The sequence below is a fragment of the Schistocerca gregaria genome, chromosome 11, assembly GCF_023897955.1.
Source record: "Schistocerca gregaria isolate iqSchGreg1 chromosome 11, iqSchGreg1.2, whole genome shotgun sequence".
Classification (NCBI taxonomy): domain Eukaryota; kingdom Metazoa; phylum Arthropoda; class Insecta; order Orthoptera; family Acrididae; genus Schistocerca; species Schistocerca gregaria.
This window is the reverse complement of record NC_064930.1, coordinates 134245245-134317333: the sequence shown is the minus strand read 5'-3', so window position 1 is coordinate 134317333 and position 72089 is coordinate 134245245.

The window sequence follows — 72089 nt, the reverse complement described above, 5'->3', positions numbered from 1 at the left end:
CAATACATCCTATTCTTAAGCTGAAATAACAATGCTAATAGTGTGAGTATATACGAAACATCATTTGTTTCTATTAAAAAATTTGTCAATGGAATTGAAAGAGTTGGCCACTAGTAAGTCTTTCAGGCTCGTTTAAAAACTGATTCTCATTTGTAACTAAATTTTTTTTATTTTTGCTGGCAAATTATTGAAGATAAGTCTTCCTGAGTAGTTGACCCCCTTTTTGATCTAAAGTGATTGCTTTTAAGACTTTGTGCAGATCATTTTTGTTCTTGGTATTGTATGTATGAACTGAGCTGTTTGTTGGAAAAAGAGATATATTACTTAAGACAAATTTCGTTAAGGAGTAAATATACAGAGAGGCAGTAGTTAGTGTACCCAGTTCTCTGAAGAGGTATGTACAGGACGTCCATGAATTTACTCCACAAATAATACATATTACATGCTTTTGTACTCTAAAAGCTTTTGTTTGACTTGAAGCTCTTTCATTTTTATGTAACCTATGTCTGCTACCACTCGAATTACAACCACAGATTTATTGAGGTGTTATTGCAGTTCTGTGGTGTGCTCCTCCCAACTGAATTTATTATCAAGTTGTAATCCCAGGATTTTAAGACTGTCAACATCTTCTATCTGCTCTTCTTCATACTTTATGCATATACTGGGTGGAAACCTCTTACAGGTTCTGAATTGGATATAGTGAGTCTTTTCGAAGTTTAATGTTGGCTTTAAACCATTTATTATTATCCATGAGGATATCATTAACAGATCTTTCTAGAACTACACTCAACATACTATTTATTGCAGTACTTGTGTCATCTGCAAACAAAATGAACTCTGCTTCTGGCAGTGTAACTGATGAGAGATCATTAATGTGCACAGGAAAAAGCAATGGCCCTAAGATGAATCCTTGTGGGATATCACATGTAATTTCTTCCCATTTTGATGACTGATGACTTAATTCACTAGTCCCTTGCACTGACACTCTTTGTTTCCTGTTACCAAGCTATGACTTGAACCATTTTGCAGCACTGCCGTGACACCATAGAATTCTAATTCATTTAAAAGGATGTTGTGGTTCACACAGTCAAATGCCTTTGACAAATCACAGAAAATACCTGCTGCTTATAATTTGTTATTTAATGAATTAAGTACATTTTCACTGTAGGTGTAAATAGCCATCTCGATAACAGAACCCTTCAGAAATCCAAAGTGTGTTCTTGCTTATATGTTATTTGTGGTCAGATGGTTGAGAAGCTACCTATACATTACTTTTTCTAAAATTTTTGAGAATGCTGGCAAAAGTGAAATTAGTCTGTAGTTTGATGTTATCTCTTTATCCCCACTTTTGAATAGATGCTTAACATCTGCATATTTTAGCCAATTAGGAAATGTCCCAGTTATAATAGACTGGTTACACAAGTAACTTCGAATTGTACTAAGCTCACAAGAACATGCCATAATTAACTTTGTTGATATGAATAGATTATAATTTCCTGCAGGTGCTTGGTAAATAGTCACTATTATATAGGATGTGTTATGGAACTCATCTGTTGCACATGCTTCTAGATGCTGCTCTAAACAGAATTTATTAATGTCAGTATTCTTGAATTTATGGCAGTTTTTAATGAATGTGGCAACTCCTCCTCCATCCATATCTACTCTGCAGATGTAGGAAGCTAGCATACATCCTGAAATCTGGTGGAAGGGAACCACCACTTGCAGCATACTGAATATGGGAGATACTAGAAAGCCTTCATCCTTTTCGTTTGCCCTTATTTTAAATTTTATTCTTATCAGATTCTTATTTCTCAAGTTCACAGCTGAATAGTTTATTCGAATTGTGAAATGTTGTAAAGCTTTTTTTTTTTAAAAAAAAAAAAAAACAGCAGGGTGATGTGGTTGTGTGGCTACAAAGGTTACTCTCCATTCAATGTGTTTTGGGTGCAAATGAGCCTCAACGTGCACCTACCAACTAACAGATCTTCAGATTGTAATAAATATATTTGTTTGAGTTACTACAAAAATTATTCTCCATTCAACGTGTTTTTGTGCAAATGTGCCACAAAGTTGTAATGTTCAAACAGGCAACAAAAGTATCGCCACTGCTAATGGCGAACTGCTGCTGCTTTGTAGTTGCATGTGTGAACTCTTAGTTTTCGGTGACGCCATTTAAGAAGCGCAACTTTTGTCACGCCACAAAAAGTTGAACTTGGTTCTACTTTGTTGCACCATTTTGCCTTCTCCACAGTCGAATAACGTCATTCCATTGCTACCTCGCGGCTGGATTCAAACCATTCTAGTGCGTATTCGTTCGTAGATAGTGCTTTTGTTTGGGCGTTTGCTATTAATATGCCGAAAAAGTGGTCAACAGCGACAATTATGAGATTCTTGGAGGTGTATCAAGTACGAGAATGCCTTTGGAACCACAAAAGCGAATTATACAAAGACAGAAATTTGAGAGATGCTGCTTTAATTGAAATAGGAAACAGTATGCGTGAATATGTACCTGGAATTGATGTAGCTACAACAAAATTAAAAATTCGAAATGCTTACATGAATGAACATAAAGAAGTACTGAAATCACTTAAGAGTGGTGCGTCTACAGACGGTATTTATAAACCCAGCCTTGCTTGGTTTGAATCTGCAGACCGGTTCTTAAAACGTGTAGTCGAGAGAAGAGAGATGATAAACACTTTGGTAAGTAATATTTTATATTTATTATGTTTCCAAAACATCTTATTTAGTAATATGTACAGCCGTTTAATCAGCCGAGACAGGTGACGCCATTTTGCGAACTGCGCAATTACGAATAATTTATGGCTTCCTGTGTGAACGGTAACTCAATGCGCCACTCGAGAATGACTTGACTTGTGGCGGTACTTTCGTTGCGTGTGTGAACCCGGCTTAATGAACGACTGAAACTATCGATACAATCCACAGGGTAGCTACGCGTTGCTGTGAATCGACATGAAAGAACAATTATATATAAAATTACAGTGAACTTTAATTATGTCAACATAGACAGATATATTATCGCTCTATTATAAAAACTAATAATTTGCAGGACAATAATACTATGTATTGCTGCAGAACTATTTGAGAACTCTATTCAATTTCGCAGTTTTCATAGGTGTATACGTGCGATGTAAAAATTATGTATGCTCAATTCATGTTGGCACACCTGCGTACTTTGTAAGGTCGTGGATTGTTGAGGCAGAAACAGTTACGTTATACTAAGTCCAAGAGCAGCGTCATGAGATGTGAGAAACGGAAAATTTTGAGAAAATTCGTGTTGTTGAACATTTTGAGACAACGACTTATGTTGGGAAAGCTTATTTTGGTGAAGTACTGATTGTTATGAAGATGATATTACGAATATATATAGTATGGAAGCCTTTAAACGTCATCAGTTACGTAGCATATTACAAACCCAAGGACCCATTGTAGTAACAATTACAGCAAATTCAGAAGTTACCCCTAGACAACGAGTATTCATGGGGAGGTAATTAAATTATTTCATGTTCGTACTGTGAAGTTACCTTCTCTTTAAGTCTCTTTATGCTCTGTTAATAGAGTGAACAGACTGACGGGGACTTGTGGTCCACTATTGAAACCAGGAAGACCTCACAGGTTTTTAAACACGTGTCATAATTTGATATAAAATAATTGATATTCAATATTTCTTCCCCGGACGAGAGAGGTACAATACATATGGGAACTTCCTGTCCGGGATTCAAATTGAATTGTTCGAACTGATACTTGTTCTATGTTCACAGATAATAATAGGTACAGTAACAGTAAATCAGCCAATAAAGGGGAAGAGGAAAAGGAATCCAATGACGAAGGCAAATAACATGTATTAAAGTACGGAAGCAATTAAGAAACAACAAAATTAGGCCTACACTTAAAGGCAAGACCACGCGAAAAACAAGGTAAGTGCATATATTGATTTGTTCATATTGTTGGCTGTTTTTAGGCGTATTTTGTGGGTTAATAAGTTTAAAAATTTCTTGCTTTGAAATGACGTTAACGGAGGATATGACATACTATCTTGTTGCTGGGTGGGAGGGGGTAGGCAAATTCGAATGCAAGTGGCGAGGTTAGTACCAGTACAGGAATAAAGTTATCAAAAAATGTTGTTGAAGAATTAGATACATCCACGATGTTGCGATTACTTTTAAAACAAAATTCTGAATTGAAGAACGTAATCCACGATGTTGCGATTACTTTTAAAACAAAATTCTGAATTGAAGAACGTAATTGAAATTAAAAGTGTCTCGAATTGTTAGCAAATGCAAAACGTGTAGAAGTAAAACTTTCGAAAGAAAATAGCCAAGTGGCTCAGCAATTCGTTAAAGGAAGTGAAGGTATCAGATCTGACATGGAATTAATGAAAATTAATTTAGAATAACGTGCAAATAAGATTGAAGATAGGGTGTCGACGTAGAAGTTACGCTCAATAAAGTCAAACTAACGATCAAACGGGAAGCGGAAGAAACCGCGAAAAATTTCGAAGTATTTGCAAATGAAAGGAAAATGAGATAGGGGGGTAATGATTACCGGAATTGAGTTGCATACGAAAAATTTCTAAACTTACAGAGGAGGAAATGGTTACCAGAATGGAGTTGGATACGAAAAATTTCTATGGCAAATTGTCAATACTTGAAAACAATGTTGTGGAAAAAGTAAAGACTGTCGGGAATCATGTAGAGTGTTGTAACGCCGTAATTAAAGACAATGAGAATGAGGTAGCACGATTACAGAAACAACTGAGATTCGGGATGATATAGCAATGAAATCGGTGGCGACTCCTTTTAGCGGCTTTTGGCCAGGTGTTGACGTGCGTAATTTTCCAGGGGTCGAAAAATTACACCCGGTTGACTTGATTATGAATAGTAGCGACAATTTTGGTATGAAATGAAAGAGTGGAAATTATCGAAGTAATTATAATGGGAACAATCAAAATTATCAGCAAAATCGACATTATAACTTCCAGGGAAATTCCAATACTGGAAACAAGGGCAACTGGAGACGAAATGAGAACAGGGCAAGAAATAATTATGGGTGGAACGGGAATAGATAATGGGAAAATTCAGAGAGAAGACAAGATGGGATTGTGCAAGGGCGGTTAAACTACGAGCCATTCCGATGAGGGCCTGTCAGTTTGGGACGAACAGATATAACTTCAGAAATCCGGCTATTAGAAACCAAAGTAGGCATATAATAATAATAATTTTATTGTCGTTCGGCTGATTACAGCAATAGCAAAGTCAAGAGCATATATTTCTATATAAACTACTATATTGATGTAATTTGGTTAACATAAAATAGGTACAAGTTAGAATACAGTATTTTCATCTTCAAAGAATTCATAAATGGTATAAAATGGATTTTTCACTCGTAGCTTGTATAATTTAGCTTTAAAGATATTAACAGGCAGTTCTTTAAAGTCAGCACTTAGTCTATTAAACATCCTTAGTCCAAGAACTAGGTAAGTGTTATGCGGTTTTGATAATCTATGATATGATACGTCTACAGATGTTCTGTTTCTAGTATTATGGCTATGAATATCATTTCTCAACTCAAAATTAGACACATTGTTTCTCATGTACATTAAAACATTGTAGATGAATAAGTTTACTACTGTAAGACATTGCAATTTAATAAACAGAGGTTTACAATGTTCTGTTTTATCAGAATCTGTTGTTATTTTCTTCTGTAAAAGTAAAATGTCATTTACATGACAGCTACTACCCCACAGTAAAATTCCATAAGAGATGATGCTTTGGAAGAAGGCAAAATATGCTGATCTCACATAGTCATTGGGAACATGTCTTTGTAAATTTCTAATTAGATAAATAACTCTTGAAAACCTAGCCAGTATATTTTTAATGTGTGCTTCCCACATCAATTTATTGTCAATAGTAACACCTAAAAATTTAATTCCTGGTAGTTAGGAATCTCTTTGAGGCGAAAGTAAAGTGTCTGGGTTTTGTTTTCATTTATGAAGAAGCCATTAGCTTTGAACCATAATGAGGACTGAGCAAGGGTATTTTCGGTCAGTGTTTTCAGTGTACCTAGATCAGAGCTTTTATGTAGAAAAGTTGTGTCATCAGCATACAATATTGTATGAGAATTTATGAATTAGGGCAGGTTATTAATCATTAGTACAAACAGTAAAGGTCCAAGCACCGACCATTGGGGCACTCCGTACCTAACATTAACCAAATTTGATTTCTCCCTACCAATGCACACAACTTGTTGACGGTTCTCTAGAAAAGACCTGAACATATTTATACTGTTGTCATCGAAACCATAGCAAACTAGCTTATTCAGCACAGTGTCGTGCTCTACACAGTCAAAGGGTCTGATCAGGTCACAAAATGTAGCCTGGGCATAGTCCCTAGCCTTGAACACATCTAGGACTAATTTTACGAGGGAGTCCATTGAATCCGTTGTGGATTTACCTTTCCTAAATCCAAACTGTTTATCACTAATTATATTTAGTTTACCCAAGTAGGCACTAACTTGTTCATACATAATCATTTCAAAAATTTTTTTTTTAAAACTGTGGTTATGGATATAGGTCTGTAACTAGCGGGACAGTTCTTTTCCCCTTTTTTGTATATGGGCACAACTCTAGAAATTTTTAGTATGTCGGGGAACTTTCAACTAGGCATTTGTTAACACAAAAGGTTAAAGGATAAATCACACAATCAATAACATCTTTCAACAAATTACATGACATATCATAGAAATCAACGATAACTGAAGGTTTGAAATTTTTCACTATTTTTAGGATGTTATTTGGGCTCCTGTGAAAGTGAAGGTGCCTGAGGGAAGCTTTTTAAAGCAGCTGTCCATAATACTAAGTGCATTTTCAGGTGGTTTGATTACTGAACTACTAATTTCTTCAATGGACTGAATGCAATATTTATTAAATTCTTCTGGAGTAACGGCAATTTCCTCTTTGTGTTTAGCGTGTGCAATGGAGTTTATTACCCTCCAGGCCTTCTTGCATTTATTGTTAGATTTTTCAATGTTTACTATGTTATGCAGTTTCTTTGCTTCATTTATTGCCTTCCTATACTTGCATTTAGCTTTAGCATACAGGTCTGTATACAGTTCTGATTTACCGGTTTTGTATAGACTAGAATACAGCATAACAGTATTTTTCAGTTGCCCTAACTGTGGAGTATACCATTTCTTCGTTTTCCTTTTCTTGTAATTACTACTAATATTCACAGTACATTTTTTTAGAGGGATGTTATTTTCAAATACATTTAAAAAGACAGAGAAAAACTTTGTGAATACAATATCAGCTGAACAGTGTTGGAGCCTAATAAAACATGTGTCCCAACTGAAATAAGTGAGGGCCTGATTAATCCTATCCATCCTCTCTCTGCTCACTGGTCTACGAATCACAGTTTTAGATTCTGGTTTGGTGCAGTCTGAAGTTACATTATTAAGACTAAGATATACTGCATCGTGGTCTGAGAAAGGGAAACTAATTGTTGTGGTTGGCAGGAGAGCCAACACCGTATTGCTAAAGGAGGCCGAAATGCACTCGTCTCAGCTCACGCAGGCTGGCGTGAGGTCTGGAACATGACAAGGGAATTAGAATTGAGAAAAACCGATGTAGCTGGTGGAATACTTAACTTTCATCCATTAATGGAGAACGTCGCTCTTTATGGTACCTGATTCACAATATCAATAGTACGGATACTGGCGCCTTGCTAGGTCGTAGCAAATGACGTAGCTGAAGGCTATGCTAACTATAGTCTCGGCAAGTGAGAGCGTACAAGTCAGTGAGCCACCACTAGCAACGTCGGCTGTACAACTGGGGCGAGTGCCAGGAAGTCTGTCTAGACCTGCCGTGTGGCGGCGCTCGGTCTGCAATCACTGATAGTGGCGACACGCGGGTCCGACGTATACTATCGGACCGCGGCCGATTTGAAGGCTACCACCCAGCAAGTGTGGTGTCTGGCGGTGACACCACACTAATTACGTCAGTGGACATTCAAGTTCCCTTAATAATTGTAAATATATTGTCTAGACAGGATGAGCCTCTGGTAGGTTTGCAGTTAACATAGTACAGGTTAAATTGTCGAATCACATTTTTGAGCTCTGTCACAGTTTTTCTGTCCTGCAGGACATCAAAACTTGAATTGATATCCCGTCCAATGACAACATTGTACTGTTTCCATTTCGGTATACATATGTACATTAAGAGTTCCTCAAGTTCCTCCAGAAAGATATGGGGGTCACCACTAGGTGGCCTGTACGCTACTACTACCATTAGCTTAAGGCTCTCAATTACTAGACCTGATATTTCAAAATGCATTTCATTACAGAGGGTATTGAGATCTATCCTGCCTCAGTTTGGTGCAAGAGGTGTTTTTGCATATATTCCTACCCCACCACGTAAGTGCTGTTTTCTGCAACAGCAACTAAGTAGTGTGCAATCATCCAATACTTTGTACCCAAACTCATCCTCTTTACACCAATGTTGACTTAAACATAGAATGTCTATCACGTTTTCATTTGAAAATTCGTTAACAATTAAGTTTTTGTCTGCCATGCCCTGAATATTGAGGTAGCATATTTTGAACTCTACTTTAGACATTTCTTTTTTTGCATATTCTCTTAGTTGACATGATGTACTGTTACTGCATGAAAGTTGACCAGGTTGTGTCCTTATGTTACTAGGACACCCAACCTGGTCTATGAATACAAGTTTTTTGTCATCTCAGTTGAAACATAATCCAAACACATTACTGGTCTTTTTTCCTTCTCTAGCTTATCCAATACTATTCCGATAATTGTATCACTTAAAACACGTTTACCTAGATAACAGAAATGTTGACCATGCTTGGTATGCCATTCTCTGCTACAACTACTGGTGTTAATTAAGGAAACATTCTTAAAAGTGCTTACAGATAGCTTTGTACTCCTTGTTTGTCTGCTCCACTTCCTTATTCACACATGACCACTGGGGCAAATCATGTCGATGTGGCACATTAACAACAATCACGTTGGTGTGGGTTAACATTCCGAGAGTCTCCTTCAGTGTCGAAGTAGCAATCTTCCTTTCATTTGTGCTGACGTCGTTCGCTCCGGCCATTACCACTACAAAGTCTCTGTCCGAGAGGACTGTGCTTTCTTTCTCGATCGATGTTGTAACATCTCGTAAACCAGCTCCTGATTTAACGGTACCTTCTATTTCGAACTTGTTAATCACAGGAGGTCCGCTATCTGTTAACATAGCTGCCAGTCCTCTGGCGTAACTGTCTGAATAAATCTTGATTTTGCGTTTTTTCTTATACCTTACTTGGCTGTTCGCTAAGTTGTGAGAGTCCTGCACCACCTTATCTGATGAGTGTGCTGATACCGTTCCTATGTCATCTGTGTTTTGAAGCGAATTGTATTTGTTATTTAATGGTAACACAAAGTCCTGCCTATGTTTATTGTTAATATGTTTGTAAGCGCTCCCCTTCGATTTTACAGTTACCCATCTACTGCTAGGCCTGTTGTGAGCCGTTTTAGTCGTAGCTTCACTTTCTGGCAATCCTTCCATAGGTTCGGGGATATGAAGACATACCTGATGATCACTCTCTTCCAATTTAAGCTTGAGTCTTCTGTTTTCATCACTCAGGATTTTTGTGTCCTCTCATAGCTCAGCAATAATTAACAACAGATCATTTTCGGAGGATGAAGCACCGATTTTCACATCTTTGATTTTTGTTTTACCATGCCATTGCTCTGACTTGTGTGGATTTAATTCATATTTCTCGTACAGTTTTTTTAATTCGTCCTGTAAGAGTCCAATAATTGTAATATATGATAGGTTTTCCTTTTTGATACTGTCCGTCTTCCTTGCTGCATCACACGTACACATTTCTTGATCATTAAGGGACACAGCCTTTTGTTTACAATCCGCACAGTTCCACATAGTCGCACAATTATCGTCGCTTCTCAGGGAAGGGTCAACCTTTCCCCAACGAAAATTAAATTTATGGTTACACTGGACACAGACAAAGCCACTTTTAACAGGTCTCGTGCACTTTTTGCAAGATTGACACTATATAACACTATTTTTGCGAACTTCATTGCCATTACAGCAATACACAAAGTCATACACATAATACAATACATGACAGTACATGCTTTAAAAGAACAGAATTGTTAAGAACGTTACAGTTTTATATCACAGGTCATGAAATCCTTTATATTGTAAAATGGGTGTACAACTAACCAGTCACAAAGTGTTTGTTTGTAATGTTGCTATGATAAATTTTGTGTAGCTTGTGGAAGTTTGTTAAACAATTTGTGGCCCATAAGTTCATAACTGTTAACTGATTTTGACAGTCTGTGGTAGGGCGTATAGATAGAGCTGTTTGTCCTAGTGCTGTAACAATGTATATTTGCTCTGCGTTATACTTTAGGTAAGTTCTTTTTTGAGTTGATTAAAACATAATAAATATATAGGTTTATTACTGTCATGATTATACAAGTAGGGCACCGGAAGTTGTAAGAGACCATTTGATAAACAATTTTGGCACAAATAAGTGATAGGGGGACAAGCAAAGATAATTGTAGACACATAAGTTTTCAGGAATCAGTGGAGATGTAATGAAGAATTTGTTTACGGAGGAAGAAAATGTTATAAGAGGTGATGTAGGGGACTGTTGCTATGTTAATAATACTAATGACACCTATGATACTTATGGAATTAATGTATTGTGATAAAATTGTAGTAAATTGTCATCTGGATGATGTGGAGGCTTCTGTCAGTGAGAATGAGAAAAAAATACTGCATAATAGAGTTACAGAATTCAAGGAAGGAGGTTGTGCTCATGATGTGAGAGATAATGTTGAAGTGGATGACGTTAGGGAAGTTGAGTCATGTGTTGAGGTATTGAAGGATTCTGAGGAAGAGGCTGTTGATGGTAGAGCAGTAGGTGCTTCTTTTTATTGAAATTCTTATCAGTTTAATTCATCACATTCACAGTGGAAGAATTTATTTAAATTGCAATATATGGTTAAGTATTTTTTGTTTAAAGCAGGGTCATCTGGTTTTATGGCCAGAAAGCAGATTCTCCATTCAATGGGTTTTTGGTGCAGATTGGACACCACATGCCCCTTACTGATTAACGAATGTTCGGAATTTGATAAATTTTCGTGTTTAGGTATCTCCTTCATTTAATTTATTTTTAAAAAAATGTTATTCCATGGTCACTATAAATAATCAATTTGCTGCACAATTTGTGGCACATGGTCCTACCCTCTCAGCAGGGAGATTCTGTTTCATGAGTGCTATGTTTGTTCAACCATTGAGTGTGATTTTGTTGGATGCGACCCACCACTCCGAGCATTTTGACTATTGGAGTTATAAGGAAAGACTTCTTTCTTTTGCTAGGTGCTTCTTTTGATTGTTACCCTTAACACTTGTAATCATTAAATTCACAGTGGAGTAATGTATTTGAATCATGGAATGTGGTTAAGTAGTTCCTTACATCAGCATCATCTGCTTGTATGGCCAGAAAGCAGATTCTTCATTCAATGGGTTTTTGGTGCAGATTGGACACCACATATCCCTTACTTAATAACAAATGTTTGGAATTTGATAAATCTTCTTGTTTAGGTATCTCCTTCATTTGCTTTATATTTTTAAAAATGTTATTCCATGGTCACTAACATAATCAATGTGCTGCACAAATTGTGGTACATGTTTCTTCCTTCTCAGCAGGGAGATTCCGTTTCATGAGTGAGTGCTATGTTTTTTCTTCCATCGAGTGTGATTTTGGAAGGTAGGAGACGGATACTGGCAGAAGTAAAGCTGTGAGTACCGGACGTGAGTCGTGCTTTGGTAGCTCAGTTGGTAGAGCTCTTGCCCGTGAAAGGCAAAGTTCCCGAGTTCGAGTCTCGGTCGGGCACAAGGTTTTAATCTGCCAGGAAGTTTTCATATCAGCGCACACTCCGCTGCAGAGTGAAAATCTCATTCTGGAAACATCCCCCAGGCTGTGGCTAAGCCATGTCTCCGCAGTATCCTTTCTTTCAGGAGTGCTAGTTCTGCAAGGTTCACGAAGAGCTTCTGTAAAGTTTGGAAGGCAGGAGATGGATTCAGGCAGAAGTAAAGCTGTGAGTACCGGACGTGAGTCGTGCTTCGGTAGCTCAGTTGGTAGAGCTCTTGCCCGCGAAAGGCAAAGGTCCCGAGTTCGAGTCTCGGTCGGGCACACAGTTTTAATCTGCCAGGAAGTTTCATATCAGCGCACACTCTGCTGCAGAGTGAAAATCTCATTCAGGAGTGTGATTTTGTTGGATGGGAAACACCACTCCGGGCATTCTGACTATGAGTTACTAGTAAGATTTTTCTCTTTTGGTTGCTGCTTGTTTTGATTGTTACCCTTTACACTCATATTCATAAATTTCACAGTGGAGTAATGTATTTGAATCACGAAATGTGGTTAAGTAGTTGTTGTTTACATCAGCGTCATCTTGTTGTATGGCCAGAAAGCAGATTCCCCATTCAATGGGTTTTTAGTGCAGATTGGACACCACATACCCCTTACTGAATAACGAATGTTCGGAATTTGATAAATCCTCTTGTTTAGGTATGTCCTTTATTTGCTTTATAATTTTAAAATGTTATTCCATGCTCACTAAAAATAGTCAATGTGCTGCACAAATTGTGGTATATGGTTCTTCCCTCTCAACAGGGAGACTCCGTTTCATGACTGCTATGTTTGTTCAAAAATCGAGTGTAATTTTGTTGGATGGGAACCGCCACTCCAAGCATTCTGATGATTGGAGTTATAAGGAAGACTTCTTTCTTTTGCTAGGTGCTTCTTTTGATTGATACCCTTATCACTTATATTCATCAATTTCACAGTGGAGTAATCTATTTGAATCGTGAAATGTGGTTAAGAGTTTGTTCTTTACGCCAGGGTCATCTGGTGTTATGGCCACAAAGCAGATTATACAATCAATATATTTTGGTGCAGTTGGGACACCACACGCACCATACTGAATAACGACTGTTCGGAATTTGATAAATCTTCTTGTTTTGGTATCTCCTTCATTTGCTTTTTATTTTCAAAAATCTTATGTTACTGGTCACTAAAAATAAACTATGTGGTGCACAAATTGTAGTACATGTTTCTTCCCTCTCAACAGGGAGATTCAGTCACATGACTGCTATGTTTGTTCAAACATCGAGTGTTATTTTGTTGGATGGGAACCACCACTCCGAGCAGTGTGACGATTGGAGTTATTAGAAAGACTTTTTTCTTTTGCTAGGTGCTTCTTTCGATTGATACCCTTATCACTTATATGCATCAATTTCACAGTGGCGTAATGTATTTTAATCATGAATTGTGGTTAAGTAGTTGTTGTTAAATCAGCTTCATCTACTTCTATGGCCAGAAAGCTGATTCTCCATTCAATGGGTTTTTGGTTCTGATTGGACACCACATGCACCTTACGGAACACCGACTGTTTGGAATTTGATAAATCTTCTTGTTAGGTATCTCCTTCATTTGCTATATATTTTTTAAACTCTTATTGCAATGGCCACAAAAAATAATGATTGTGCAGCACAAATTGTGGTACATATTTCTTCACTTTCAGCAGGGAGATTCCGTTTCATGGCAGCTATGTTGGTTCTAGCATCGAGTGTGATTTTGTTGGATGGGTTCCACCACTCCAAACACCATATGACGCTGCCGTAAAGAACAAACTCTTAATCACATTTCACGATACAAATACATTACTCCACTGTGAAATTGATGAATATAAGTGATAAGAGTAACAATCAAAAGAAGTACCTAGCAAAAGAAAGAAGTCTTTCCTTATAACTCCAGTAGTGAAAATGCTCGGAGTGGTGGTTCCCATCGAACAAAATCAAACTCGGTTGATCAAAAATAACAGTTATGAAACAAAATATCCCTGCTGAAAGGGAAGAAACATATACCACAATTTGTGCAACACATTGATTATTTTTAGTGACCATTGGAATACGATTTTTATAAATAAAAAGCGGATGAAGGAGATACCGAAACAAGAAGATTTATCACATTCCGAACAGCCGATATTCAGTAAGGTGCATGTGGTGTCCCATCTGCACAAAAACCCATTGATTGTGTAATCGGCTTTGTGGCCTTACCACCAGATTCACTTTACTGAATAACGGATGTTCAGAATTTGATAAATCTTATTGTTTTGGTATCTCCTTGATTTCCTTTATATTTTATAAAAATCTTATTGCAATGGTCGCTAAAAATAATCAATGTGCTGCACAAAATGTGGTACATGTTTCTTCCCTCTCAGCACGGAGTTTCTGTTTCATTACTGCTATGTTTGTTCAAACATGGAGTGTGATTTTGTTGGATGGGAACCACCACTCCGAGATCCTGAGTATTGGGGTTATTAGGAAAGCCTTTTTTTTTTGCTAGATGCTTCTTTTGATTGTTACTCTTATTACTTATATTCATCAATTTCACAGTGGAGTAAAGTATTTGAATTGTGAAATGTGGGTAAATGTTTGTTGTTTAAAGCAGGGTCATCTGGTTGTATGGCCAGAAAGCAGATTCTCCAGTCAATGGGTTTTTGGTGCAGATTGCACAACACACGCATATTACTGAGTAACAAATGTTCGCAATTTAATAAATCTTCTTGTTTTGGTATCTCCTTATACTGCTTTAAATTTTTAAAAGTCTTATTGCAATGGTCACTAAAAATATTCAATGTGCTGCACAAATTGTGGTACATGTTTCTTCCCTCTCAACAGGAAGATTCCGTTTAATGACAGCTGTGTTTGTTCTACCTTTGTGTGTGATTTTGTTGGATGGGAACCACCTCTCCGAGCATTCTGACTATTTGAGTTATTAGGACAGAGTTTTTCCTTTCACTAGGTGTATCTTTTGGTTGTAATCTTTAACACTTATATTCATCAATTTAACAGTGGAGTAATGTATTTGATTAATGAAAAGTTGGTTAAGAGTTTGTTGTTTAGAGGAGGGTCATCTGGTTGTATGGCCAGAAAGCAGTTTCTCCATTCAATGAGTTATTGGTGCAGATTGTACACCACGTGCACTTTACTGATTAACAAATGCTCGGAATTTGATAAATCTTCTTCTTTAGGTATCTCCTTAATTGCTTTATATTTTTAAAAATCTTATTGCAGTGGTCACTAAAAATAATCAATGTGCTGCACAAATTGTAGTACATGTTTTTTCCCTTTCAACAGGGAGATTCTGTTTCATGACTGCTTTGTTTGTTCAAACATCGAGTGTGATTTTGTTGGATGGAAACCACCACTTCGAGCAGCCTGAGTATTGGAGTTTATTAGGAAAGACTTCATTGTTTTGCTAGGTGGTTATTTTAATTGTTACCATTATCACATATATTCATAAATTTCACAGTGGGTTAATATATTTGAATCGTGAAATGTGGTTATGTGTTTGTTGTTTACAGCAGCATCATCTGGTTGTATGGCCAGAAAGCAGATTTTCCACTCAATGGGTTTTTGTTGCAGATTGGACACCACATCCACCTTACAGAATAATGGCTGTACGGAATTTCATAAATCTTCTTGTTTAGGTATCTCCTTCATTTGCTTTATATTTGTAAAAATGTTACTCCAATGGTCCCAAAAAGTAATCAATGTGCTGCACAAATTGTGGGACATGTTTACCCCCTCTCAGCAAGGAGATTCGTTTCATGACTGCTATGTTTGTTCAAACATCGAGTGTGATTTTGTTGGATGTGAATCACCTCTCCGAGCGTTCAGACGATTGGAGTTATTAGAAAGACTTTTTTTCTTTTGCTAGGTGCTTCCTTTGATTAATACCTTTATCAGTTATATTCATCAATTTCACAGTGGAGTAATTTATTTGAATCGTGAAATGTGGGTAAATGTTTGTTGTTTACAGCAGGGTCATCTGGTTGTATGGCCAGAAAGCAGATTCTCCATTCAATGGGTTTTTGGTGATATTTTACACCACATGCACCTTACTGAACACCGAATGTTCGGAATTTGATAAATCTTCTTGTTTTGGTATCTCCTTCATTTGCTTTATATTTTAAAAAATCTTATTTCAATGGTCACTAAAAATAAACATTGTGCTGCACAAATTGTAGTACATGTTTCGTACCTCTCATCAGGGATATTCCTTTTCATGACTGCTGTGTTTGTTCAAACATCGAGTGTGATTTAGTTGGATGGGAATCACCACTCCGAGTGTTCTGATGATTGGAGTTATTAGAAAGACTTTTTTTCTTTTGCTAGGTGCTTCTTTTGATTGTTACCTTTATCACTTATATTCACCAATTCCACAATGGATTAATGTATTTGTATCGTGAAGTGGGTTTATGTGTTTGTTGTTTACAGCAGGGTCATCTGGTTTTATGGCCAGAAAGCAGATTCACCATTCAATGGGTTTTTGGTGATATTTTACACCACATACACCTTACTGAACACCGAATTTTCAGAATTTGATAAATTTTCTTGTTTTGGTATCTCATACATTTGCTTTATATTTTTTAAAATCTTATTGCAATGGTCACTAAAAAGTAATCAATGTGCTGCACAAATTGTGGTATATGTTTCTTCCCCATCAATAGGGAGATTTCGTTTCATCACTACATGTTTTCTACAATCGAGTGTGATTTTTTTGGATGGGAACCACCACTCCGAGTATTTTGACCATTCGAGTTATTAGGAAAGACTTCATTGTTTTGCTATGTGCTTCCTTTGATTGATACTTTTATCACCTATATTCATTAATTTCACAGTGGAGTAATTTATTTGAATTGTGAAATGTGGGTAAATGTTTGTTGTTTACAGCAGGGTTGTAAGGCCAGAAAGCAGATTCTCCATTAAATGGGTTTTTGGTGCAGATTGGACACCACATGCACTTTACTGAATAACAAATGTTTGGAATTTTTATATATCTTCGTTTTTAGGTATCTCCTTAATTTGCCTTATATTTTCAAAAATCTTATTGCAGTGGTCACTAAAAATAATCAATGTGCTTCTCAAATTGTAGTACATGTTTCTTCCCTCTTAACAGAGAGATTCTGTTTCGTGACTGCTATGTTTGTTCAAACATCGAGTGTGATTTTGTTGGATGGGAACCACCACTCCGAGCGTTCTGACGATTGGGGTTATTAGAAATACTGTTTTCTTTTGCTTGGTGCTTCCTTTGATACCTTTATCACTTATATTCATCAATTTCACAGTGGAGTAATGTATTTGATTGGTGAAATGTTCGTAAATGTTTGTTGTTTACAGCAGGGTCATCTGTTTGTATGGCCAGAAAGCTGATTCTCCATTGAATGGGTTTTTGGTGCAGATTGGACAGCACATGCACTTTACTGAATATCGAATGATCAGAATTTGATTAATCTTCTTGTTTAGGTATCTCCTTTATTTGCTTTATATTTTTAAAAATCTTATTGCAATGGGCTCTAAAAATAATCAATGTGCTGCACAAATTGTAGTACATGTTTCTTCCCTCTCAACAGGGAGATTCTGTTTCATGACTGCTATGTTTGTTCTACCATCGAGTGTGATTTTGTTGGATGGGAACCACCACTCCGAGCATCCTGAGTATCCGAGTTATTAGGAAAGTCCTGTTGCTTTTGCTAGGTGCTTCTTTGGATTGTTACCCTTATAACTTATATTCATGTATTTCGCAGTGGAGTAATGTATTTGAATCGTTAAATGTGTCTAAATGTTTGTTGTTTAGAGCAGGGTCATCTGGTTGTATGGCCAGAAAACAGATTCTCCATTCAATGGGTTTTTGGTGCAGATTGGACACCACATGCATTTTACTGAATAACGAATGTTCGGAATTTGATAAATGTTCTTGTTTAGCTAGCTCCTTCATTTGCTTTATATTTTTAAATATCTTATTTCAATGGTGTTTAAAAATAATCAATGTGGTGCAGAAATTGTGGTCCATGTTTCGTACCTCTCATCAGGGTGATTCTGTTTTAGTTAGTTAGTTATATTACTTGTTCCATGGATCATGAACACGATTCTTTCGTAATGATGTGGAACTTGTCAAAGTACACAAGATTCATTTATCCCAAGTAATCATTGTTATTCTTATATACGGTTCAATTGTTAATGCTTACTGTATTTCTTTGGCCTCTGTCTAAAAATTCATCTATGGAGGAGAAGGAGTTGTCATTCAGGAATTCCCTTAACTTACTTTTGAATGCCGATTGGTTGTCTGTCAGACTTTTCATATTGTTCAGCAATTGACCAAAAATCTTTGTGGCAGTATAATTGACTCCCTTTTGTGCCAATGTCAAATTCAATGAACGATAGTGAAGGTCACCCTGTCTCCTAGTATTGTACCTGTGGACTGTGCTATTAATTCTGAAGTGATCTGGGTTACTAACAACAAATTTCATTAGGCTGTATATATATTGTGAAGCTACTGGCAATATCCCTAATTCTTTAAATAATTGTCTACAAGTGATCTTGGAGGAGCCCCAGACATTATTCTGATAACACGTTTTTGTGCAATAAATACCTTCTTTGTTAGTGATGAATTGCCCCAAAAGATGATTCTGTAAGAAAGCAACGAATGAAAATATGCGTGGTAAGCTAACTTACTGATGTGCTTGTCTCCAAAATTTGCAATGACACTAATAGCATAGGTAGCTGAGCTCAATCGTTTCAGTAGATTATCAATGTGTGTCTTCCAGTTTAAATTCTGATCAATACAGACACCCAGAAATTTTGAACGATCTGCTTTAGCTAAAGATTTTCCCCCACACTCTATATTTATTTCCGGTGGTATGCCTTTCCCTGTACTGAACTGTATGTACAGTGTTTTTTCAAAGTTCAATGAAAGTCCATTTGCGGAAAACCACCTAATAACTCTTTGAAAAACATTATTTGCATTTTCCTCAGCTGATTCTTGCTTTTTAGGCTTGATTACAATACTTGTGTCATCTGCAAAGAGAACCAAGTTTGCATCTTCATGAATATAATTAGGCAAGTCATTAACATATATTAAAAACAATAAATTCCCCAAGACAGAACCCTGTGGTACCCCATTCTTGATACATCCCCAGTCTGAATAATCAGCTGCCCTTTGTGTACTATGTGGGTTTACTGTTTCAACCTTCTGCATTCTACCAGTTAAATATGAAGTGAACCATCTGTGTACTGAACCATTCATTCCATAGTACTTCAGCTTATCGAAGAGGATTTCATGATCCACACAATCAAAAGCCTTAGAGAGATCACAGAAAATCCCAATTGGTGATGTTCTACTATCCAGAGCATTTAAAATTTGATCAGTGAAAGCGTGTATAGCACTATCTGTTGAAACATCTTTCTGAAAACCGAACTGACATTTTGTTGAAACGTTATTCCCACTAATGTGTAAAGTTACTCTTGAGTACATTACTTTTTCAAACACTTTTGAGAAGGATGTCAGAAGTGAAATAGGACGATAATTGTTGACGTCTGTCTTGTCACCTTTTTTATACAAGGGTTTAACTATGGCCTATTTCAATCTTGTCAGGAAATATTCCCTGATTCAATGAGCTATTACATATGTGGCTAAGAACTCGACTTATGAGGTGTGGACAAGATTTTAGTATTCTATTGGAGATACCATCAGTTCTATGTGAGTTTTTATTCTTAAGTGAATTTGTTATTTTCTTAATTTCAGACGGTGAGGTGGGTAGGATTTCAATTTCATTTGTTTGCACCGGGAATGCCTCTTTCATATAGAGTTCTGCCTTATCTGGTGAGCAGCTGGTGCCTATATTTTCCACTACATTTATAAAATGATTATTAAAAATATTTTGAACCAGTGATTTTTCATTTATAAGCTTTTCATTGTGCTTAACAGTAATACTGTTGTCCTGTGACCTTGGTTGCCCTGTTTCCCTTTTAACTATATTCCATATTGTTTTGTCATCAGAGGTGCTAATCTCAGACTTGATACACATACTTCTGGATTTTTTTATAACTTTCCTTAATATATTACAATATTTCTTATAATGGTTGAGCTTTTCTTCATCTCGACTTATTCTAATGTCTTGGTATAGTTCCCATTTCCGGCTACAAGAAATTTTAATCCCTTTAGTCAGCCATGGTTTTTTATCAAGTTTATTTGAATTATGATTCACTAATTTCTTAGGAAAACTGTTTTCAAATATGCCCACAAGTTTATCGTGGAATAAGTTAAATTTAACATTTGCATCAGGTTCCCGATAAACATCCTCCCAGTCTACCCTTTTCAAGCTTTCTTTAAATTGTTGAATTGTTATATGGTTAATTGGGCGTATTATTTTGTTTGTTTTTTTCACATTACTGTATGGAGCAAAGTCATGAATTGAAAGTAGCTGTGCATTGTGATCAGAAAGCCCGTTCTTAATAGGATAGGTGCTTACTTCTTTTAATTTATCTTGGTCTATGAAAATGTTATCTATCAGGGTGCTACTGTCTTGTACAATACGAGTAGGAAGATCAATGACTGATGTCAGATTGTAAGAGCGAAGTAATAGTTCAAGGTCGTTCTTCTTTCTTTAGTGTTTAAGAAAATCTACGTTAAAATCTCCACAAATGATAATGTGTTTTCCCTTTTCTGACAGATAACACAGCAAGAGATCTAGGTTTTTAAGAAACATTTGAAAATTTCCAAGTGGGGACCTATACACAGTCACAATTATGAATTTACCACTGTCCAATTTAAGCTCACAAGCGCATACTTCAATGTGCTGTTATACACAGAATTTTGCGGTTTCTCTGTTTTTAAAACTATGTTCCCCCTTAACATAAGTCGCAGCTCTTCCTTTCTCCATATTGTCTCTACAAGAATAAGTTGCTAGTTTATACCCATTAATATTTCCATTTTCCATTTGTGTAGTTATATGATGTTCAGACAGGCACAGTACATCAACTTCTGTTGTATTTTTACTATTCTCAAAACAAATTATTAGTTCGTCTGTTTTGTTCCTTAATTCCCTGATATTTTGGTGAAATATATTACACAACTGTTTCCCCTACCTTTATTTGAACCATTTATTTTTTTTACCTTTAAGAGCTGCCCGTCTGGACATTTTGTTCAACCTAAAAAAAGGTGCCCCTATGCCCTTTCGGGTCACAGGGGTTTTGCCTTGAGTGCTAGTGGCCCCCTTTAGACGACCTACAATTAAATCAGCTAATCTATCATTCCCTAGACTATTTAGGTGCAGGCCAGGTTGAGTGTATCCCCATCTCCCAAAGCTACCAACAGGCACTGTATAAACGTGTGTTTTTGCTCCGTCCAGCAGCTGCTCGCTCAACTCTCTGTTAACTCGCCACACAGAAGGGTTAACCGAGGGCTGATCGTAACGCTGCAATACCTCAACAAAATCCACATTCGCACATCCTGTTGCAGCTCATATTTTATCCAGGTCACTCTTAATATCATAATTCCTATCCTTAGCCAGGCTGTTTCCTGCCCCACCTATTACTATCACCTCATCATTCTTGTCAAAGTCCCTACAGAGTGGTCCTATTTCTTCTATCACCTGGCTAAGCCTAGCACTTGGCTTAAACAAACTCGTGACCTGGTAATCTGCTCCTAATTTCTCCTGCACCAGTTGGCCTACACCCCTCCCATGACTGCTCCCTGGCAGCAAGACTTTTCTTTTCCTATTACTAGATTTTCCCGACCTAATGCTGTTACCAATTTTAGTAGTCTGCTGCACCCTACTTTCAACTACTCCTGTTTTTGGCTCCTCCCTTCCTACTTCAGGTAGGAAGGAGAATTTATTCATAACTGGAACTTCGACAACATCTACATGGCTGGTCCCTTTTCGCGATTTCCTTGTTACCAATTCCCATTTCCCGCAGGCTTTTCCCCTCTTTAACGTAGCTAATTCAGTTTTTACCGAATCTAGTTCAGCCTGAAGGGCACACATCTTTTCCTCCTGTTGTACGAATCTTTTTTCTATACTACAGAACCTACAGTTCCATGGAAGAGCCAAAAGCATAATCTCGTCAAATTTCCCGCTACATGAGCCCCAATGAAAAACACCCCCACATCCTCCACATACCACACCCGATTCTATCTTCTTACGGCAGCTTCCACACTTAGTACTCATGGCTATGTACAGTAATAAAATTTAAACAATGATCTCTTAATACAACAAACTATATTCTTAAATCAGTAAGATAATGAACCTACAATGGATGTAATCTAACAAGCTACGTGAATTTAAACAATCGTTACCTGTAAGTAAACACACGCCAAATGGAAAGTCTATGAACAAATAAGTTTGAATAATCTACAATCCGACGATATGCTAATTGCTTCTTTTGATTGTTACCCTTCCACAATGGATTAATGTATTTGAATCGTGAAGTGGGTATATGTGTTTGTGGTTTACAGCAGTGTCATCTGGCTGTATGGCCAAATAGCAGATTCTCTATTCAATGGTCTTTTTGTGCAGATTGGATATCACACGCACTTTACTGAATAACAAATGTTCGGAATTAGATATATCTCCGTTTTTAGGCATCTCCTTCATTTGCTTTATATTTTTAAAAATCTTATTGAAATGGTCACTAAACAGTAATCAATGTGCTGCCCAAATTGTGGTACATGTTTCTTCCCTCTCAGCAGGGAGATGCTGTTTCATGACGGCTATATTTGTTCTACCTTCGAGTGTGATTTTGTTAAATGGGAACCACTACTCCGAGCACCCTGAATATTGAAGTTTTTAGGAAGACTTCATTGTTTTGCTAGGTGCTTGTTTTGATTCTTCCCCTTATCACTTATATTCATCAATTTCACAATGGTATAATATATTTGAATCGTGAAATGTGGTTATGTGTTTTTTGTTTACAGCAGGGTGATCTGGTTGTATGGCCGTAAAGCAGATTCTGCATTCACTCGGTTTTTGGTACAGATTGGACACCACATGCACCTTACTGAACGCCGGCTGTTCAGAATTTGATAAATCTTCTTGTTTTGGTATCTACTTCAAATGCTTTATGTTTTTAAAAATCTTATTTCAATTGTCACTAAAAATAGACAATGTGCTTCACAAATTGTAGTACATGTTTCTTACCTCTCATCAGGGAGATTCCGTTTAGTGACTGCTATGTTTGTTCAAACATCGAGTATGATTTTGCTGGATGGGAACCACCACTCCGTTCATTCTGACTATTGGAGTAATTAGAAAGACTTTTTTCTTTACTAGGTGCGTCTTTCGATTGTTACTTTTATCACTTATATTCCCCAATTCCACAATGCATTAATGTATTTGAATCGTGAAGTGGGTTTATGTGTTTCTTGTTTACAGGTGGGTCATCTGGTTGTATGGCCAGAAAGAGTCTCTAAAAATAGAGATTGTGCTGCACAAATTGTAGTACATGTTTCTTCCCTCTCAACAGAGAGATTCCGTTTCATGGCTGCTATGTTTGTTCAAACATCGAATGTGATTTTGTTGGATGGGAATCACCACTCTGAGCGTTCTGACGATTGGAGTTATTAGAAAAACTGTTTTCTTCTGTTAGGTGCTTTCTTTGATACCTTTATCACTTATATTCATCAATTTTACAGTGGAGTAGTGTATTTGAATCGTTAAATGTGTGTAAATGTTTGTTTTTTGGAGCAGGGTCATCTAGTTGAATGGCCAGAAAGCAGATTATCCATTCAATGTGTTTTTGGTGCAGATCGGATACCACATGCATTTTACTGAATAACAAATGTTCGGAATTTGATAAATTTTCTTGTTTTCGTATCTCCTTCAATTGCTTTAAATTTTTAGAAATCTTCTTGCAATGGTCACTAAAAATAATCAATGTGCTGCACAAATTGTGGTACGTTTCACCTCTTTCAATAGGGAGATTTCGTTTCATGACTATGTTTGTTCTACCATTGGGTGTGATTGTGTTGGATGAGAACTACCACTCTGAGCAATCTGACCATTCGAGTTATTGGGAAAGACTTCAATGTATTGCTAGGTGATTCCATTGATTGATACTTTTATTACATATATTCATCAATTTCACAGTGGAGTAATTTATTTGAATGGAGAAATGTGGGTAAATGTTCGTTGTATAGAGCAGGGAATACGGTTGTATGGCCAGAGAGCAGATTCTCTATTCAATGGTGTTTTGGTGGAGATTGGACTCCACTTGCACTTTACTGAATAACAAATGTTAGGAATTCGATAAATATTCTTATTTTCGTATCTCTTTCAATTGCTTTAAATTTTTAAAAATCTTAATGCAATGGCCACTAAAATTAATCAATGTGCTGCACAAATGGTGGTACATGTTTCTTCTCTCCGAACAGGGAGACTCCGTTTCATGACTGCTGTGTTTATTCAAACATCGAGTATGATTATGTTGGATGGAAATCACCTCTCCGAGCATTCTGACGATTGGAGTTATTAGAAATACTGTTTTTTTTTCCTAGCTGCTTCCTTTGATTGATACCTTTATCACTTATATTCATCAATTTCACTTTGGAGTAATGTATTTGAATTGTGAAATGTGGGTAAATGTTTGTTGTTTACAGCAGGGTCATGTGGTTGTGTGGCCAGAAACTGGATTCTCTATTCAATGGTCTTTTGGTGTAGATTGGACACCACATGCACTTTACTGAATAACAAATGTTCGGAATTTGATAAATCTTCTTGTTTAGGTATCTCCGTCATTTGCTTTATATTTTTAAAAATATTATTGCAATGGTCACTAAAAATAATCAATGTGCTGCACAAATTGTGGTACATGTTTCTTGCCTCTCAACAGGGAGATTCTGTTTCATGACTGCTATGTTTGTTCAAACATGGAGTTTGATTTTGTTGGATGAGAACTATCACTCCAAGCATCCTGAGTATTGGAGTTATTAGGAAAGACCTCTTTTTTTTCCTAGGTGCTTCTTTGATTGTTACCCTTATAACATATATTCATCTGTTTCGCAGTGGAGTAATGAATTTGAATCGTTAAATGTGTGTAAATGTATTTTGTTTAGAGCATAGTCATCTGGTTGTATGACCAGAAAGCAGATTCTCCATTCAATGGGTTTTTAGTGCAGATTGGACACCACTTGCATTTTACTGAATAACGAATGTTCGGAATTATATAATTCTTCTTGTTTAGGTATCTCCTTCATTTCTTTTTTATATTTAAAAACCTTTTTGCAATGGTCACTAAAAATAATAAATGTGCTGCACAAATTGTGGAACATCTTTCTTCCCTCTGAACAGGGAGATTCCGTTTAATGCCTGCTACGTTTGTTCTATTTTTGAGTGTGATTTTGTTGGATTGGAAGCACTATTCCGAGCATTCTGACAATTGGAGTTATTGGGAATGACTTCTTTCTTTTGCTGAGTCCTTGTTTTGATTGTTACCCTCATCACATATATTCATCAATTTCACAGTGGAATAATATATTTGAATCGTGAAATGTGGGTAAATGTTTGTTGATTACAGCAGGGTCGTCTGGTTGTATGGCCAGAAAGCAGATTCCCCATTCAATCGTCTTTTGGTGCATATTTGACACCACATGCACAAATTGTGGTACATGTTAGTTCCCTCTCAACGGGGAGATTCTGTTTCATGACTGCTATGATTGTTCAAACATGGAGTGTGATTTTGTTCTATGGGAACTAGCACTCCAAGCATCCTGAGTATTGGAGTTATTAGGAAAGACCTCCTTCTTTTCCTATGTGCTTCTTTTGATTGTTACCCTTATAACTTATATTCATCTATTTCGCAGTGGAGTAATGAATTTGAATCATTAAATGTGTGTAAATGTTTTTTGATAAGAGCAATGTCATCAGGTTGTATGACCAGAAAGCAGATTCTCCAATCAATGGGTTTTTAGTGCAGATTGGAGACCACTTGCATTTTACTGATTTACAAATGGTAGGAATTTGATAAATATTCTTGTTTTCGTATCTCCTTCAATTGCTTTAATTTTTTATAAATCTTATTGCAACGGTCACTACAAATAATCAATGTGCTGCACAAATTGTGGTACACGTTTCTTCTCTTTCAACTTGGAGATTCCGTTTCATGACTGCTATGTTTATTCAAACATCGAGTGTGATTATGTTGGATGGAAATCACCTCCCCGAGCATTCTGACGATTGGAGTTATAAGAAATTTTCTTTTCTTTTGCTACTTGCTTCCTTTGATTGATTCCTTTATAACTTATGTTCGTCAATTTCACAGTGGAGTAATGTATTTGATTCGTGAAATGTGGGTAAATGTTTGTTGTTTACTGCAGGGTCATCTGGTTGTATGGCCACAAAAGCAGATTCTCCATTCAATGGGTTTTTGTTGCAGATTGGACACCACATGCACTTTACTGAATAACGAATGTTCGGAATTTGATAATTCTTCTTCTTTAGGTATCTCCTTCATTTCCTTGTTATTTTTAAAAACCTTTTTGCAATGGTCACTAAAAATAATAAATGTGCTGCACAAATTGTGGAACATCTTTCTTCCCTCTGAACAGGGAGATTCCGTTTAATGCCTGCTATGTTTGTTCTACTTTTGAGTGTGATTTTGTTGGATTGGAAGCACTACTCCGAGCATTCTGACAATTGGAGTTATTTGGGAGGACTTCTTTCTTTTGCTGAGTCCTTCTTTTGATTGTTACCCTCATCACATATATTCAATAATTTCGCAGTGCAATAATATATTTGAATTATGAAATGTGGGTAAATGTTTGTTGATTACAGCAGGGTCATCTGGTTGTTGATTACAGCAGGGTCATCTGGTTGTATGGCCAGAAAGCAGATTCCCCATTCAATCGTCTTTTGGTGCATATTTGACACCACATGCACAAATTGTGGTACATGTTTCTTGCCTCTCAACGGGGAGATTCTGTTCCATAACTGCTATGATTGTTCACACATCGAGTGTGATTTTGTTCTATGGGAACTACCACTCCAAGCATCCTGAGTATTGGAGTTATTAGGAAAGACCTCTTTCTTTTCCTAGGTGCTTCTTTTGATTGTTACCCTTATAATTTATATTCATCTGTTTCGCAGTGGAGTAATGAATTTGAATTGTTAAATGTGTGTAAATGTTTTTTGTTTAGAGCAGGGTCATCTGGTTGTATAACCGGAAAGCAGATTCTCCAATCAATTGGTTTTTAGTGCAGATTGGACACCACTTGCATTTTACTGAATAACAAATGGTAGGAATTTGATAAATATTGTTGTTTTCGTATCTCCTTCAATTGCTTTAATTTTTTATAAATCTTATTCCAACGGTCACTAAAAGTAATCAATGTGCTGCACAAATTGTGGTACACGTTTCTTCTCTCTCAACAGGGAGATTCCGTTTCATGGCTGCTATTTTTATTCAAACATCAAGTGTGATTATGTTGGGTGGAAATCACCACACCGAGCATTCTGACAATTGGAATTATTAGAAATATTGTTTTCTTTTGCTAGGTGCTTCCTTTGATAGATACCTTTATCACTTATATTCGTCTATTCACCACATGCACTTTACTGAATAACAAATGTTCGGAATTTGATAAATCTTCTTGTTAAGGTATCTTCTTCATTTGCTTTATATTTTTAAAAATCTTATTGCAATGGTCACTAAAAATAATAAATGCGCTGCAGAAATTGTGGTACATGTTTCTTCCCTCTCAACTGGGAGATTCTGTTTCATGACTGCTATGATTGTTCAAACATCGAGTGTGATTTTGTTCTATGGGAACTACCACTCCAAGCATCCTGAGTATTGGAGTTATTAGGAAAGACCTCTTTCATTTCCTATGTGCTTCTTTTGATTGTTACCCTTATAATTTATATTCATCTGTTACGCAGTGGAGTAATGAATTTGAATTGTTAAATGTGTGTAAATGTTTTTTGTTTAGAGCAGGGTCATCTGGTTGTATGACCAGAAAGCAGATTCTCCAATCAATGGGTTTTTAGGGCAGATTGGACACCACTTGCATTTTACTGAATAACTAATGGTAGGAATTTGATAAATATTGTTGTTTTCGTATCTCCTTCAATTGCTTTAAATTTTTAAAAATCTTATTGCAACAGTCACTAAAAATAATCAATGTGCTGCACAAATTGTGTTACACGTGTCTTCTCTGTCAACAGGGAATTCCGTTTCATGACTGCTATGTTTATTCAAACATCAAGTGTGATTATGTTGGGTGGAAATCACCACGCCGAGCATTCTGACAATTGGAATTATTAGAAATACTGTTTTATTTTGCTAGGTGCTTCCTTTGATAGATACCTTCATCACTTATATTCGTCTATTCACCACATGCACTTTACTGAATAACAAATGTTCGGAATTTGATAAATCTTCTTGTTAAGGTATCTTCTTCATTTGCTTTATATTTTTAAAAATCTTATTGCAATGGTCACTAAAAATAATAAATGTGCTTCACAAATTGTGGAACATGTTTCTTCCATCTCAACAGGGAGATTCCGTTTAATGCCTGCTATGTTTGTTCTACTTTTGAGTATGATTTTGTTGGATGGGAAGCACTACTCCGAGCATTCTGACAAATGGAGTTATTAGGAAAGGCTTCTTTCTTCTGCTGAGTCCTTGTTTTGATTGTTACCCTCATCACATATATTCATCAATTTCACAGTGGAATAATATATTTGAATCGTAAAATGTGGGTAAATGTTTGTTGATTATAGCAGGGTCATCTGGTTGTATGACCAGAAAGCAGATTCTCCATTCAATGGGTTTTTAGTGCAGATTGGACACCACTTGCATTTTACTGAATAACAAATGGTAGGAATTTGATAAATATTGTTGTTTTCAAATCTCCTTCAATTGCTTTAAATTTTTAAAAATCTTATTGCAACGGTCACTAAAAATAATCAATGTGCTGCACAAATTGTGGTACACGTTTCTTCTCTCTCAACAGGGAGATTCCGTTTCATGACTGCTATGTTTATTCAAACATCAAGTGTGATTATGTTGGGTGGAAATCACCACACCGAGCATTCTGACAATTGGAATTATTAGAAATACTGTTTTCTTTTGCTAGGTGCTGCCTTTGATTGATACCTTTATCACTTATATTCGTCAATTTCACTGTATAGTAATGTATTTGATGCGTGAAATGTGGGTAAATGTTTGTTGTTTACAGCAGGCTCATCTGGTTGTATGGCCAGAAAGCAGATTCTCTATTCAATTGTCTTTTGGTGCAGATTGGACACCACATGCACTTTACTGAATAACGAATGTTCGGAATTTGATAAATATTCTTGTTTAGGTTTCTCCTTCATTTGCTTTATATTTTTAAAAATATTGTTGCAATGGTCACTAAAAATAATAAATGTGCTGCACAAATTGTGGTACATGTTTCTTCCCTCTCAAAAGGGAGATTCCGTTTAATGCCTGCTATGTTTGTTCTACTTTTGAGTGTGATTTTGTTGCATGGGAAGCACTACTCCGAGCATTGTGACAATTGGAGCTATTAGGAAAGACTTCTTTCTTTTGCTGAGTCCTTGTTTTGATTGTTACCCTCATCACATATATTCAATAATTTCGCAGGGGAATAATATATTTATATATTCATTAATTTCGCAGTGGAATAATATATTTGAATTGTGAAATGTGGGTAAATGTTTGTTGGTTACAGCAGGGTCATCTGGTTGTATGGCCAGAAAGCAGATACCCCATTCAATCGCCTTTTGGTGCATATTTGACACCACATGCACAAATTGTGGTACATGTTAGTTCCCTCTCAACGGGGAGATTCTGTTTCATGACTGCTATGATTTTTCAAACATCGAGTGTGATTTTATTCTATGGGAACTACCACACCAAGCATCCTGAGTATTGGAGTTATTAGGAAAGACCTCTTTCTTTTCCTATGTGGTTCTTTTGATTGTTACCCTTATAATTTATATTCATCTGTTTCACAGTGGAGAAATGAATTTGAATCGTTAAATCTGTGTAAATGTCTTTTGTTTAGAGCAGGGTCATCTGGTTGGATGACGAGAAAGCAGATTCTCCAATCAATGGGTCTTTAGTACAGATTGGACACCACTTGCATTTTACTGAATAACAAATGTTATGAAGTTGATAAAAATTCTTGTTTTCGTATCTCCTTCAATTGCTTTAAATTTTTAAAAATCGTAATGCAACGGTCACTAAAAATAATCAATGTGCTGCACAAATTGTGGTACATGTTTCTTTGCTCTCAACAATGAGATTCTGTTTCATGACTGCTATGTTTGTTCAAACATGGAGTGTGATTTTGTTGGATGGGAACTACCACTCCAAGCATCCTGAGTATTGGAGTTATTAGGAAAGACCTCCTTCTGTTCCTATGTGCTTCTTTTGATTGTTACCCTTATAACTTATATTCATCTGTTTCGAAGTGGACTAATGTATCTGAATCGTTAAATGTGTTTAAATGTTTTTTGTTTAGAGCAGGGTCATCTCGTTGTATGACCAGAAAGCAGATTCTCCATTGAATGGGTTTTTAGTGCAGATTGGACACCACTTGCATTTTACTGAATAACGAATGTTAGGAATTTGATAAATCTTCTTGTTTAGGTATCTCCTTCATTTGCTTGATATTTTTAAAAATATTATTGCCTTGGTCACTGAAAATAATAAATGTGCTGCACAAATTGTGGTACATGTTTCTTCCCTCTCAACAGGGAGATTCCGTTTAATGCCTGCTCAGTTTGTTCTACTTTTGAGTGTGATTTTTTTGGATGGGAAGCACTACACCGAGCATTCTGACAATTGGAGTTATTAGGAAAGACTTCTTTCTTTTGTTGAGTCCTTGTTTTGATTGTTACCCTCATCACATATATACATCAATGTCACAGTGGAATAATATATTTGAATCGTGAAATGTGGGTAATAGTTTGTTGATTACAGGAGGGTCATTTGGTTGTATGTCCAGAAAGCAGATTCCCCATTCAATCGTCTTTTGGTGCATATTTGACTCCACATGCACAAATTGTGGTACATGTTTCTTCCCTCTCAACGGGGAGATTCTGTTTCATGACTGCTATGATTGTTCAAACATCGAGTGTGATTTTGTTCTATGGGAACTATCACACCAAACATCCTGAGTATTGGAGTTATTAGGAAAGACCTCTTTCTTTTCCTATGTGCCTCTTTTGATTGTTCCCCTTATAACTTATATTCATCTGTTTCACAGTGGAGTAATGTATTTGATTCGTGAAAAGTGGGTAAATTTTTGTTGTTTACAGGAGGGTTATCTGGTTGTATGGCCACAAAAGCAGATTCTCCATTCAATGGGTTTTTGTTGCAGATTGGACACCACATGCACTTTACTGAATAACGAATGTTCGGAATTTGACAAATCTTCTTGTTTAGGTATCTCCTTCATTTGCTTTATATTTTTAAAAATATTATTGCCTTGGTCACTGAAAATAATAAATGTGCTGCACAAATTGTGGTACATGTTTCTTCCTTCTAAACACGGAGATTCCGTTTAATGCCTGCTATGTTTGTTCTACTTTTGAGTGTGATTTTTTTCGATGGGAAGCACTACTCCGAGCATTCTGACAATTGGACTTATTAGGAAAGGCTTCTTTCTTCTGCTGAGTCCTTGTTTTGATTGTTACCCTCATCACATATATTCATCAATTTCACAGTGGAATAATATATTTGAATCGTGAAATGTGGGTAAATGTTTGTTGATTACAGCAGGGTCATCTGGTTGTATGACCAGAAAGCAGATTCTCCATTCAATGGGTTTTTAGTGCAGATTGGACACCACTTGCATTTTACTGAATAACAAATGGTAGGAATTTGATAAATATTGTTGTTTTCAAATCTCCTTCAATTGCTTTAAATTTTTAAAAATCTTATTGCAACGGTCACTAAAAATAATCAATGTGCTGCACAAATTGTGGTACACGTTTCTTCTCTCTCAACAGGGAGATTCCGTTTCATGACTGCTATGTTTATTCAAACATCAAGTGTGATTATGTTGGGTGGAAATCACCACGCCGAGCATTCTGACAATTGGAATTATTATAAATACTGTTTTATTTTGCTAGGTGCTTCCTTTGATAGATACCTTTATCACTTATATTTGTCTATTCACCACATGCACTTTACTGAATAACAAATGTTCGGAAATTGATACATCTTCTTGTTAAGGTATCTTCTTCATTTGCTTTATATTTTTAAAAATCTTATTGCAATGGTCACTAAAAATAATAAATGTGCTGCACAAATTGTAGTAACAGTTTCTTCCCTCTCAACAGGAAGATTCCGTTTAATGCCTGCTATGTTTGTTCTACTTTTGAGTGTGATTTTGTTGGATGGGAAGCAGTACTCCGAGCATTCTGACAATTGGAGTTATTAGGAAAGACATCTTTCTTTTGCTGAGTCCTTGTTTTGATTGTTACCCTCATTGCATATATTCATCAATTTCTCAGTGGAGTAATATATTTGAATCGTGAAATGTGTGTAAATGTTTGTTGATTACAGCATGGTCATCTGGTTGTATGACCAGAAAGCAGATTCCCCATTTAATCGTCTTTTGGTGCATATTTGACACCACATGCACAAATTGTGGTACATGTTACTTGCCTCTCAACAGGGAGATTCTGTTTCATGACTGCTATGTTTGTTCAAACATGGAGTGTGATTTTGTTGGATGGGAACTACCACTCCAAGCTTTCTGAGTATTGGAGTTATTAGGAAAGACCTCTTTCTTTTCGTAGGTGCTTCTTTTGATTGTACCCTATAAGTTATATTCATCTTTTTCGCAGTGGAGTAATGTATTTGAATCATTAAATGTGTGTAAATGTTTTTTGTTTAGAGCAGGGTCATCTGGTTGTATGACCTGAAAGAGATTCTCCATTCAAAGGGTTTTTAGTGCAGATTGGACACCATTTGCATTTTACTGAATAACAAATGTTAGGAATTTTAAAAATATTTTTGTTTTCGTATCTCCTTCAATTGCTTTAAGTTTTTAAAAATTTTATTGCAATTGTCACTAAAAATAATCAGTGTGCTGCACAAATTGTGGTACATGTTTCTTCTCTCTCAACAGGAAGATTCCGTTTAATGCCTGCTATGTTTGTTCTACTTTTGAGTGTGATTTTGTTGGATGGGAAGCACTACTCCGAGCATTCTGACAATTGGAGTTATTAGGAAAGACTTCTTTCTTTTGCTGAGTCCTTGTTTTGATCGTTACCCCAGTCACATATATTCAACAATTTCACACTGTAATAATATATTTGAATCGTGAAATGTTGGTAACTGTTTGTTGATTACAGCACGGTCATCTGGTTGTATGGCCAGAAAGCAGATTCCCCATTCAATCGTCTTTTGGTGCATATTTGACACCACATGCACAAATTGTGGTACATGTTTCTTGCCTCTCAACAGGGAGAGTTTGTTTCATGACTGCTATGTTTGTTCAAACATGGAGTGTGATTTTGTTGGATGGGAACTACCACTCCAAGCTTTCTGAGTATTGGAGTTATTAGGAAAGACCTCTTTCTTTTCGTAGGTGCTTCTTTTGATTGTTTCCCTTATAAGTTATATTCATCTGTTTTGCCTTGGAGTAATGTATAAGAATCGTTAAATGTGTGTAAATGTTTTTTGTTTAGAGCAGGGTCATCTGATTGTGTGACCAGAAAGCAGGTTCTCCATTCAATGGGTTTTTGGTGCAGATTGGACACCACTTACATTTTACTGAATAACAAATGTTAGGAATTTGATAATTATTCTTGTTTTCGTATCTCCTTCAATTGCTTTAAATTTTTAAAAATTTTATTGCAATGGTCACAAATAACAATCAATGTGCTGCACAAATTGTGGTACATGTTTCTTCTCTCTCAACAGGGAGATCCCGTTTCATGACTGCTTTGTTTATTCAACCATCGAGTGTGATTATGTTGGATGAAAATCACCACTTCGTGCGTTCTGACGATTGGAGTTATTAGAAATACTGTTTTCTTTTGCTAGGTGCTTCCTTTGATTGATACATTTATCAGTTATATTCGTCAATTTCACAGTGGAGTAATGTATTTGATTCGTGAAATGTGTGTTAATGTTTGTTGTTTACAGCAGGGTCATCTGGTTGTATGGCCAGAAAGCAGATTCTCTATTCAATGGTCTTGTTTTGCAGATTGGACAGCACATGCACTTTACTGAATAACAAATGTTCGGAATTTGATAAATCTTCTTGTTTAGGTATCTCCTTCATTTGCTTTATATTTTTAAAAATATTATTGCAATGGTCACTAAAAATAATCAATGTGCTGCACAACTTGTGGTACATGTTTCTTCCCTCTCAACAGGGAGATTCAGTTTAATGCCTGCCATGTTCTACTTTCGAGTGTAATTTTGTTGGATGGAAGCACTGCTCCGAGCATTCTGACACTTGTAGTTATTAGGAAAACACTTCTTTCTTTTGCTGAGTCCTTGTTTTGTTTGTTACCCTCATCTCATATATTCATCAATTTCGCAGTGGAATAATATATTTGAATCGTGAAATGTGGGTGAATGATTGTTGATTACAGCAGGGTCATCTGGTTGTGTGGCCAGAAAGCAGATTCCCCATTCAATCGTCTTTTGGTGCATATTTGGCACCACGTGCACAAATTGTGGTACATGTTTCTTGCCTCTCAACAGGGAGATTCTGTTTCATGACTGCTATGTTTGTTCAAACATGGAGTGTGATTTTGTTGGATGGCAACTACCACTTCAAGCATCCTGAGTATTGGAGTTATTAGGAAAGACCTCTTTCTTTTCCTAGGTGCTTCTTTTGATAGTTACCCTTATAACTTATATTCATCTGTTTCGCAGTGGAGTAATGTATTTGAATCGTTAAATGTGTGTAAATGTTTTTTGTTTAGAGCAGGGTCATCTGATTGTAAGACCAGAAAGCAGATTCTCCATTCAGTGGGTTTTTAGTGCAGATCGGACACCACTTGCATTTTACTGAATAACAAATGTTAGGAATTTGATAATTATTCTTGTTTTCATACCTCCTTCAATTGCTTTAAATTTTTAAAAATCTTATTGCAATATTATTCTTTTCGTATCTCCTTCAATTGCTTTAAATTTTTAAAAATCATATTGCAATGGTCACTAAAAATAATCAATGTGCTGCACAAATTGTGGCATATGTTTCTTCTCTCTCAACAGGGAGATTCTGTTTCTTGACTACTATGTTTATTCAATCATCGAGTGTGATTATGTTGGATGGAAATCACCACTCCGAGCGTTCTGATGATTGGAGTTACTAGTAATACTGTTCTGCTGGGTGCTTCCTTTGATTGATACATTTATTACTTATATTCATCAATTTCACAGTGGAGTAATGTATTTGATTCGTGAAATGTGGGTAAATGTTTATTGTTTACAGCAGGGTCATCTGGTTGTATGGCCAGAAAGCAGATTCTTTATTCAATGGTCTTTTGGTGCTGATTGGACACCACATGCACTTTACTGAATAACAAATGTTCGGAATTTGATAAATCTTCTTGTTGAGGTATCTCCTTCATTTGCTTTATATTTTTAAAAATATTATTGCAATGGTCACTGAAAATAATAAGTGTGCTGCACAACTTGTGGTACATGTTTCTTCCCTCTCAACAGGGAGATTCCGTTTAATGCCTGCTATGTTCTACTTTCGAGTGTAATTATGTTGGATGGAAGCACTACTCCAAGCATTCTGACAATTGGAGTTATTAGGAAAGACTTCTTTTTTTTGCTGAGTCCTAGTTTTGATTGTTACCCTCATCACTTATATTCATCATATTCACAGTGGAATAATATATTTGAATCTTGAAATGTGGGTAAATGATTGTTGATTACAGCAGGGTCATCTGGTTGTGTGGCCAGAAAGCAGATTCCCCATTCAATCGTCTTTTGGTGCATATTTGACACCACATGCATAAATTGTGGTACATATTTCTTGCCTCTCAACAGTGAGATTCTGTTTCATGACTGCTATATTTGTTAAAGAACATGGAGTTTGATTTTGTTGGATGGGAAGTACCACTCCAAACATCCTGAGTATTGGAGTTATTAGGAAAGACCTGTCTCTTTTCCTAGGTGCTTCTTTTGATTGTTACCCTTATAACTTACATTCATCTGTTTCGCAGCGGAGTAATGTATTTGAATCGTTAAATGTGTGTAAATGTTTTTTATTTAGAGCAGGGTCATCTGGTTGTATGACGTGAAAGAGATTCCCCATTCAAAGGGTTTTTAGTGCATATTGGACACCACTTGCAGTTTACTGAATAACAAATGTTAGGAATTTGATAAATATTCTTGTTTTCGTATCTCCTTCAATTGCTTTAAATTTTTAAAAAATTTATTGCAATTGTCACTAAAAATAATCAATGTGCTGCACAAACTGTGGTACATGTTTCATCTCCCTCAACAGGGAGATTCCGTTTCATGACTGCTACGTTTATTCAAACATCGAGTGTGATTATGTTGGATGGAAATCACCACTCCGAGCGTTCTGACGATTGGAGTTATTAGAAATACTGTTTTCTTTTGCTAGGTGCTTCCTTTGATTGATACCTTTATCACTTATATTCGTCAATTTTCACAGTGGAGTAATGTATTTGATTCGTGAAAAGTGGGTAAAAGTTTGTTGTTTACAGCAGGGTCATCTGGTTGCATGGCCAGAAAGCAGATTCTCCATTCTATGTGTTTTTGTTGCAGATTGGACACCATATGCTCTTTACTGAATAACGAATGTTCGGAATTTGATAAATCTTCTTGTTTAGGTATCTCCTTCATTTCCTTTTCATTTTTAAAAACCTTTTTGCAATGGTCACTAATAATAATAAATGTGCTGCACAAATTGTGGAACATCTTCCCTGTGAACAGGGAGATTCCGTTTAATTCCTGCTATGGTTGTTCTACTTTTGAGTGTGATTTTGTTGGACTGGTAGCAGTACTCCGAGCATTCTGACAATTGGAGTTATTGGGAAGGACTTCTTTCTTTTGCTGAGTCCTTCTTTTGATTGTTACCCTCATCACATATATTCAATAATTTCGCAGTGGAATAGTATATTTATATATTCAATAATTTTGCAGTGGAATAATATATTTGAATTGTGAAATGTGGGTAAATGTTTGTTGGTTACAGCAGGGTCATCTGGTTGTATGGCCAGAAAGCAGATACCCCATTCAATCGTCTTTTGGTGCATATTTGACACCACATGCACAAATTGTGTACATGTTAGTTCCCTCTCAACGGGGAGATTCTGTTTCATGACTGCTATGATTGTTCAAACATCGAGTGTGATTTTATTCTATGGGAACTACCACACCAAGCATCCTGAGTATTGGAGTTATTAGGAAATACCTCTTTCTTTTCCTATGTGCTTCTTTTGATTGTTACCCTTATAATTTATATTCATCTGTTTCACAGTGGAGAAATGAATTTGAATCGTGAAATGTGTGTAAATGTCTTTTGTTTAGAGCAGGGTCATCTGGTGCGATGACCAGAAAGCAGATTCTCCAATCAATGGGTTTTTAGTGCAGATTGTACACCACTTGCATTTTACTGAATAACAAATGTTAGGAAGTTGATAAAAATTCTTGTTTTCGTATCTCATTCAATTGCTTTAAATTTTTAAAAATCTTATTGCAACGGTCACTAAAAATAATCAATGTGCTGCACAAATTGTGGTAGATGTTTCTTGCCTCTCAACAATGAGATTCTGTTTCATGACTGCTATGTTTGTTCAAACATGGAGTGTGATTTTGTTGGATGGGAACTACCACTCCAAGCATCCTGAGTATTGTTGTTATTAGGAAAGACCTCCTTCTGTTCCTATGTGCTTCTTTTGAGTGTTACCCTTATAACTTATATTCATCTGTTTCCAAGTGGAGTAATGTGTCTGAATAGTTAAATGTGTTTAAATGTTTGTTGTTTACAGCAGGGTCATCTGGTTGTATGGCCAGAAAGCAGATTCTCTATTCAATGGTCTTTTGGTGCAGATTGGACACCACATGCACTTTACTAAATAACGAATGTTCGGAATTTGATAAATATTCTTGTTTAGGTTTCTCCTTCATTTGCTTTATATTTTTAAAAATATTGTTGCAATGGTCACTAAAAATAATAAATGTCTGCACAAATTGTGGTACATGTTTCTTCCCTCTCAACAGGGAGATTCCGTTTAATGCCTGCTCAGTTTGTTCTACTTTTGAGTGTGATTTTTTTGGATGGGAAGCACTACACCGAGCATTCTGACAATTGGAGTTAGTAGGAAAGACTTCTTTCTTTTGTAGAGTCCTTGTTTTGATTGTTACCCTCATCACATATATTCATCAATTTCACAGTGGAATAATATATTTGAATCGTGAAATGTGGGTAATAGTTTGTTGATTACAGGAGGGTCATTTGGTTGTATGTCCAGAAAGCAGATTCCCCATTCAATCGTCTTTTGGTGCATATTTGACTCCACATGCACAAATTGTGGTACATGTTTCTTCCCTCTCAACGGGGAGATTCTGTTTCATGACTGCTATGATTGTTCAAACATCGAGTGTAATTTTGTTCTATGGGAATTACCACTCCAAGCATCCTGAGTATTGGAGTTATTAGGAAAGACCTCTTTCTTTTCCTATGTACTTCTTTTGATTGTTCCCCTTATAACTTATATTCATCTGTTTCACAGTGGAGTAATGTATTTGATTCGTGAAAAGTGGGTAAATGTTTGTTGTTTACAGCAGGGTTATCTGGTTGTATGGCCACAAAAGCAGATTCTCCATTCAATGGGTTTTTGTTGCAGATTGGACACCATATGCACTTTACTGAATAATTGCTCAGTGGAGTAATATATTTGAATCGTGAAATGTGGGTAAATGTTTGTTGATTACAGCATGGTCATCTGGTTGTATGACCAGAAAGCAGATTCCCCATTTAATCGTCTTTTGGTGCATAGTTGACACCACATGCACAAATTGTGGTACATGTTACTTGCCTCTCAACTGGCAGATTCTGTTTCATGACTGCTATGTTTATTCAAACATCGAGTGTGATTATGTTGAATGGAAATCACCACTCCGAGCGTTCTGAAGATTGTAGTTATTAGAAATTTTGTTTTCTTTTGCTAGGTGCTTCCTTTGATTGATACCTTTATCACTTATATTCGTCAATTTCACAGTGGAGTAATGTATTTGATTCGTGAAAAGTGGGTAAAAGTTTGTTGTTTACAGCAGGCTCATCTGGTTGCATGGCCGGAAAGCAGATTCTCCATTCAGTGTGTTTTTGTTGCAGATTGGACACCATATGCACTTTACTGAATAACGAATGTTCTGAATTTGATAAATCTTCTTGTTTAGGTATCTCCTTCATTGGCTTTATATTTGTAAAAATATAATTGCAATGGTCACTAAAAAAAATAAATTTGCTGCACAAATTGTTGTACATGTTTCTTCCCTCTCAACAGGGAGATTTTGTTTCATGACTGCTATGTTTGTTCATACATCGAGTGTGATTATGTTGGATGGGAACTACCACTCCAAGCATCCTGAGTATTGGAGTTATTAGGAAAGACCTCTTTCTTTTCCTAGGTGCTTCTTTTGATTGTTACCCTTATAACTTATATTCCTCTGTTTCGCAGTGGAGTAGTGAATTTGAATCGTTAAATGTGTGTAAATGTTTTTTGTTTAGAGCAGTGTCATCTGGTTGTATGACTAGAAAGCGGATTCTCCAATCAATGGGTTTTTAGTGACGATTGGAGACCACTTGCATTTTACTGATTTACAAATGGTAGGAATTTAATAAATATTTTTGTTTTCGTATCTCCTTCAAGTGCTTTAAATTTTTAAAAATCTGATTGCAACGGTCACTAAAAATAATCAATGTGCTGCACAAATTGTGGTACACGTTTCTTCTCTCTCAACATGGAGATTCCGTTTCATGACTGCTATGTTTATTCAAACATCGAGTGTGATTATGTTGGATGGAAATCACCACTCCGAGCATTCTGACGATTGGAGTTATTAGAAATACTGTTTTCTTTTGCTAGGTGCTTCCTGTGATTGATACCTTTATCACTTATATTCGTCAATTTCACAGTGGAGTAATGTATTTGATTTGTGAAATGTGGGTAAATGTTTGTTGTTTACAGCAGGGTCATCTGGTTGTATGGCCAGGAAGCAGAATTCCCATTCAATCGTCTTTTGGTGCATATTTGACACCACATGCACAAATTGTGGTACATGTTACTTGCGTCTGAACAGGCAGATTCTGTTTCATGACTGCTATGTTTGTTCAAACATCGAGTGTGATTTTGTTGGATGGGGACTACCACTCCAAGCATCCTGAGTATTGGAGTTATTAGGAAAGACCTCTTTCTTTTCTTAGGTGCTTCTTTTGATTGTTACCTTTATAACTTATATTCATCTGTTTCGCAGTGGAGTAATGTATCTGAATCGTTAAATGTGTTTAAATGTTTTTTGTTTAGAGAAGGGTCATCTGGTTGTATGACCAGAAAGCAGATTCTCCAATCAATGGGTTTTTAGGGCAGATTGGACACCACTTGCATTTTACTGAATAACAAATGTTAGGAATTTGATAAATATTCTTATTTTCGTATCTCCTTCAATTGCTTTAAATTTTTAAAAATCTTATTGCAACGGTCACTAAAAATAATCAATGTGCTGCACAAATTGTGGTACACGTTTCTTCTCTCTCAACAGGGAGATTCCGTTTCATGACTGCTATGTTTATCCAAACATCGAGTGTGATTATGTGTGATGGAAATCACCACTCCGAGCGTTCTGACGATGGGAATTATTAGAAATACTGTTTTCTTTTGCTAGGCGTTTCCTTTGATTGATACCTTTATCACTTATATTGGTCAATTTCACAGTGGAGTAATGTATTTGATTCGTGAAATGTGGGTAAATGTTTGTTGTTTATAGCATGGTCATGTGGTTGTATGGCGAGAAAGCAGATTCTCTATTCAATGGTCTTTTGGTGCACATTGGACACCGCATGCACTTTGCTAAATAACGAATATTCGGAATTTGAAAAATCTTCTTGTTGAGGTATCTCCTTCATTTGCTTTATATTTTTAAAAATATTATTGCAATGGTCACTAAAAATAATAAATGTGCTGCACAAATTGTGGTACATGTTTCTTCCCTCTCAACAGGGAGATTCCGTTTAATGCCTGCTATGTTTTACTTTCGAGTATGATTTTGTTGGATGGGAAGCACTACTCCGAGCATTCTGACAATTGGAGTTATTAGGAAAGACTTCTTTCTTTTGCTGAGTCCTTGTTTTGATTGTTACCCTCATCACATATATTCATCAATTTCACAGTGGAATAATATATTTCAATCGTGAAATGTGGGTAAATGTTTGTTTATTACAGCAGGGTCATCTGGTTGTATGGCCAGAAAGCAGATTCCCCATTCAATCGACTTTTGGTGCATATTTGACACCACATGCACAAATTGTGGTACATGTTCCTTGCGTCTCAACTGGGACATTCTGTTTCATGACTGCTATGTTTGTTCAAACATCGAGTACGATTTTGTTGGATAGGAAATACCACTCCAAGCATCCTGAGTATAGGAGTTATTAGGAAAGGCCTCTTTCTTTTCCTAGGTGCTTCTTTTGATTGTTACCCTTATAACTTATATTCATCTGTTTCGCAGTGCAGTATTGTATTTAAATCGTTAAATGTGTGTAAAGGTTTTTTGTTTAGAGCAGGGTCATCTGTTTGTATGACCAGAAAGCAGATTCTCCATTCAATAAGTTTTTAGAGCATATTGGACACCACTTGAATTTTACTGAATAACAAATGTTAGGAATATGATAAATATTATTGTTTTTGTATCTCCTTCAATTGCTTTAAATTTTTAAAAATCTTATTGCAATGGTCACTAATAATAATCAATGTGCTGCACAAATTGTGGTACATGTTTCTTCTCTCTCAACAGGGAGATTCTGTTTCGTGACAGCTATGTTTATTGAATCATCGAGTGTGATTATGTTGGATGGAAATCACCACTCCGAGCGTTCTGACGATTGTAGTTACTAGAAATACTGTTCTGCTAGGTGCTTCCTTTGATTGAAACCTTTATTACTTACATTCGTCAATTTCACAGTGGAGTAATGTATTTGATTTGTGAAATGTGGGTAAAAGTTTGTTGTTTACAGCAGGGTCATCTGGTTGTATGGCCAGGAAGCAGATTCTCTATACAATGGTCTTTTTGTGGAGATTGGACACCACATGCACTTTACTACATAACGAATATTTGGAATTTGATAAATCTTCTTGTTGAGGTATCTCATTCATTTGCTTTATATTTTTAAAAATCTTATTGCAATGGTCACTAAAAATAATCAATGTGCTGCACAAATTGTGGTACGTGGTTCTTCTCTCTCAATAGGGAGCTTCCGTTTCATGACTGCTATGTTTATTCAAACATCGAGTGTGATTATGGTGGCTGGAAATCACCACTCCGAGCGTTATGACGATTGGATTTTTTAGAAATACTGTTTTCTTTAGCTAGGTGTTTCCGTTGATTGATACCTTTATCAGTTATATTCGTCAATTTCATAGTGGAGTAATGTATTTGATTCGTGAAATGTGGGTAAATGTTTGTTGTTTACAGCAGGGACATCTGGTTGTATGACCAGAAAGCAGATTCTCTATTCAATGATCTTTTGGGCAGATTGGACACCACATGTACTTTACTAAATACCGAATGTTCGGAATTTGATAAATCTTCTTGTTGAGGTATCTCTTTCATTTGCTTTATATTTTTAAAGATATTATTTCAAAGGTCACTAATAATAATAATAAATGTGCTGCACAAATTGTGGTACATGTTTCATCCCTCTCAACAGGGAGATTCTGTTTAATGCCTGCTATGTTCTACTTTCGAGTGTGACTTTGTTGGATGGGAAGCACTACTCCGAGCATTCTGACAATTGGAGTTATTAGGAAAGACTTCTTTTTTTTGCTGAGTCCTAGTTTTGATTGTTACCCTCATCACATATATTCATCATATTCACAGTGGAATAATATATTTGAATCGTGAAATGTGGGTAAATGTTTGTTGATTACAGCAGGGTCATCTGGTTGTATGGCCAGAAAGCAGATTCCCCATTCAATCGTCTTTTGGTGCATATTTGACACCACATGCACAAATTGTGGTACACGTTTCTTGCCTCTCAACAGGGAGATCTGTTTCATGACTGCTTTGTTAGTTCAAACATCGAGTGTGATTTTGTTGGATGGGAACTACCACTCCAAGCATCCTGAGTGTTGGACTTATTAGGAAAGACCTCTTTCTTTTCCTAGGGGGTTCTTTTGATTGTTACCCTTATAACTTACATTCATCTGTTTCGCAGTGGAGTAATGTATTTGAATCGTTAAATGTGTGTAAATGTTTTTTGTTTACAGCATTGTCATCTGGTTGTATGGCCAGAAAGCAGATTCTCTATTCAATGGTCTTTTGGTGCAGATTGGACACCACATGCACTTTACTAAATAACGAATATTCGGAATTTGATAAACCTTCTTGTTGAGGTATCTCCTTCATCTGCTTTATTTTTTAAAAATATTATTGCAATGGTCACTAAAAATAATAAATGTGCTGCACAAATTGTGGTACATGTTTCTTCCTTCTCAACAGGGAGATTCCGATTAATGACTGCTATGTTTCACTTTTGAGTATGACTTCGTTGGATGGGAAGCACTACTCCGAGCATTCTGACAATTGGAGTTATTAGGAAAGACTTCTTTCTTTTGCTGAGTCCTTGTTTGATTGTTACCCTCATCACATATATTCATCAATTTCAGAGTGGAATAATATATTTGAATTGTGAAATGTGGGTAAATATTTGTTGATTACAGCAGGTTCATCTGGTTTTATGGCCAGAAAGAAGATTCCCCATTCAATCGTCTTTTGGTGCATATTTGGCACCACATGCGCAAATTGTGGTACATGTTTCTTGCGTCTCAACAGGGAGATTCTGTTTCATGACTGCTATGTTTGTTCAAACATCGAGTAAGATTTTGTTGGATAGGAACTACCACTCCAAGCATCCTGAGTATAGGAGTTATTAGGAAAGACCTCTTTCTTTTCCTAGGTGATTCTTTTGATTGTTACCCTTATAACTTATATTCATCTGCTTCGCAGTGCAGTATTGTATTTAAATCGTTAAATGTGTGTAAATGTTTTTTGTTTAGAGCAGGGTCATCTGGTTGTATGACCAGAAAGCAGATTCTCCATTCAATGAGTTTTTAGTGCAGATTGGACACCACTTGCATTTTACTGAATAACAAATGTTAGGAATATGATAAATATTCTTGTTTTCGTATCTCCTTCAATTGCTTTAAATTTTTAAAAATCATATTACAATGGTCACTAAAAATAATCAATGTGGTGCACAAATTGTGGTACATTGTTCTACTCTCTCAACAGGGAGATTCCGTTTCATGACTGCTATATTTATTCAAACGACGAGTGTGATTATGGTGGCTGGAAATCACCACTCCGAGCGTTCTGACGATTGGTTTTATTAGAAATACTGTTTTCTTTTGCTAGGTGTTTCCGTTGATTGATACCTTTATCACTTATATTTGTCAATTTCATAGTGGAGTAATGTATTTGATTCGTGAAATGTGGGTAAATGTTTGTTGTTTACAGCAGGGTCATCTGGTTGTATGGACAGAAAGCAGATTCTCTATTCAATGGTCTTTTGGTGCATATTGGACACCACATGCACTTTACCAAATACCGAATGTTCGGAATTTGATAAATCTTCTTGTTGAGGTATCTCCTTCATTTGCTTTATATTTTCAAAAATATTTTTGCAATGGTCACTAAAAATAATAAATGTGCTGCACAAATTGTGGTACATGTTTCATCCCTCTCAACAGGGAGATTCTGTTTAATGCCTGCTATGTTTATTCAATCATCGAGTGTGATTATGTTGGATGGAAATCACCACACCGAGCGTTCTGATGATTGTAGTTACTAGAAATACTGTTCTTCTAGGTGCTTCCTTTGATTGAAACCTTTATTACTTATATTCGTCAATTTCACAGTGGAGTAATGTATTTGATTTGTGAAATGTGGTTAAAAGTTTGTTGTTTACAGTAGGGTCATCTGGTTGTATGGCCAGGAAGCAGATTCTCTATACAATGGTCCTTTTGTGGAGATTGGAAACCACATGCACTTAACTAAATAACGAATATTTGGAATTTGATAAATCTTCTTGTTGAGGTATCTCCTTCATTTGCTTTATATTTTTAAAAATCTTATTGCAATGGTCACTGAAAATAATACATGTGCTGCACAAATTGTGGTACATGTTTCTTCCCTCTCAAGAGGGAGATTCTGTTTAATGCCTGCTATGTTTGTTCTACTTTTGAGTGTGGTTTTGTTGGATGGGAAGCACTACTCCGAGCATTCTGACAATTGGAGTTATTAGGAAAGACTTCTTGCTGAGTCCTAGTTTTGATTGTTACCCTCATCACATATATTCATCATATTCACAGTGGAATATTATATTTGAATCATGAAATGTGGGTAAAATGATTGTTGATTGCAGCAGGGTCATCTGGTTGTGTGGCCAGAAAGCAGATTCCCCATTCAATCGTCTTTTGGTGCATATTTGACACCACATGAACAAATTGTGGTACATGTTTCTTGCCTCTCAACAGGGATATTCTGTTTCATGTTTCCTATGTTTGTTCAAACATGGAGTGTGATTTTGTTGGATGGGAACTACCACTCCAAACATCCTGAGTATTGGAGTTATTAGGAAATATCTCTTTCTTTTCCTAGGTGCTTCTTTTGATTGTTACCCTTATAACATATATATTCATCTGTTTCGCAGTGGAGTAATGTACTTGAATCGTTAAATGTGTGTAAATGTTTTTTGTTAGAGCAGGGTCATCTGGTTGTATGACCAGAAAGCAGATTCTCCATTCAATGAGTTTCTAGTGCAGATTGGACACCACTTGCATTTTACTGAATAACAAATGTTAGGAATATGATAAATATTCTTGTTTTCGTATCTCCTTCAATTGCTTTAAATTTTTAAAAATCTTATTGCAATGGTCACTAAAAATAATCAATGTGCTGCACAAATTGTGGAACATGTTTCTTCCCTCTCAACAGGGAGATTCCGTTTAATTCCTGCTATGTTCGTTCTACTTTTGAGTGTGATTTTGTTGGATGGGAAGCACGACTTCAAGCATTCTGACAATTGGAGTTATTAGGAAAGACTTCTTTCTTTTGCTGAGTCCTTGTTTTGATAGTTACCCCAGTCACATATATTCAACAATTTCACAGTGGAATAATATACTTCAATCGTGAAATGTGGGTAATTGTTTGTTGATTACAGCAGGGTCATCTGGTTGTATGACCAGAAAGCAGATTCTCCATTCAATGAGTTTTTAGAGCAGATTGGACACCACTTGAATTTTACTGAATAACAAATGTTAGGAATATGATAAATATTATTGTTTTCGTATCTCCTTCAATTGCTTTAAATTTTTAAAAATCTTATTGCAATGGTCACTAAAAAGAATCAATGTGCTGCACAAATTGTAGTACATGGTTCTTCTCTCTCAACAGGGAGATACCGTTTCATGACTGCTATGTTTATTCAAACATCGAGTGTGATTATGGTGGATGGAAATCACCACTCCGAGCATTCTGACGATTGGAGTTATTAGAAATACTGCTTTCCTTTACTAGGTGTTTCCTTTAAATGATACCTTTATCACTTACATTCGTCAATATCATAGTGGAGTAATGTATTTGATTCGTGAAAAGTGGGTAAATGTTTGTTGTTTACAGCAGGGTCATCTGGTTGTATGGCCAGAAAGCAGATTCTCTATTCAATGGGCTTTTGGTGCAGATTGGACACCACATGCACTTTACTGAATAACGAATGTTCGGAATTTGATAAATCTTCTTGTTGAGGTATCTCCTTCATTTGCTTTATATTTTTAAAAATATTATTGCAATGGTCACTAAAAATAATAAATGTCCTGCACAAATTGTGGTACATGTTTCTTCCCTCTCAACAGGGAGATTCCGTTCATTGCCTGCTATGTTTGTTCTACTTTTGAGTGTGATTTTGTTTGATGGAAGCACTATTCCGAGCATTCTGACAATTGGAGTTATTAGGAAAGACTTCTTTCTTTTGCTGAGTCCTAGTTTTGATTGTTACCCTCATCACATATATTCATCAATTTCACAGTGGAGTAATATATTTGAATAGTGAAATGTGGGTAAATGTTTGTTGATTACAGCAGGGTTATCTGGTTGTATGGCCAGGAAGCAGATTCCCCATTCAATCGTCTTTTGGTGCATATTTGACACCACATGCACAAATTGTGGTACACGTTTCTTGCCTCTCAACAGGGAGATCTGTTTCATGACTGCTTTGTTTGCTCAAACATCGAGTGTGATTTTGTTGGATGGGAATACCACTCCAAGCATCCTGAGTGTTGGACTTATTAGTAAAGACCTCTTTCTTTTCCTAGGTGGTTCTTTTGATTGTTACCCTTATAACTTACATTCATCTGTTTCGCAGTGGAGTAATGTATTTGAATCGTTAAATGTGTATAAATGTTTTTTGTTTAGAGCAGGGTCATCTGGTTGTTTGACCAGAAAGCAGATTCTCCATTCAATGGGTTTTTAGTGCAGATTGGACACCACTTGCATTTTACTGAATAACAAATGTTAGGAATTTGATAATTATTCTTGTTTTCGTATCTCCTTCAATTGCATTAAATTTTTAAAAATCTTATTGCAATGGTCACACAATCTGCTGCACAAATTGTGGTACATGTTTCTTCTCTCTCAACAGGGAGTTTCCGTTTCATGACTGCTATGTTTATTCAAGCATCTAGTGTGACTATGTTGGATGGAAATCACCACTCCGAGCGTTCTGACGATTTTTAGTTATTTGAAATACTGTTTTCTTTTGCTGGGTGCTTCCTTTGATTGATACCTTTATCACTTATATTCGTCAATTTCACAGTGGAGTAATGTATTTGATTCATGAAATGTGGGTGAATGTTTGTTGTTTACAGCAGGGTCATCTGGGTGTATGGCCAGAAAGCAGATTCTCTATTCAATGGTCTTTTGATGCAGATTGTACACCACATGCACTTTACTGAATATGGAATGTTCGGAATTTGATAAATCTTCTTGTTTAGGTATTTCCTTCATTTGCTTTTTATTGTTAAAAATTTTATTGATATGGTCACTGAAAATGATCAATATGCTGCATAGATTGTGAAAAATGTTTCTTCCCTCTCAACAGGGAGATTCTGTTTAATGCCTGCTATGTTTGTTGTACTTTTGCGTGTGATGTTCTTGGATGGGATCTACCACTCCAAGCATCCTGAGTATTGGAGTTATTAGGAAAGACCTCTTTCTTTTCCTAGGTGTTTCTTTTGATTGTTACCCTTATAACTTATATTCATCTGTTTCGCAGTGGAGTAATGTATTTGAATAATTACATGTGTGTAAATGTTTTTTGTTTAGAGCAGGGTCATCTGGTTGTATGACCAGAAAGCAGATTCTCCATTCAACGGGTTTTTGGTGCAGATTGGACACCACATACATTTTACTGAATAACAAATGTTAGGAATTTGATAAATTTTTAAAAATTTTATTGCAATTGTCACCTAAAATAATCAATGTGCTGCACAAATTGTGGTACATGTTTCTTCTCTCTCAACAGGGAGATTCCGTTTATTGACTGCTATGTTTATTCAAACATCGAGTGTGATTATGTTGGATGGAAATCACCACTCCGAGCGTTCTGACGATTGGAGTTATTAGAAATACTGTTTTCTTTTGCTAGGTGCTTCCTTTGATTGATACCTTTATCACTTATATTCGTCAATTTCACAGTGGAGTAATGTATTTGATTCGTGAAATGTGGGTAAATATTTGTTGTTTACATCAGGGTCATCTGGTTATATGGCCAGAAAGCCGATTCTCTATTCAATGGTCTTTTGGTGCAGATTGGACACCACATGATCTTTACTGAATAACGAATGTTCGGAATTTGATAAATCTTCTTGTTTAGGTATCTCCTTCATTTGCTTTTTATTTTTAAAATTTTAATTGATATGGTCACTGGAAATGATCAATGTGCTGCACAGATTGTGAAACATGTTTCCTCCCTCTCAACAGGGAGATTCTGTTTAATGCCTGCTATGTTTGTTCTACTTTTGAGTGTGATTTTCTTGGATGGGAACTACCACTCCAAGCATCCTGAGTATTGGTGTTATTATGAAAGACCTCTTTCTTTTCCTAGGTGCTTCTTTTGATTGTTACCCTTATAACTTATATTCATCTGTTTCGCAGTGCAGTATTGTATTTAAATCGCTAAATGTGTGTAAATTTTTTTTGTTTAGAGCAGGGTCATCTTGTCTTATGACCAGAAAGCAGATTCTCCATTCAATGAGTTTTCAGAGCAGATGGGACACCACTTGAATTTTACTGAATAACAAATGTTAGGAATATGATAAATATTATCGTTTTCGTATCTCCTTCAATTGCTTTAAGTTTTTAAAGATCTTACTGCAATGGTCACTAAAAATAATCAATGTGCTGCACAAATTGTGGAACATGTTTCCTCCCTCTCAATAGGGAGATTCCGTTTAATTCCTGCTATGTTTGTTCTACTTTTGAGTGTGATTTTGTTGGATGGGAAGCACTACTTCAAGCCTTCTGACAATTGTAGTTATTAGGAAAGACTTCTTTCTTTTGCTGAGTCCTTGTTTTGATTGTTACCCTCATCACATATATTCATCAATTTCACAGTGAAATAATATATTTGAGTCGTGAAATGTTGGTAAATGTTTGTTGATTACAGCAGGGTCATCTGGTTGTATGGCCAGAAAGCAGATTCCCCATTCAATCGTCTTTTGGTGCATATTTGACACCACATGCACAAATTGTGGTACATGTTTCTTGCCTCTCAACAGGGAGATTCTGTTTCATGACTGCTATGTTTGTTCAAACATGGAGTGTGATTTTGTTAGATGGGAACTACCACTTTAAACAATCTGAGTATTGGAGTTATTAGGACAGACCTCTTTCTTTTCCTAGGTGCTTCTTTTGATTGTTACCCTTATACCTTTTATTCATCTGTTTCTCAGTGGAGTAATGTATTTGAATCGTTAAATGTGTGTAAATGTTTTTTGTTCAGAGAAGGGTCATCTGTTTGTATGACCAGAAAGCAGATTCTCCATTTAATGGGTTTTTGGTGCAAATTGGACACCACTTACATTTTACTGAATAACAAATGTTAGGAATTTGATAATTATTCTTCTTTTCGTATCTCCTTCAATTGCTTTAAATTTTTAAAAATCTTATTGCAATGGTCACTAATAATAATCAATGTGCTGCACAAATTGTGGTACATGTTTCATCTCTCTCAACAGGGAGATTCCGTTTCATGACCGCTATGTTTATTCAAACATCGAGTGTGATTATGTTGGATGGAAATCACCACTCCGAGCGTTCTGACGATTGGAGTTATTAGAAATACTGTTGTCTTTTGCTAGGTGCTTCTTTTGATTGATACCTTTATCACTTATATTCGTCAATTTGATAGTGGAGTAATGTATTTGATTCATGAAATGTGGGTAAATATTTGTTGTTTGCAGCAGGGTCATCTGGTTGTATGGCCAGAAAGCAGATTCACTATTCAATGGTCTTTTGGTGCAGATTGGACGCCACATGCACTTTACTGAATAACGAATGTTCGGAATTTGATAAATCTTCTTGTTGAGGTATCTCCTTCATTTGCTTTATATTTTTAAAAATATTATTGCAATGGTCACTGAAAATAATAAATGTGCTGCACAACTTGTGGTACATGTTTCTTCCCTCTCAACAGGGAGATTCCGTTTAATGCCTGCTATGTTCTAGTTTCGAGTGTAATTTTGTTGGATGGAAGCACTACTCCGAGCATTCTGACAATTGGAGTTATTGGGAAAGACTTCTTTTATTTGCTGAGTCCTAGTTTTGATTGTTACCCTCATCACATATATTCATCATATTCACAGTGGAATAATATATTTGAATCGTGAAATGTGGGTAAATGTTTGTTGATTATAGCAGGGTCATCTGGTTGTATGGCCAGAAAGCAGATTCCCCATTCAATCGTCGTTTGGTGCATATTTGACACCACATGCACAAATTGTGGTACATGTTTCTTGCCTCTCAACAGGGAGATTCTGTTTCATGACTACTATGTTTGTTCAAACATGGAGTGTGATTTTGTTGGATGGGAACTACCACTCCAAGCATCCTGATGTTGGAGTTATTAGGAAAGACCTGTTTTTTTCCTAGGTGCTTCTTTTGATTGTTACCCTTATAACTTATATTCATCTGTTTCGCAGTGTAGTAATGTATTTGAATCGTTAAATGTGTGTAAATGTTTTTTGTTTAGAGCAGGGTCATCTGGTTGTATGACCAGAATGCAGGTTCTCCATTCAATGGGTTTTTGGTGCAAATTGGACACCACTTACATTTTACTGAATAACAAATTTTAGGAATTTGATAATTATTCTTGTTTTCGTATCTCCTTCAATTGCTTTAAATTTTTAAAAATCTTATTGCAATGGTCACTAATAATAATCAATGTGCTGCACAAATTGTGGTACATGTTTCTTCTCTCTCAACAGGGAGATTCCGTTTAATGACTGCTATGTTTATTCAAACATCGAGTGTGATTATGTTGGATAGAAATCACCACTCCGAGCGTTCTGACGATTGGAGTTATTAGAAATACTGTTTTCTTTTGCTAGGTGCTTCCTTTATTGATACCTTTATCACTTATATTCGTCAATTTCACAGTGGAGTAATGTATTTGATTTGTGAAATGTGGGGAAATGTTTGTTGTTTACAGCAGGGTCATCTGGTTATATGGCCAGAAAGCAGATTCTCTATTCAATGGTCTTTTGGTGCAGATTGGACACCACATGATCTTTACTGAATAACGAATGTTCGGAATTTGATAAATCTTGTTGTTTAGGTATCTCCTTCATTTGCTTTTTATTTTTAAAAATTTTATTGATATGGTGACTGAAAATGATCAATGTGCTGCAAAGATTGTGAAACATGTTTCCTCCCTCTCAACAGGGAGATTCTGTTTAATGCCTGCTATGTTTGTTCTACTCTTGAGTGTGATTTTCTTGGATGGGAACTACCACTCCAAGCATCCTGAGTATTGGAGTTATTAGGACAGACCTCTTTCTTTTCCTAGGTGCTTCTTTTGATTGTTACCCTTATAACTTATATTCATCTGTTTCTCAGTGGAGTAATGTATTTCAATTGTTAAATGTGTGTAAATGTTTTTTGTTTAGAGCAGGGTCATCTGGTTGTATGACCAGAATGCAGGTTCTCCAATCAATGGGTTTTTGGTGCAAATTGGACACCACTTACATTTTACTGAATAACAAATTTTAGGAATTTGATAATTATTCTTGTTTTCGTATCTCCTTCAATTGCTTTAAATTTTTAAAAATCTTATTGCAATGGTCACTAATAATAATCAATGTGCTGCACAAATTGTGGTACATGTTTCTTCTCTCTCAACAGGGAGATTCCGTTTCATGACTGCTATGTTTATTCAAACATCGAGTGTGATTATGTTGGATGGAAATCACCACTCCGAGCGTTCTGACGATTGGAGTTATTAGAAATACTGTTTTCTTTTGCTAGGTGCTTCCTTTGATTGATACTTTTATCACTTATATTCGTCAATTTCACAGTGGAGTAATGTATTTGATTCGTGAAATGTGGGTAAATGTTTGTTGTTTACAGCAGGGTTATCTGGTTGTATGGCCAGAAAGCAGATTCTCCATTTAATGGTCTTTTGGTGCAGATTGCACACCACATGCACTTTACTGAATAACGAATGTTCGGAATTTGATAAATCTTCTTGTTGAGGTATCTCCTTCGTTTGCTTTATATTTTTAAAAATATTATTGCAATGGTCACTAAAAATAACAAATGTGCTGCACAAATTGTGGTACATGTTTCCTCCCTCTCAACAGGGAGATTCCGTTTAATGCCTCCTATGTTCTACTTTCGAGTGTAATTTTGATGGATGGAAGCACTACTCCGAGCTTTCTGACAATTGGAGTTATTAGGAAAGAATTCTTTCTTTTGCTGAGTACTTGTTTTGATTGTTACCCTCATCACATATATTCATCAATTTCACACTGGAATAATATGTTTGAATCGTGAAATGTTGGTAATTGTTTGTTGATTACAGCAGGGTCATCTGGTTGTATGGCCAGAAAGCAGATTCCCCATTCAATCGTCTTTTGGTGCATATTTGACACCACATGCACAAATTGTGGTACATGTTTGTTGCCTCTCAACAGGGAGATTCTGTTTCATGACTACTATGTTTGTTCAAACATGGAGTTTGATTTTGTTGGATTGGAACTACCACTCCAAGCATCCTGATGTTGGAGTTATTAGGAAAGACCTGTTTTTTTTCCTAGGTGCTTCTTTTGATTGTTACCCTTATAACTTATATTCATCTGTTTCGCAGTGGAGTAATGTATTTGAATCGTTAAATGTGTGTAAATGTTTTTTGTTTAGAGCAGGGTCATCTGGTTGTATGACCAGAAACATATTCTTAATTCAAAGGGTTTTTAGTGCAGATTGGACACCACTTGCATTTTACTGAATAACAAATGTTAGGAATTCGATAAATATTTTTGTTTTCGTATCTCCTTCAATTGATTTAAATTTTTAAAAATTTTATTGCAATTGTCACTAAAAATAAACAATGTGCTGCACAAATTGTGGTACATGTTTCTTCTCTCTCAACAGGGAGATTCCGTTTCATGACTGCTATGTTTATTCAAACATCGAGTGTGATTATGTTGGATGGAAATCACCACTCCGAGCGTTCTGCCGATTGGAGTTATTAGAAATACTGTTTTCTTTTGCTAGGTGCTTCCTTTGATTGATACCTTTATCACTTATATTCGTCAATTTCACAGTGGAGTAATGTATTTGATTCATGAAATGTAGGTGAATGTTTGTTGTTTACAGCAGGGTCATCTGGGTGTATGGCCAGAAAGCAGATTCTCTATTCAATGGTCTTTTGATGCAGATTGTACACCACATGCACTTTACTGAATATGGAATGTTTGGAATTTGATAAATCTTCTTGTTTAGGTATTTCCTTCATTTGCTTTTTATTTTTAAAAATTTTATTGATATGGTCACTGAAAATGATCAATATGCTGCATAGATTGTGAAACATGTTTCTTCCCTCTCAACAGGGAGATTCTGTTTAATGCCTGCTATGTTTGTTCTACTTTTTAGTGTGATTTTCTTGGATGGGATCTACCACTCCAAGCATCCTGAGTATTGGAGTTATTAGGAAAGACCTCTTTCTTTTCCTAGGTGTTTCTTTTGATTGTTACCCTTATAACTTATATTCATCTGTTTCGCAGAGGAGTAATGTATTTGAATAATTACATGTGTGTAAATGTTTTTTGTTTAGAGCAGGGTCATCTGGTTGTATGACCAGAAAGCAGATTCTCCATTCAGTGGGCACCAATAACAAATGTCAGGAATTTGATAAATTTTTAAAAATTTTATTGCAATTGTCACCTAAAATAATCAATGTGCTGCACAAATTGTGGTACATGTTTCTTCTCTCTCAACAGGGAGATTCCGTTTCATGACTGCTATGTTTATTCAAACATCGAGTGTGATTATGTTGGATGGAAATCACCACTCCGAGCGTTCTGACGATTGGAGTTATTAGAAATACTGTTTTCTTTTGCTAGGTGCTTCCTTTGATTGATACCTTTATCACTTATATTCGTCAATTTCACAGTGGAGGAATGTATTTGATTCATGAAATGTGGGTAAATGTATGTTGTTTACAGCAGGGTCATCTGGTTGCATGGCCAGAAAGCAGATTCTCTATTCAATGGTCTTTTGGTGCAGATTGGACACCACATGCACTTTACTGAATAACGAATGTTTGGAATTTGATAAATCTTCTTGTTGAGGTGTCTCCTTCATTTGCTTTTTATTTTTAAAATTTTAATTGATATGGTCACTGGAAATGATCAATGTGCTGCACAGATTGTGAAACATGTTTCCTCCCTCTCAACAGGGAGATTCTGTTTAATGCCTGCTATGTTTGTTCTACTTTTTAGTGTGATTTTCTTGGATGGGATCTACCACTCCAAGCATCCTGAGTATTGGAGTTATTAGGAAAGACCTCTTTCTTTTCCTAGGTGGTTCTTTTGATTGTTACCCTTATAACTTATATTCATCTGTTTTGCCTTGGAGTAATGTATTTGAATCGTTAAATGTGTGTAAATGTTTTTTGTTTAGAGCAGGGTCATCTGGTTGTATGACAAGAAAGCAGATTCTCCATTCAATGGGTTTTTAGTGCAGTAGGACACCACTTACATTTTCCTGAATAACAAATTTGAGGAATTTGATAATTATTCTTGTTTTCGTATCTCCTTGAATTGCTTTAAATTTTTAAAAATCTTATTGCAATTGTAACAAATAACATACAATGTGCTGTTCACATTGTGGTACATGTTTCTTCCCTCTCAACAGGGAGATTCCGTTTAATGCCTGCTATGCTCTACTTTCGAGTGTAATTTTGTTGGATGGAAGCACTACTCCGAGCATTCTGACAATTGGAGTTATTAGGAAAGACTTCTTTCTTTTGCTGATTCCTAGTTTTGATTGTTACCCTCATCACATATTCCCTCTGACAACCATGCCTCCATCCTTGCTACCTTCCCTGTTTTCCTTTCCCTGTTGCTTCATAACCTGGGTTGTGAGTAACTAAATCCACTTTCCCTTCTTCCCTTTCTTTCCCCTCTCTCCTCCCTGATGAAGGAACATTTATTCCGAAAGCTAGGAGCTTAAATTTTCGGTTGTTTTTTGTGTCTCTATCGGCTGTACTGAGCTGAGGTAAGTACTGGCCAGCCCCTCTATCTCTTTGTTAGTAATTGTTTCATCACATATATTCATCAATTTCACAGTGGAATAATATATTTGAATTGTGAATTGTGGGTAAATGATTGTTGATTACAGCAGGGTCATCTGGTTGTGTGGCCAGAAAGGAGATTCCCCATTTAATCATCTTTTGGTGCATATTTGACACCATATGCACAAATTGTGGTACATGTTTCTTCTCTCTCAACAGGGAGATTCCGTTTCATGACTGCTATGTTTATTCAAACATCGCGTGTGATTATGTTGGATTGAAATCACCACTCTGAGCGTTCTGACGATTGGAGTTATTAGAAATACTGTTTTCTTTTGCTAGGTGTTTTTTTCGATTAATACCTTTATCACTTATATTCGTCAATTTCACAGTGGAGTAATGTATTTGATTGGTGAAATGTGGGTAAAAGTTTGTTGTTTACAGCAGGGTCATCTGGATGTATGGCCAGAAAGCAGATTCTCTATTCAATGGTCTTTTGGTGCAGATTGGACACCACATGCACTTTACTAAATAGCGAATATTCGGAATTTGATAAACCTTCTTGTTGAGGTATCTCCTTCATCTGTTTTATATTTTTAAAAATATTATTTCAATGGTCACTAAAAATAATAAATGTGCTGCACAAATTGTGGCTCATGTTTCTTCTCTCTCAACAGGGAGATTCTGTTTCATGACTACTATGTTTATTCAATCATCGAGTGTGATTATGTTGGATGGAAATCACCACTCCGAGCGTTCTGACGATTGGAGTTACTAGAGATACTGTTCTGCGAGGTGCTTCCTTTGATTGATAGCTTAATTACTTATATTCGTCAATTTCACAGTGGAGTAATGTATTTGATTCGTGAAATGTGGGTAAATGTTTTTTGTTTACAGCAGGGTCATCTGGTTGTATGGCCAGAAAGCAGATTCTCTATTCAATGGTCTTTTGGTGCAGATTGGACAGCACATGCACTTTACTGAATAACAAATGTTCGGAATTTGATAAATCTTCTTGTTGAGGTATCTCCTTCGTTTGCTTTATATTTTTAAAAATTTTATTGCAATGGTCACTGAAAATAATAAATGTGCTGCACAACTCGTGGTACATGTTTCTTCCCTCTCAACAGGGAGATTCCGTTTAATGCCTGCTATGTTCTACTTTCGAGTGTAATTTTGTTTGATGGAAGCACTACTCCGAGCATTCTGACAATTGGAGTTATTAGGAAAGACTTCTTGCTGAGTCCTAGTTTTGATTGTTACCCTCATTACATATATTCATCATATTCACAGTGGAATAATATATTTGAATCATGAAATGTGGGTAAAATGATTGTTGATTGCAGCAGGGTCATCTGGTTGTGTGGCCAGAAAGCAGATTCCCCATTCAATCGTCTTTTGGTGCATATTTGACACCACATGAACAAATTGTGGTACATGTTTCTTGCCTCTCAACAGGGAGATTCTGTTTCATGACTGCTATGTTTGTTAAAGAACATGGAGTTTGATTTTGTTGGATGGGAAGTACCACTCCAAGCATCCTGAGTATTGGAGTTATTAGGAAAGACTTGTTTCTTTTCCTAGGTGCTTCTTTTGATTGTTTCCCTTATAACTTATATTCATCTGTTTAGGAGTGGAGTAATGTATTTGAATCGTTAAATGTGTGTAAATGTTTTTTGTTTAGAGCAGGGTCATCTGATTGTATGACCAGAAAGCAGATTCTCCATTCAATGGGTTTTTGGTGCAGATTGGACACCACTTACATTTTACTGAATAACAAATTTTAGGAATTTGATAATTATTCTTGTTTTCGTATCTCCTTCAATTGCTTTAAATTTTTAAAAATCTCATTGCAATGGTCACAAATAACAATCAATGTGCTGCACAAATTGTGGTACATGTTTCTTCTCTCTCAACAGGGAGATTCCGTTTCATGACTGCTATGTTTATTCAAACATCGAGTGTGATTATGTTGGATGGAAATCACCACTCGGAGGGTTCTGACAATTGGAGTTATTAGAAATACTGTTTTCTTTTGCTAGGTGCTTTCTCTGATTGATACATTTATGAGTTATATTCGTCAATTTCACAGTGGAGTAAAGTATTTGATTCGTGAAATGTGGGTAAATGTTTGTTGTTTACAGCAGGGTCATCTGGTTGTATGGCCAGAAAGCAGATTCTCTATTCAATGGTCTTTTGGTGCAGATTGGACACCACATGCACTTTACTGAATAACAAATGTTCGGAATTTGATTAATCTTCTTGTTTAGGTATCTCCTTCATTTGCTTTATATTTTTAAAGATATTATTGCAATGGTCACTGAAAATAATAAATGTGCTGCACAACTTGTGGTACATGTTTCTTCCCTCTCAACGGGGAGATTCCGTTTAATGGCTGCTATGTTCTACTTTCGAGTGTAATTTTGTTGGATGGAAACACTACTCTGAGCATTCTGACACTTGGAGTTATTAGGAAAGACTTCTTTTTTTTGCTGAGTCCTAGTTTTGATTGTTACCCTCATCACATATATTCATCATATTCACAGTGGAATAATATATTTGAATCGTGAAATGTGGTTAAATGATTGTTGATTACAGCAGGGTCATCTGGTTGTGTGGCCAGAAAGCAGATTCCCCATTCAATCGTCTTTTGGTGCATATTTGACACCACATGCTCAAATTGCTGTACATGTTTCTTGCCTCTCAACAGGGAGCTTCTGTTTCATGACTGCTATGTTTGTTCAAACATGGAGTGTGATTTTGTTGGATGGGAACTACCACTCCAAGCTTCCTGAGTATTGGAGTTATTAGGAAAGACCTATTTCTTTTCCTAGGTGGTTCTTTTGATTGTTACCGTTATAACTTATATTCATCTGTTTCGCAGTGGAGTAATGTATTTGAATTGTTAAATGTGTGTAAATGTTTTTTGTTTAAAGCAGGGTCATCTGGTTGTATGACCAGAAAGCAGATTCTCCATTGAATGGGGTTTTAGTGCAGATTGGACACCACTTTCATTTTACTAAATAACAAATGTTAGGAATTTGATAATTATTCTTGTTTTCGTATTTCCTTCAATTGCTTTAAATTTTTAAAAATCTTATTGCAATGGTCACTAATAATAATCAAAGTGCTACACAAATTGTGGTACATGTTTCTCTCAAGAGGGAGATTCCATTTCATGACTGCTACGTTTATTCAAACATCGAGTGTGATTATGTTGGATGGAAATCACCACTCCAAGCGTTCTGACAATTGGAGTTATTAGAAATAATCTTTTCTTTTGTTAGGTGTATCCTTTGATTGATACCTTTATCAGTTATATTCATTAATTTCATAGTGGAGTAATGTATTTGATTCGTGAAATGTGGGTAAATGTTTGTTGTTTACAGCAGGGTCATCTGGTTGTATGGCCAGAAAGCAGATTCTCTATTCAATGGTCTTTTGATGCAGATTGGACACCACATGCACTTTACTGAATATCGAATGTTCAGAATTTGCTAAATCTTCTTGTTTAGGTATCTCCTTCATTTGCTTTTTATTTTTAAAAATTTTATTGCAATGGTCACTAAAAATAATAAATGTGCTGCACAAATTGAGGAACATGTTTCTTCCCTCTCAACAGATAGATTCTGTTTAATGCCTCCTATGTTTGTTCTACTTTTGAGTGTGATTTTGTTGGATGGGAACTACCACTCCAAGCATCCTGAGTATTGGAGTTATTAAGAAAGAACTCTTTCTTTTCCTAGGTGGTTCTTTTGGTTGTTACCCTTATGACTTATATTCATCTGTTTTGCCTTGGAGTAATGTATTTGAATCTTTAAATGTGTGTAGATGTTTTTTGTTTAGAGCAGGGTCATCTGGTTGTATGACAAGAAAGCAGATTCTCCATTCAATGGGTTTTTAGTGCAGTAGGACACCACTTACATTTTCCTGAATAACAAATTTGAGGAATTTGATAATTATTCTTGTTTTCGTATCTCCTTGAATTGCTTTAAATTTTTAAAAATCTTATTGCAATTGTAACAAATAACAATCAATGTGCTGTTCACATTGTGGTACATGTTTCTTCCCTCTCAACAGGGAGATTCCGTTTAATGCCTGCTATGCTCTACTTTCGAGTGTAATTTTGTTGGATGGAAGCACTACTCCGAGCATTCTGACAATTGGAGTTATTAGGAAAGACTTATTGCTTTTGCTGATTCCTAGTTTTGATTGTTACCCTCATCACATATATTCATCAATTTGACAGTGGAATAATATATTTGAATTGTGAATTGTGGGTAAATGATTGTTGATTACAGCAGGGTCATCTGGTTGTGTGGCCAGAAAGCAGATTCCCCATTTAATCATCTTTTGGTGCATATTTGACACCATATGCACAAATTGTGGTACATGTTTCTTCTCTCTCAACAGGGAGATTCCGTTTCATGACTGCTATGTTTATTCAAACATCGAGTGTGATTATGTTGGATGGAAATCACCACTCCGAGCGTTCTGACGATTGGAGTTACTAGAAATACTGTTCTGCGAGGTGCTTCCTTTGATTGATAGCTTAATTACTTATATTCGTCAATTTCACAGTGGAGGAATGTATTTGATTCGTGAAATGTGGGTAAATGTTTGTTGTTTACAGCAGGGTCATCTGGTTATATGGCCAGAAAGCAGATTCTCTATTCAATGGTCTTTTGGTGCAGATTGGACAGCACGTGCACTTTACTGAATAACAAATGTTCGGAATTTGATAAATCTTCTTGTTGAGGTATCTCCTTCGTTTGCTTTATATTTTTAAAAATGTTATTGCAATGGTCACTGAAAATAATAAATGTGCTGCACAACTTGTGCTACATGTTTCTTCCCTCTCAACAGGGAGATTCCGTTTAATGCCTGCTATGTTCTACTTTCGAGTGTAACTTTGTTTGATGGAAGCACTACTCCGAGCATTCTGACAATTGGAGTTATTAGGAAAGACTTCTTGCTGAGTCCTAGTTTTGATTGTTACCCTCATCACATATATTCATCATATTCACAGTGGAATAATATATTTGAATCATGAAATGTGGGTAAAATGATTGTTGATTGCAGCAGGGTCATCTGGTTGTGTGGCCAGAAAGCAGATTCCCCATTCAATCGTCTTTTGGTGCATATTTGACACCACATGCACAAATTGTGGTACATGTTTCTTGCCTCTCAACAGGGAGCTTCTGTTTCATGACTGCTATGTTTGTTCAAACATGGAGTGTGATTTTGTTGGATGGGAACTACCACTCCAAGCATCCTGAGTATTGGAGTTATTAGGAAAGACCTATTTCTTTTCCTAGGTGGTTCTTTTGATTGTTACCGTTATAACTTATATTCATCTGTTTCGCAGTGGAGTAATGTATATGAATCGTTAAATGTGTGTAAATGTTTTTTGTTTAAAGCAGGGTCATCTGGTTGTATGACCAGAAAGCAGATTCTCCATTGAATGGGGTTTTAGTGCAGATTGGACACCACTTTCATTTTACTAAATAACAAATGTTAGGAATTTGATAATTATTCTTGTTTTCGTATTTCCTTCAATTGCTTTAAATTTTTAAAAATCTTATTGCAATGGTCACTAATAATAATCAATGTGCTACACAAATTGTGGTACATGTTTCTCTCAAGAGGGAGATTCCATTTCATGACTGCTACGTTTATTCAAACATCGAGTGTGATTATGTTGGATGGAAATCACCACTCCGAGCGTTCTGACAATTGGAGTTATTAGAAATAATCTTTTCTTTTGTTAGGTGCATCCTTTGATTGATACCTTTATCAGTTATATTCATTAATTTCATAGTGGAGTAATGTATTTGATTCGTGAAATGTGGGTAAATGTTTGTTGTTTACAGCAGGGTCATCTGGTTGTATGGCCAGAAAGCAGATTCTCTATTCAATGGTCTTTTGATGCAGATTGGACACCACATACACTTTACTGAATATCGAATGTTCAGAATTTGCTAAATCTTCTTGTTTAGGTATCTCCTTCATTTGCTTCTTATTTTTAAAAATTTTGTTGCAATGGTCACTAAAAATAATAAATGTGCTGCACAAATTGAGGAACATGTTTCTTCCCTCTCAACAGGGAGATTCTGTTTAATGCTTGCTATGTTTGTTCTACTTTTGAGTGTGATTTTGTTGGATGGGAACTACCATTCCAAGCGTCCTGAGTATTGGAGTTAGTAGGAAAGACCTCTTTCTTTTCCTAGGTGGTGCTTTTGTTTGTTACCCTTGTAACTTATATTCATCTGTTTTGCCTTGGAGTAATGTATTTGAATCGTTAAATGTGTGTAAATGTTTTTTGTTTAGAGCAGGGTCATCTGGTTGTATGACAAGAAAGCAGATTCTCCATTCAATGGGTTTTTAGTGCAGTAGGACACCACTTACATTTTCCTGAATAACAAATTTTAGGAATTTGATAATTATTCTTGTTTTTGTATCTCCTTGAATTGCTTTAAATTTTTAAAAATCTTATTGCAATTGTAACAAATAACAATCAATGTGCTGTTCACATTGTGGTACATGTTTCTTCCCTCTCAACAGGGAGATTCCGTTTAATGCCTGCTATGCTCTACTTTCGAGTGTAATTTTGTTGGATGGAAGCACTACTCCGAGCATTCTGATAATTGGAGTTATTAGGAAAGACTTCTTTCTTTTGCTGATTCCTAGTTTTGATTGTTACCCTCATCACATATATTCATCAATTTCACAGTGGAATAATATATTTGAATTGTGAATTGTGGGTAAATGATTGTTGATTACAGCAGGGTCATCTGGTTGTGTGGCCAGAAAGCAGATTCCCCATTTAATCATCTTTTGGTGCATATTTGACACCATATGCACAAATTGTGGTACATGTTTCTTCTCTCTCAACAGGGAGATTCCGTTTCATGACTGCTATGTTTATTCAAACATCGCGTGTGATTATGTTGGATTGAAATCACCACTCTGAGCGTTCTGACGATTGGAGTTATTAGAAATACTGTTTTCTTTTGCTAGGTGTTTTTTTGATTGATACCTTTATCACTTATATTCGTCAATTTCACAGTGGAGTAATGTATTTGATTGGTGAAATGTGGGTAAAAGTTCGTTGTTTACAGCAGGGTCATCTGGATGTATGGCCAGAAAGCAGATTCTCTATTCAATGGTCTTTTGGTGCAGATTGGACACCACATGCACTTTACTAAATAGCGAATATTCGGAATTTGATAAACCTTCTTGTTGAGGTATCTCCTTCATCTGCTTTATATTTTTAAAAATATTATTTCAATGGTCACTAAAAATAATAAATGTGCTGCACAAATTGTGGTACATGTTTCATCCCTCTCAACAGGGAGATGCTGTTTAATGCCTGCTATGTTTGTTCTACTTTTGAGTGTGATTTTGTTGGATGGGAACTACCACTCCAAGCATCCTGAGTATTGGAGTTATTGGGAAAGACCTCTTTCTTTTCCTAGGTGGTTCTTTTGGTTGTTACCCTTATAACTTACATTCATCTGTTTCGCAGTGGAGTAATGTATTTGAATCGTTAAATGTGTGTAAATGTTTTTTGTTTAGAGCAGGGTCATCTGGTTGTATGAACAGAAAGCAGATTCTCCATTGAATGGGTTTTTAGTGCAGATTGGACACCACTTGCATTTTACTGAATAACAAATGTTAGGAATTTGATAATTATTCTTGTTTTCGTATCTCCTTCAATTGCTTTAAATTTTTCTAAAATCTTATTGCAATGGTCACTAATAATAATCAATGTGCTGCACAAATTGTGGTACATGTTTCTTCTGTCTCAACAGGGAAATTCCGTTTCATGACTGCTATGTTTATTCAAACATCGAGTGTGATTATGTTGGATGGAAATCACCACTCCGAGGGTTCTGACAATTGGAGTTATTAGAAATACTGTTTTCTTTTGCTAGGTGCTTTCTCTGATTGATACATTTATCAGTTATATTCGTCAATTTCACAGTGGAGTAAAGTATTTGATTCGTGAAATGTGGGTAAATGTTTGTTGTTTACAGCAGGGTCATCTGGTTGTATGGCCAGAAAGCAGATTCTCTATTCAATGGTCTTTTGGTGCAGATTGGACACCACATGCACTTTACTGAATAACAAATGTTCGGAATTTGATTAATCTTCTTGTTTAGGTATCTCCTTCATTTGCTTTATATTTTTAAAAATATTATTGCAATGGTCACTGAAAATGATAAATGTGCTGCACAACTTGTGGTACATGTTTCTTCCCTCTCAACGGGGAGATTCCGTTTAATGGCTGCTATGTTCTACTTTCGAGTGTAATTTTGTTGGATGGAAACACTACTCCGAGCATTCTGACACTTGGAGTTATTAGGAAAGACTTCTTTTTTTTGCTGAGTCCTAGTTTTGATTGTTACCCTCATCACATATATTCATCATATTCACAGTGGAATAATATATTTGAATCGTGAAATGTGGTTAAATGATTGTTGATTACAGCAGGGTCATCTGGTTGTGTAGCCAGAAAGCAGATTCCCCATTCAATCATCTTTTGGTGCATATTTGACACCACATGCACAAATTGTGGTACATGTTTCTTGCCTATCAACAGGGAGATTCTGTTTCATGACTGCTATGTTTGTTCAAACATGGAGTGTGATTTTGTTGGATGGGAACTACCACTCCAAGCATCCTGAGTATTGGAGTTATTAGGAAAGACCTATTTCTTTTCCTAGGTGGTTCTTTTGATTGTTACCGTTATAACTTATATTCATCTGTTTCGCAGTGGAGTAATGTATTTGAATCGTTAAATGTGTGTAAATGTTTTTTGTTTAAAGGAGGGTCATCTGGTTGTATGACCAGAAGGCAGATTCTCCATTGAATGGGGTTTTGGTGCAGATTGGACACCACTTTCATTTTACTAAATAACAAATGTTAGGAATTTGATAATTATTCTTGTTTTCGTATATCCTTCAATTGCTTTAAATTTTTAAAAATCTTATTACAATGGTCACTAATAATAATCAATGTGCTACACAAATTGTGGTACATGTTTCTCTCAAGAGGGAGATTCCATTTCATGACTGCTACGTTTATTCAAACATCGAGTGTGATTATGTTGGATGGAAATCACCACTCCGAGCATTCTGACAAATGGAGTTATTAGAAATAATCTTTTCTTTTGTTAGGTGCGTCCTTTGATTGATACCTTTATCAGTTATATTCATTAATTTCATAGTGGAGTAATGTATTTGATTCGTGAAATGTGGGTAAATGTTTGTTGTTTACAGCAGGGTCATCTGGTTGTATGGCCAGAAAGCAGATTCTCTATTCAATGGTCTTTTGATGCAGATTGGACACCACATGCACTTTACTGAATATCGAATGTTCAGAATTTGCTAAATCTTCTTGTTTAGGTATCTCCTTCCTTTGCTTTTTATTTTTAAAAATTTTATTGCAATGGTCACTAAAAATAATAAATGTGCTGCACAAATTGAGGAACATGTTTCTTCCCTCTCAACAGGGAGATTCTGTTTAATGCCTGCTATGTTTGTTCTACTTTTGAGTGTGATTTTGTTGGATGGGAACTACCACTCCAAGCATCCTGAGTATTGGAGTTATTAAGAAAGAACTCTTTCTTTTCCTAGGTGGTTCTTTTGGTTGTTACCCTTATAACTTATATTCATCTGTTTTGCCTTGGAGTAATGTATTTGAATCTTTAAATGTGTGTAGATGTTTTTTGTTTAGAGCAGGGTCATCTGATTGTATGACCAGAAAGCAGATTCTCCATTCAATCGTCTTTTGGTGCATATGTGACACCACATGCACAAATTGTGGTACATGTTCCTTGCGTCTCAACAGGTTGATTCTGTTTCATGACTGCTATGTTTGTTCAAACATCGAGTAAGATTTTGTTGGATAGGAACTACCACTCCAAGCATCCTGAGTATGGGAGTTATTAGGAAAGACCTCTTTCTTTTCCTAGGTGCTTCTTTTGATTGTTACCCTTATAACATATATCCATCTGTTTTGCAGTGCAGTACTGTATTTAAATCGTTAAATGTGTGTAAATGTTTTTGTTTAGAGTAGGGTCATCTGGTTGTATGACCAGAAAGCAGATTCTCCATTCAATGAGTTTTTAGAGCAGATTGGACACAACTTGAATTTTACTGAATAACAAATGTTAGGAATATGATAAATATTATTGTTTTCGTATCTCCTTCAATTGCTTAAAATTTTTAAAAATCTTATTGCAATGGTCACTAAAAATAATACATGTGCTGCACAAATTGTGGTACATGTTTTTTCCCTCTCAACAGGGAAATTCTGTTTAATGCCTGCTATGTTTGTTCTACTTTTGAGTGTGATTTTGTTGGATGGGAAGCACTACTCTTAGCATTCTGACAATTGGAGTTATTAGGAAAGACTTCTTTCTTTTGCTGAGTCCTTGTTTTGATCGTTACCCCAGTCACATATGTTCAACAATTTCACAGTGGAATAATATATTTGAATTGTGAAATGTGGGTAAATATTTGTAGATTACAGCAGGTTCATCTGGTTTTATCGCCAGAAAGAAGATTCCCCATTCAATCCTCTTTTGGTGCATATTTGACACACCATGCACAAATTGTGGTACATGTTTCTTGCCTCTCAACAGGGAGATTCTGTTTCATGACTGCTATGTTTGTTCAAACATCGAGTAAGATTTTGTTGGATAGGAACTACCACTCAGAGCATCCTGAGTATAGGAGTTATTAGGAAAGACCTCTTTCTTTTCCTAGGTGATTCTTTTGATTGTTACCCTTATAACTTATATTCATCTGCTTCGCAGTGCAGTATTGTATTTATATCGTTAAATGTGTGTAAATGTTTTTTGTTTAGAGCAGGGTCATCTGGTTGTATGACCAGAAAGCAGATTCTCCATTCAATGAGTTTTTAGTGCAGATTGGACACCACTTGCATTTTACTGAATAACAAATGTTAGGAATATGATAAATATTCTTGTTTTCGTATCTTTTTCAATTGCTTTAAATTTTTAAAAATCATATTACAATGGTCACTAATAATAATCAATGTGCTGCACAAATTGTGGTACATGTTTCTTCTCTCTCAATAGGGAGATTCCGTTTCATGACTGCTATGTTTATTCAAACATCGAGTGTGATTATGTTGGATGGAAATCACCACTCCGAGCGTTCTGACAATTGGAGTTATTAGAAATACTGTTTTCTTTTGCTAGGTGCTTCCTTTGATTGATACTTTTATCACTTATATTCGTCAATTTCACAGTGGAGTAATGTATTTGATTCGTGAAATGTGGGTAAATGTTTGTTGTTTGCAGCAGGGTTATCTGGTTGTATGGCCAGAAAGCAGATTCTCCATTCAATGATCTTTTGGTGCAGATTGCACACCACATGCACTTTACTGAATAACGAATGTTCGGAATTTGATAAATCTTCTTGTTGAGGTATCTCCTTCATTTGCATTATATTTTTAAAAATATTATTTCAATGGTCACTAAAAATAACAAATGTGCTGCACAAATTGTTGTACATGTTTCCTCCCTCTCAACAGGGAGATTTCGTTTAATGCCTGCTATGTTCTACTTTCGAGTGTAATTTTGATGGATGGAAGCACTACTCCGAGCTTTCTGACAATTGGAGTTATTAGGAAAGACTTCTTTCTTTTGCTGAGTACTTGTTTTGATTGTTACCCTCATCACATATATTCATCAATTTCACACTGGAAAATATGTTTGAATCGTGAAATGTTGGTAATTGTTTGTTGATTACATCAGGGTCATCTGGTTGTATGGCCAGAAAGCAGATTCCCCATTTAATCATCTTTTGGTGCATATTTGACACCACATGCAGAAATTGTGGTACATGTTTCTTGCCTCTCAACAGGGAGATTCTGTTTCATGACTGCTATGTTTGTTCAAACATGGAGTGTGGTTTTGTTGGATGGGAGCTACCACTCCAAGCATCCTGAGTATTGGAGTTATTAGGAAAGACCTCATTCTTTTCCTAGCTGGTTCTTTTGATTGTAACCCTTATAACTTATATTCATCTGTTTCGCAGTGGAGTAATGTATTTGAATCGTTAAATGTGTGTAAATGTTTTTTGTTTAGAGCAGGGTCATCTGGTTGAATGACCAGAAACAGATTCTTAATTCAAAGGGTTTTAAGTGCATATTGGCGCCACTTGCATTTTACTGAATAACAAATGTTAGGAATTTTATAATTATTCTTGTTTTCGTATCTCCTTCAATTGCTTTAAATTTTTATAAATCTTATTGCAATGGTCACTAATAATAATCAATGTGCTGCACAAATTGTGGTACATGTTTCTTCTCTCTCAATAGGGAGATTCCGTTTCATGACTGCTATGTTTATTCAAACATCGAGTGTGATTATGTTGGATGGAAATCACCACTCCGAGCGTTCTGACAATTGGAGTTATTAGAAATACTGTTTTCTTTTGCTAGGTGCTTCCTTTGATTGATACTTTTATCACTTATATTCGTCAATTTGATAGTGGAGTATTGTATTTGATTCATGAAATGTGGGTAAATATTTGTTGTTTGCAGCAGGGTCATCTGGTTGTATGGCCAGAAAGCAGATTCTCTATTCAATGGTCTTTTGGTGCAGACTGGACGCCACATGCACTTTACTGAATAACGAATGTTCGGAATTTGATAAATCTTCTTGTTGAGGTATCTCCTTCATTTGCTTTATATTTTTAAAAATATTATTGCAATGGTCACTGAAAATAATAAATGTGCTGCACAACTTGTGGTAAATGTTTCTTCCCTCTCAACAGGGAGATTCCGTTTAATGCCTGCTATGTTCTACTTTCGAGTGTAATTTTGTTGGATGGAAGCACTGCTCCGAGCATTCTGACAATTGGAGTTATTAGGAAAGACTTCTTTCTTTTGCTGAGTCCTAGTTTTGATTGTTACCCTCATCACATATATTCATCATATTGACAGTGGAATAATATATTTGAATCGAGAAATGTGGGTAAATGTTTGTTGATTATAGCAGGGTCATCTGGTTGTATGGCCAGAAAGCAGATTCCCCATTCAATCGTCGTTTGGTGCATATTTGACACCACATGCACAAATTGTGGTACATGTTTCTTGCCTCTCAACAGGGAGATTCTGTTTCATGACTACTATGTTTGTTCAAACATGGAGTGTGATTTTGTTGGATGGGAACTACCACTCCAAGCATCCTGATGTTGGAGTTATTAGGAAAGACCTGTTTTTTTCCTAGGTGCTTCTTTTGATTGTTACCCTTATAACTTATATTCATCTGTTTCGCAGTGGAGTAATGTATTTGAATCGTTAAATGTGTGTAAATGTTTTTTGTTTAGAGCAGGGTCATCTGGTTGTATGACCAGAATGCAGGTTCTCCATTCAATGGGTTTTTGGTGCAAATTGGACACCACTTACATTTTACTGAATAACAAGTGTTAGGAATTTGATAATTATTCTTGTTTTCGTATCTCCTTCAATTGCTTTAAATTTTTAAAAATCTTATTTCAATGGTCACTAATAATAATCAATGTGCTGCACAAATTGTGGTACATGTTTCTTCTTTCTCAACAGGGAGATTCCGTTTCATGACTGCTATGTTTATTCAAACATCGAGTGTGATTATGTTGGATGGAAATCACCACTCCGAGCGTTCTGCCGATTGGAGTTATTAGAAATACTGTTTTCTTTTGCTAGGTGCTTCCTTTGATTGATACCTTTATCACTTATATTCGTCAATTTCATAGTGGAGTAATGTATTTGATTCATGAAATGTAGGTGAATGTTTGTTGTTTACAGCAGGGTCATCTGGGTGCATGGCCAGAAAGCAGATTCTCTATTCAATGGTCTTTTGATGCAGATTGTACACCACATGCACTTTACTGAATATGGAATGTTCGGAATTTGATAAATCTTCTTGTTTAGGTATTTCCTTCATTTGCTTTTTAATTTTAAAAATTTTATTGATATGGTCACTGAAAATGATCAATATGCTGCACAGATTGTGAAACATGTTTCTTCCCTCTCAACAGGGAGATTCTGTTTAATGCCTGCTATGTTTGTTCTACTTTTGAGTGTGATTGTCTTGGATGGGATCTACCACTCCAAGCATCCTGAGTATTGGAGTTATTAGGAAAGACCTCTTTCTTTTCCTAGGTGTTTCTTTTGATTGTTACCCTTATAACTTATATTCATCTGTTTCGCAGAGGAGTAATGTATTTGAATAATTACATGTGTGTAAATGTTTTTTGTTTAGAGCAGGGTCATCTGGTTGTATGACCAGAAGCAGATTCTCCATTCAATGGGTTTTTGGTGCAGATTGGACACCACATACATTTTACTGAATAACAAATGTTAGGAATTTGATAAATTTTTAAAAATTTTATTGCAATTGTCACCTAAAATAATCAATGTGCTGCACAAATTGTGGTACATGTTTCTTCTCTCTCAACAGGGAGATTCCGTTTCATGACTGCTATGTTTATTCAAACATCGAGTGTGATTATGTTGGATGGAAATCACCACTCCGAGCGTTCTGACGATTGGAGTTATTAGAAATACTGTTTTCTTTTGCTAGGTGCTTCCTTTGATTGATACCTTTATCACTTATATTCGTCAATTTCACAGTGGAGGAATGTATTTGATTCATGAAATGTGGGTAAATGTATGTTGTTTACAGCAGGGTCATCTGGTTGCATGGCCAGAAAGCAGATTCTCTATTCAATGGTCTTTTGGTGCAGATTGGACACCACATGCACTTTACTGAATAACGAATGTTCGGAATTTGATAAATCTTCTTGTTGAGGTATCTCCTTCATTTGCTTTATATTTTTAAAAATATTATTGCAGTGGTCACTGAAAATAATAAATGTGCTGCACAAATTGAGGTACATGTTTCTTCCCTCTCAACAGGGAGATTCCGTTTAATGCCTGCTATGTTTGTTCTACTTTTGAGTATGATTTTGTTGGATGGGAAGCACTACTCCGAGCATTTTGACAATTGGAGTTATTAGGAAAGACTTCTTTCTTTTGCTGAGTCCTTGTTTTGATTGTTCCCCTCATCACATATATTCATCAATTTCACAGTCGAATAATATATTTGAATTGTGAAATGTGGGTAAATGTTTGTTGATTACAGCAGGGTCATCTGGTTGTATTGCCAGAAAGCAGATTCCCCATTCAATCGTCTTTTGGTGCATATTTGACACCACATGCACAAATTGTGGTACATGTTTCTTCCCTCTCAACAGGGAGATTCTGTTTAATGCCTGCTATGTTTGTTCTACTTTTGAGTGTGATTTTGTTGGATGGGAACTACCACTCCAAGCGTCCTGAGTATTGGAGTTAGTAGGAAAGACCTCTTTCTTTTCCTAGGTGGTTCTTTTGATTGTTACCCTTATAACTTATATTCATCTGTTTTGCCTTGGAGTAATGTATTTGAATCGTTAAATGTGTGTAAATGTTTTGTGTTTAGAGCAGGGTCATCTGGTTGTATGACAAGAAAGCAGATTCTCCATTCAATGGGTTTTTAGTGCAGTAGGACACCACTTACATTTTCCTGAATAACAAATTTGAGGAATTTGATAATTATTCTTGTTTTCGTATCTCCTTGAATTGCTTTAAATTTTTAAAAATCTTATTGCAATTGTAACAAATAACAATCAATGTGCTGTTCACATTGTGGTACATGTTTCTTCCCTCTCAACAGGGAGATTCCGTTTAATGCCTGCTATGCTCTACTTTCGAGTGTAATTTTGTTGGATGGAAGCACTACTCCGAGCATTCTGACAATTGGAGTTATTAGGAAAGACTTCTTTCTTTTGCTGAGTCCTTGTTTTGATTGTTATCCTCATCACATATATTCATCAATTTCACTGTGGAGTAATATATTTGAATAGTGAAATGTGGGTAAATGTTTGTTGATTACAGCAGGGTCATCTGGCTGTATGGCCAGAAAGCAGATTCCCCATTCAATCGTCTTTTGGTGCATATTTGACACCACATGTACAAATTGTGGTACATGTTTCTTGCCTCTCAACAGGAAGATTTTGTTTTGTGACTGCTATGTTTGTTGAAACA